The sequence below is a fragment of the Pinus tabuliformis genome, chromosome X (genome assembly GCF_031772625.1).
Source record: "Pinus tabuliformis cultivar Carrire ecotype Pingquan chromosome X, CPIR1, whole genome shotgun sequence".
Lineage (NCBI taxonomy): Eukaryota > Viridiplantae > Streptophyta > Pinopsida > Pinales > Pinaceae > Pinus > Pinus tabuliformis.
In genome coordinates this window covers 1602986581-1603058669 of record NC_142308.1, presented here as the reverse complement: position 1 = coordinate 1603058669, position 72089 = coordinate 1602986581, and the positions used below count along the sequence as shown (strand labels likewise).

At 37.8% G+C, this 72089-nt stretch overlaps 3 protein-coding genes across 3 annotated transcripts in view; 1 reads left to right on the top strand and 2 right to left on the bottom strand.

Moving 5' to 3' along the window:
• LOC149146169 (uncharacterized) overlaps positions 1 to 3265 on the bottom strand; it is a 4657-nt gene extending 1392 nt beyond the window's left edge. Inside the window, exons 1-4 of the mRNA XM_089452688.1 lie at positions 2654 to 3265; positions 2242 to 2500; positions 1179 to 2144; positions 1 to 842 (exon numbers count right to left, since the gene is read on the bottom strand). The exon at positions 1 to 842 is cut by the window's left edge and continues 1392 nt beyond it. Coding sequence (XP_089308814.1) covers positions 1 to 842; positions 1179 to 2144; positions 2242 to 2500; positions 2654 to 3265 — 2679 coding nt within the window. The remainder of the gene's footprint in view (positions 843 to 1178; positions 2145 to 2241; positions 2501 to 2653) is intronic.
• Positions 3266 to 12276: 9011 nt separating this feature from the next.
• On the top strand, positions 12277 to 26233 carry LOC149146168 (uncharacterized). The gene is made up of 2 exons (XM_089447110.1): positions 12277 to 12703; positions 25691 to 26233. The coding sequence occupies exons 1-2, from the start codon at positions 12520 to 12522 to the stop codon at positions 25810 to 25812; spliced, it is 306 nt and encodes a 101-aa protein (XP_089303236.1). The 5' UTR covers positions 12277 to 12519; the 3' UTR covers positions 25813 to 26233.
• A 15976-nt stretch (positions 26234 to 42209) lies between these two features.
• Positions 42210 to 46132, bottom strand: LOC149146167 (uncharacterized). The gene is made up of 4 exons (XM_089449556.1): positions 45536 to 46132; positions 45305 to 45414; positions 42731 to 42849; positions 42210 to 42656 (listed from the first exon to the last, which is right to left on the bottom strand). Exons 1-4 carry the CDS (start codon positions 45777 to 45779, stop codon positions 42509 to 42511), a joined length of 621 nt encoding a protein of 206 aa, XP_089305682.1. The 5' UTR covers positions 45780 to 46132; the 3' UTR covers positions 42210 to 42508.
• Positions 46133 to 72089: the final 25957 nt, after the last annotated feature.

Genomic DNA, 72089 nt, shown 5'->3' with positions numbered 1-72089 from the left:
CAGATGGGTGCGCTTGCCGTTGCCTGGAATCCTGTAGACCTGTTTGTTGAAGAACTCACTGCTCCTACAACATAGTTTCCACACCTGCGTGCTGTTGACTACATTTGCATTCTGTAGATTGCTAAGGGATTTGTTGGGTCTGTACTTAGAGCTCAGCACTACACTAACCGAATGGGTGGGTTCATGGATCAGCTTCCATAAGATCTTTCCTCCCAGCGCTAAATTTACAAGAGCTAGATCTCTGATTTGCAGCCCTCCATCTGCCTTTATTTTTTTAACCACGTCCCAGTTCACCAGATGCATTTTATTTTCGTTTCCCTTTCCTCCCTGCCACAAGAAGTCTCTGAGCAGTTTGGATATTTTCTCCGCCACATTTCTTGGTGCTAAGAGAAACGCTGCCTGGTAGATTGGTAGCGCCGACAGCATTGCTTTGATTAAAATTACTTTGCCTCCCTTCGTCAACCAATAGCCTCCCCACGCTGCAATTTTAGTTTTGATTTTCGAGATTATTTCACTCCAGAGCGATCTTTTATTTGCTCCTGATATAATGGGAAGGCCCAAATACTTGAATCTATCCCAGATTGCTTGTCCTTTGAAACCGAGGAGAGTGGTTATGCCAGAGAGCTCCCTCTGATCTATGTTCCAGCTATAAACTTCACTTTTGTTCTCATTTATTAATGCCCCAGAGGCTCTGCAATAATTATTGAGGACTGCGTTTATGGCTCTGGCAATTCTAATGGAGGCTCCGCCTAGAAGAAGTGAATCATCAGCGAATAACGCGTGATTCAGGGCTTCAGCTCCGTGGAAAGGCTTAAGACCCGGGATGTTGCCGTTTATTTTTTCTGCAGTGAGTTTTCAGCTGAGAGATTCCGCCATTATGATGTACAGGAATGGGGAGAGGGGACATCCCTGTCTGATGCCCCTCTGACTTTGGAAGAAATTCGTGGGGCGGCCATTGACTAAAGGGGCGATCCATGGTTTTTCTATGCAGGCTTTGATGAGGTTGACGAATTGATACGAAAAGCCAAATGAGAGCAGGACCTTGCAGAGGAAAGAGTGATCCACTCTGTCAAAGGCGTTTGCCATATCTAACTTGATCAGCATGCCTTTTTCATTCCGCTACTTGCTAGAATGGATGATCTCCTGTACCTGGATTACGTTGTCTAGAATATGCCTGCCTTCAACGAAACCGCCTTGTGGGGGAGAGATCAGTCTTTTTAACAACGGCTTAATCCTGTTTGCTATCAGTTTTGCCAGAATTTTGTATGAAGCATTGCACAACGATATCGGCCTGAACCTTGCGAATGTCTCCGGATTGATGTCTTTGGGAATTAGAGCGAGATAAGTGGAGTTAGTTCCTCCGCCTACCTTGGCTTTTCTCATGAACCAGCGTATCATTTTGCAGAGATCAGCTTTAATGATATGCCAACAAGACTTGTAGAAATGGATTGTAAATCCATCAGGCTCGGGAGCCTTATCTGCATCCATGGACCAGATGACTTTTATAATTTCCTCCTCCGTGGTTGGCCTGCAGAGAGCTATGCTTTCTTCAGGGCTAATAAGAGTGGGGATATTGACAATGAAATCAGCAACTTCCTCATCATTGTTGTGGGTTTCTTCTCTATAGAGATTCCTAAAGTGGGTTTCTGCAGCTGCTTTGACCTGATTAAAACCTTTGCAAATGATACCCTCTGATGTTTTAATTTCTGCTATGTGATTCCTAGTCAATCTCGCTCTGTATTGTCGGTGGAAGAAGGAGGTGTTTCGGTCTCCAGCCTTCAACCACAAACTTCTAGATTTTAGTCGCCAGTATTCTTCCTCCTTTCTGAAAGTTTGGTGTGCAGAACGTTGGGCTTTTGTTTCTTTTTCCAGCAGCTCTGTTGTGATGTCTTTGTTTTCCATCTCTGTTTGCAAAGTCTGCAATGCATGAACTGACTCCTTTCTTTGCTCAGTAGGAGAGGGTCCTGGTTTCTTTATCCAGTTCTTCAGCGCCTGCTTAGTTGCTTTTAGCTTTTGCTCCCAGACATAGCTTGGGGATCCCGTGAATGTTTTGTCCCAAGCTACCTTTACTATCTCTGTATAGCCTTCCTTCTCGATCCATAGGGGGCTGAATCGGAAAGGAATGGGCGCTAGATCTTCTTCATCTTCCAGGAGAAGCTAAATAGGCTTATGATCAGAAGCTAGTTTGGGCAGGATTTTAGTGATGATTATCTTTTTATTCATCATTGTGGAGCTTTGTACCATGAATCTGTCTAATCTCTTGGGCTTTTGTTTCTTTTTCCAGCAGCTCTGTTGTGATGTCTTTGTTTTCCATCTCTGTTTGCAAAGTCTGCAATGCATGAACTGACTTCTTTCTTTGCTCAGTAGGAGAGGGTCCTGGTTTCTTTATCCAGTTCTTCAGCGCCTGCTTAGTTGCTTTTAGCTTTTGCTCCCAGACATAGCTTGGGGATCCCGTGAATGTTTTGTCCCAAGCTACCTTTACTGTCTCTGTATAGCCTTCCTTCTCGATCCATAGGGGGCTGAATCAGAAAGGAATGGGCCCTAGATCTTCTTCATCTTCCAGGAGAAGCTAAATAGGCTTATGATCAGAAGCTAGTTTGGGCAGGATTTTAGTGATGATTATCTTTTTATTCATCATTATGGAGCTTTGTACCATGAATCTGTCTAATCGTGCTGAGATATGATCAGTTCCCACTCTATTATTGGACCAGGTGTAAATGCCTCTGATAGGATTGAAGTCCAGCAAGTCCCAGCGCTGAAAGAGTTCCTCCACCTCGTCTAGCATGGGGTCTCTGTTACTTGTCCCTCCCCTCTTTTCTTTTGCTTTCATAATGATGTTGAGGTCCCCTGCTATGATAATATTGCTGGGGGATGTCTGCTCTAGAAATGCTGAGAGGGAGTTCCAACATTCTCTCTTTTCATAATAAGAAACAGGGACATAAAGATTGAAAAGGGAAATAGACAACTTACTTGCTTTATGCATCAATTCCGTGTGGATCCAGTGCTGTGTTTCCTTGTGGTTTTTCAGCTGAAAAAGGTCATCGTTCCAGAGTGTTGCCAGTCCTCCAGAAGTACCCCTTGAGCTGACAGCTTTGCCTGCTCTTTTATTCCACTTTGAGCTGCTGATCTCTAGAAGGGCATGGCCTTCTATTTTGGTCTCTTGGAGCATGAGGATATCTGAGGGCTCCGCTTTCATAAGATCCTTGACTGCTTCTACTTTAGAGGGGTTCCCCAGTCCTCTACAGTTCCAAGAGACGAGATTCATTATTTACTTGAGGGGGTATTGAGCCCTCCCTTGGAGGGCCTTGGTCTGATGTTTCACCCAATAGTCATTTCTATGGTAGCTTGGCTTCCTTGTGTTTTGAGTCTTTCTGCCTCCTCCTCCCTTTTTTCTTTGCGGGATTTCCTTCCAGCTTTTTTCATTTGTCGCTCATAGGTTTCATCCTCCGAGGAACCAGAGCTTTCAACTGGTTTTTTTCTTGCTATCTCTGCATATGAGGGATTGGAGGGGCTGCCCTGGTTGGCCTCGATCTGGATTGCTTCCCCTACCTCCTTGTTTAAAGGTGGAATGTCCGCCTGTTCTTCATTCTCCTGGGATGGGATGGCTTGATTATTCTGAGCCCTTTCTGTCCCTTTTGGATTTACTTCCGTTTCCTGGTTGGCTTTGCTGCTGCTAGGGCCTCCGTCCGTGTTACCTTTGCCTGTTCCTTTTTTTGTGGATGCATTCTTCTGGACTAGGGTCCATTGTTCCCCATTCTGTTTGTCTGCTTGCTCCTCTGCTCTCTTTTTACAATTCTTTGCAAAGTGGCCATGACCATGGCAATGTCTGCATTTAAAGGGTAACTGTTCATAGTCCAACTCCTGGACATGCGTCCACCTAGCTACAATGAGTTTGATGGCTTCCGGTAACCCCTCCTCTAGGTCCACTTCTACGCAGATACGGGCGCATGAGTACTAGTCTTTTCTCGCTGCCTGAACTATATATTTTCCCAGAGCGTTACCTATGATCTGCAGAGATTTTTGGTTCTAGCAGTGCAGAGGCAAATGTGGGAGCCTAACCCAGACCGGAACAGCAGAAGGGATGTCCTGGGTGGGATCGAAATCCGGGGACCATTTGTTCAGATAAAGGCCCTGGGGCCCCATGAAATACGGTCCATTTCTAAAGATTAAACCTCTATCATCTGGGTTTTCAAAGACAAACACGAAGAAACCCTTACCTACGAAATAGCTTTTGACTCCTTCTTTGATCAGGGGCTTCCAGTTCCTTTGGGTCCATTCATCCACCGACTTGGGAGATGGCCAGAGGCCTGTGAACTGGCCTATAAGGCCTCTCTCCGCAAGGTTCAACGCAGCTTTGCAAGTTTCTTCTTCTGGTAGGGCTACCGATGGAATCGTATCCAGCTTTTTTACAAACTTCTGCTGTGACACTGAAGGGGGACGCTTTGGACCCACTGCGATCATTGAACGAAAGGCTGACACCTCCGGAGGCGGTGAAGGTGGGGGATCAGGGTCCCCCCTGTCCTCCATTGGAGAGGCAGAGCGGTCTGAGGGGCACAGGGAGCTGGGGCGAGCTACAACAGTCGGGGAGTAGAGCAGGCGCGCGCGGGGGACCAACTTAAAATTCTGGAGATAGAGGGGAGACATTTTAACCAATCATATTTGAGATAAATAGAAATAAATTTAATTTAAAAATAATAAATTTAATTTCATAATGTTAATCTTTAGATAGATTTTAAATTTTTTTAGTCAAAGAAAAACTAATAGCAAGTCAATGAAAAATTCAATACGTTATATCTTGCCAGTGGCAGATATAATGACAACTATATTTTTTGTTGCTATTTGTCATGCTTGAGAAATTGTTCATTGTACCTTTTTTGTTGCTATTTGTCATGATCGAAAAATTGTTCATTGGATAAACAAAATTATTTTTAGGTTATTACTACTTTCAGTATATGGAAGAACTATTTGACCTGCTAATATGGATGCCATCATTATGATTATGCTAGGCTTGAGGATGATATCACTAAAATTATGCAAAGCTCGATTGAGCTGGGGCTATCAATAAAATTATGCGAAATTCATTGAGCCGATTGTTATTAAAAAAATTGAGCGAAGCTTAGTTGAGCTGGATATTTTTATTGAAATTATGTGAGACTCAAATTGTGCAAAGCTTGATTGAGCTCGATACTTTTGTTAAAATTATGCAAAACTCAAATTGTGCAAAGCTTGATTGAGCTCGATACTTTTGTTAAAATTATGCAAAACTCAAATTGTGCGAAGCTTGATTGAGCCATATACTCTTACTAAAATTATACGAAGCTTCGATTAAACAAAAACGCTATCACAAGTTGTACAAAATTTTCTTGAGAAAAATGTTATCACTAAAAATTATTAAAATTATTATATTATTTTATTAAAAATTATATGGTTTAAAATGAATTATAATGGTTACGATCATTACCAATTCTATCATCGTCTTTTTGATGATCTCTCACGGGCAGAAGAAGCATAACAGTGACATTTTTGCACAGTTTTTGACATATGATATATACACAGATTATGATAGACATATAGTTGGTATTTTTATGACAGTGGCAACTATAAACACATTTTAGTTTTTTGTGACGGATACCTGGTATATTTATGTTGATATTTTGTATATATTATGGTACATGATGGACTGACTGTTATGTTGTTTTTAGCTTTACACTTACAATTGATTGTCGAGATTTTAATAGTCACATATTTGAGATATGTTATTATAATATTTACCATGTGTAATTTTTATTATTTTTAATGGAAATTGTGATTTTTCTTCGGGAAAAATATTTAAAAAATATCAGAAAAAAATATTTAAAATAATTTTTTTTAAAGATAATAAATTTTTAATAACATAATTTTAGGTTTTATATCAAAATTATAAAGCCATATTAATTTTAGATATTATTTAAAGAAAACTATATCATGTAATTATTATGGAGGTTACCTCTAATAATATCTCTTTTTTAAGGGTGACAAAACATATCATAACTTAATGGTCAACTAATAGTGGGGGCAACGGAGAAAAACATGCCATCTAAAATGAGGGCTTGGTGGTGGTTTCCCCCACCTAAAATTACTTCTTGGTGGTTTGTATAATTTTACTCCTAGAAACCTCTAGGTCTTGAGCCCCTTATTTTATTTTTAACTAGGTCAAGCCTAGGTTGGGGCCAACTCATTGGATGGAATAACGATCTACCCACTAATTGGATGCTATCACTAGGATTGTGCGAAGATGGAAGAACATTCTACCTACTAGTGGGATGCTATAACTAAGATTGTGTGAAGATGGAAGAATGACCTCCCCACTAGTATAATTCAAAGAAAAGTATAATGTATGATTATTATTGAGGTTACCTCTAATAATATCTCTTTTTTAAGGGCGACAAAACATATCAATCCTCAGCGGTCAACTAATAGTGGGGACAATCATCACTTGCTCACTATTTGTGAAATGAAATGAAATGATATTTTAAGGTTCACGAGACTAAAAATAGTCTGTGAGACCATTAGTTCCCTGTTTTTCGCTTTTTGCAATTCAATCCTTTTCCGATTCAAATTAATGATGAGCTGGCCCAACCTTCCAACAATCCCCTCGCAAAAAAGACAATGCCAAGAAACTGATACTAACATGTTCTCATAACTTTCTCTGATGTCTTTGAATGCATCACATTCCAAAATGAAATGTTTTTCTGATTCCACAGCCCCAGACGTGCAAAATGTACACACCCATTCTTCCCAAGCTTCTTTAGGCCTTTTCCACCATCCTGTTTCACACCGAAGTTGATGTGAGTTGGTCCTTAATTGAGTAATAAGAACCTTTGCCCTCCACGAAATGCTAGTTCCAATGAACTCTTTTTGTTGTAGATCAAACGTAGGGTTGAATTCCTCAATGTAATATTTCTTCTTTCTACCCAACTCTTTTCCCCATACCTTTTTACGAAACTTCTCCATAACAAAATCCTTTAGCTCCTTGCTATTTGTGGGACAAGCATTGAGATAGATATTCCATTTTTGCATCCATGTGTAGTTTTGTTTCATCCATGTTTTCTTTCTTTCACTCATGCCTTCATTGAAGATAACATTAGGCCATCTACCTACTTTCATTTCCTTAATTCTTTTTAGATATCTTATGAGCCGCACCATAGCAATTGCATCAATGGGAATTGCTCTTGTTTCACTCAACATTATCTCATAAGGCACTAAATTTTTTATTTTGAACTTGCTCATGATCAAGCGTTTTTGGATTTTCTCAATTTGTTTTCATTTTGAGACGGGAGTGTTGTTAGCCCACAATTCACACCCATATAGCATCACTAGACAAACTAGGAGTCCAAAAAGCACTTTAATCGTTTTCCAATCCCATAACTCTGCCTCTCTACATCTGTTTTGAAGAGCATATAATGCTTTCCACCCTCCTAAAATTCTCTTACTTCTGCAGTCCTCCCAATTGAGTTTGTTGTTGAAATTAATCCCAAGGTACTTGTACTCATTTACTTCTTCAAGAATGTTGTCTTCAAAGAAGAAAGTATGCTGGCTCTGCTTCCTTTTATTAGAGAAAATCATTATTTTGGTCTTGCTAGTATTGACTTGCATCCCCAATGCTCTAAAAAAATGCTCAAGGGCATATAAGTGCATTTGCAATCCATGGGCCGATTTAGAAATCAATACAATATTATCAACATATAAAAGAAGCTTTATCACAAACTCCCCCAACCGAACACCATCTCCACCTTGCAGATTTAGCCACTCTTCCAATTTATCAATATATAGACCCAAAAGAGTAGGGGATAGAGAGAAACCTTGCTTGACTCTAATGTCACTTCTAAATATATATGAAATACCTACTGAGGTTCTAATTTTGACTTTCACTTCTTCTTAAAGTCTATGGACAACGACTCTATAATGCACAGGAATTTAAAGTTCTTCCATTCTACGCCACAACTTATCCCTAGGGACTGTGTCAAATGCTTTTTTGAAGTCAACAAAGCAACAAAATACTTCTTCTTTGTCCTCCCAAACCTTTTCAACAATGCGTCTCAACATGATACCATGATCCAATGTAGAATGTTTCGGCCTAAAACCCGCTTGTCCTTTTACCCTCTTTTCTTTTAGTTATGCCCACTTACTAATTCTATGTTCTACCATGCTGCCGAAAAGCCTTGCAAACAAAGGATTGATCATAATTGTTCTATATTTGGATGGATTATTAATGTCTCCACTTTTAAAAAGGGGTATTGCTAGGCTAATTGTCCAGTCTCTTGGAAATCTTTGCTAAATGATGTTGTTGAATATTTCCATGATGTGCGGTGCAAGAGCGTTCATTCCCCATTTTAGATACTCTACTTGAAGTTCAACCAAGTCCTTTGCCTTTCCTGTTTTCAACTTCTTAATTCCATTCTCCACCTCCTATAACGTGAAGAGCTTTGAATTTGTGTTGATCCTAGGGGGGGCTCCGCCTCAAATTCTTTCTCATAGAGTTGCCTTGCATATTCAAACCATTGATTGGCTGTAATATTATTTTCAATTTGATTCTTCCTTGGTTGCAGTTCCTGCCATAAAAGCTTTGGATTATTTTTGCTTAAATATATTAACTCTTCTCTCCTTGTTTGCATGAACTCATCTTTTTTCCTTTTTAGTATCTGCTTATATAACTTTACATTCATCTTCTCCTTTCCTGCCTTTTTCAAGGTTCTCCTTGCCATTTTGCATTCCTCATCAAACCAAGCATTTATAGGAAAACAATTTGATTTTGATTTCCTATTTTTTGCTCTTTTGCACTTCTCAAGTGCACTTTGAATTATATTTGTTAACTCATGATTGTTGAAGCTTTTGAAACCAGTTTTCTCCTTCCGAATTAATCTCTCTAACATTGTCTTGAAGATAGTACAATTTTCTTGTGTTAGAAGAATTTTGCCACTTGATAGTGATTGCCAAGAGCATTGGGTTTTCCTCCTATGCTCCCTTTCTTCTAACCATGATAACCTTAAATAAATTGGGTTATGGTCTGATTTTAAGTCCCAAATATGCTCTCCAATACTAACTTTGTCTATCTTTTCTATCAAGCTTTGTAAACACATTACATAGTCAACGACACTTGCCCCATTGTATGTATTGCAAGTGAAGTTCCCATACCTTTTCCATTTATCTAGATCATTGCAAATAATTAAGTTGAAAGCCCCACACAGTGTAAGCAACTCCTCTCCAAAATGATTGCTAACTTTGTCATCTTTTGAACACCTCACCCATTGGGGATTCTCCTCTCAAGTGAGTCAAATAGGATTGTTATCCTCTTTGCAACAAAGAATCCTAGCTTGATTATTTGTTGTTCTAGCATTGAAATCTCCCACTAAAAGAACTTCTCTTGCTAAGAGTACACAAAAATATCTTGTTTTAAAGCTACATACGAATCCTTGCTATCAAGCCCCTTATTTTTGTAAGTTTTTAAGACTTGAGGGGCAAAATACCATGTTGCAATTCTTATGTGATTCTCATTCTTTGATATTTTTCAACCACAAATATTGTTTATTTGCATCTTCTTTAATTAACTGAATGTGACGACCTTTTTTTTCTTTCACTAAAACTAGTATTCCCCCATACCCTTTGCCATTTTCTGCTACCTTGTTCCAAATTTCCAACTTCAAATAACCGTCAAACATAGGAGTTTTGCAACCATCATGCTCATGAGTTTTCGTGAGACAAATTATGTCTCTACCTTCCACAATAGGCCCTGACCCAGGTCCCCTCCTCTAAGGATAACCTCTGCAATTCCAACAAGCTAAACTTAGGTAGACCTGGGTAGGATTTGACTGCTATGCAGTTTGGCACATAAGGCTCAAATTTGAGTCTTCACCCCTTTTCGTCCATGCTGCTCTTGTTGTTTTTGTCCTTGTTATTGAATTCTCTATTTTTTCTTTACTGCCAGCTTACTGCCCTGTTTTGCCCGGAGGCCCAAACACTGCAATAGCGACTTTACCATTGTACAACCATGCCCTTTTCCCTTCATTTCTTGCTGTTCTGATTTTTTCCACTTCGTCCCTTCTCTCCTCTTGTTGTTTTTGGTTAAATCTTCATCGAGGAAGAAGTGTGAGCCTTTCAAGAGTTCATTTTTGCCCAAAAGCTGGTGTTTGTCTTGTACACTTGCCATGGTGACTTTTATGGGTCGAGGCCTCTCTTCACATATCCTCCCAACCCTCCTTGCTTGGAAAATTTTCCCTTTCCAATGTAGTTTCTCTTTCAGAAAGTCTCTTGTCAAATTGAGAGTATTTTTATTCTTCCCATAATCTCTTATTCCCCTGATAATAAAGTTTGTTTTCCTGTCTTGTCTTTCTTTGTGTTCTATTTACTGTGCTCTACAAGCACTTGCATCTTCTTCTTCCTCTCTCCTTATGTAACCACTAGCGTCTTCAGCTCTAACTTTGATTTCTTTTGGACTATCTTTCCCACTGTTCCTTTTTGCCTTCTCTTTGGAAATGTCTGTTTGCTGAGATACTTGTGTATCTACCTGAGTTTGTTTAGAAATTATCACATCCCTGTTGTTGTTATTAATTCTTTCATGCTTTGCCATTCTTGTTTTCCTGTCTCTAGAGCCTCTTGCAACATTGTTACATGTTCTTTTAAAATTCTATTGCTTTCCATTAGATATCGGTTTGCAATTGTGATCTCTGAAATTTTGCGGCCCCTTTCTTGTTCTTTGGCTTCCAAAATCTCCAGCCTCGTCCTAACCTTCATCAGTTCTTGGACATATAGATCTGATGACCAAGTAAGAGGTGTAGATGTGGGACTGTAAATGATTGATTCTTCTTTATTTTTGTTTCTCTTATTTATTTTCTTTCTCTTCATCACATCTATTCAAGAAAAAACATACCTTCTAAAATGAGTTGTTGGTGGTGGTTTGCCCCCACCTAAAATGACTTCTTGGTGGTTCGTAGAATTTTACTCCTAGAAACCTCTAGATCTTGAGCCATTGCCTTATTTTATTTTTAACTAGATCAAGCCTAGGATGGGGCAAACTCATTGGATGGAATAATGATCTACCCACTATTGGATGTTATCACTAGGATTGTGCGAAGATGGAAGAACAATCTACCTACTACTGGGATGCTATAACTGGGATTGTGTGAAGATGGAAGAATGATCTACCTACTAGTGGGATGTCATAAATAGGATTGTGCGCAGATGGGAGAACAATCTACCCACTAGTGGGATGCTCGTTGGATGAAATAACGATCTATATGCTAGTGGGATGCTATCACTAGGATTATGCAAAGATAGAAGAATGATCTATCCACTAGTGGGATGCTATCATTAGGATTGTGAGCCTAGGTCAGGGTATATTGAATGGAAGAACAATCTACCCACTAGTGGGATGCTATCACTAGGATTGTGTGAAGATGGAAAAATAATCCACCCACTAGTGGGATGCTATCACTAGGATTGTGTGAAGATGGAAAAATAATCCACCCACTAGTGGGATGCTATCACTGGGATTGTGAACACCACTTCAGATAGTTTAATTCCCCCAAAAGTGATATCCATCCTCAACCCCTCCCCATGAGATTTGAAGTTGAGACTTGATGGGTACTAAATCCCACTCAAACCAACTAATCTACACCCCATAGGTTGGGCCATTACATTATTATATTATATCCAATGAAAACCAGTCCTTAACCAATTAGAAGCATTTTTAACTCTTACTTTAGAATACAAAAAATAACAATCTAATTAATATTAAAAAAAAACCTATATCCTTGATTAATAAAATCACCTAAAATTATATCTTTTTTAATAACATTTAATTTCATATATAAAATTAGATATTACCCTTTTAACAATCTAGAAATCAACGCGCTATTTTTTTTACATAATGAGAAAACCTATTGGTTAAACCAACAATGAAGACAGCCATTATTGACTAGCTGTTATTTATTTAAAGAAAACTGCGCCGCCTAAAATTATATGCTAATAATCCATAAAACCGCTGATTTTATTTCAACTTTCAAAAATATAATTTTATTTAAAATATATTATTATTATTTATAAAATAAATAAAATATTTATTTCACCATAATTAACCTTAATCCACCTTGTTAAAATTTCTCAAAACCTGTAAACCCAATAACAAACAGGCACGTCATTAGAGAGGAGCGCAAATTTCTACAAACATTATGGTAAACACAAACAAACACGTCATTAGAGATTCACGTGGTGTAGCGATTGAGTATTTGTTAAGTCGCGAATATCTTGTCTAGATGTTGTTCTAGATATTATATACATTCTCTGACATATAGTTTCGAGAAATTCTTGAACAGTGACAAAGCTTCTAGTCAGCGTCTCATTGTTTTCGAAAACCCCATTGGCGAATTGTTATGCAGAATTAGTCGCAGGCCTTGAAATACATGAACATATGACATAAAGGACAGGCACATTTGGAGCTGCAAGGATTTGAATTTAAAGCTGCGAGGGTTTGATTCAGAATTCATGGCGTATGTAGATCACGCGTTTTCCATCACAGAGGACGATTCAGCGGGCTCTTACGCTGTACACAACAGTCCTCCCATTAAAGAAATTTCCCTGGCCGTGGCGCTTTTGGTATTCGGCACCGTCGGCATCATCGTAGGCTTCATCATGATGTACAATAAGATCGGGGGCGATCGGGGCCACGGTGAGTAATCTCTGCTCTGTTTTGCATGTATCTGCACAATTTGTTTCTGGAAACCCTTGTTTTCATGGAGCTGAACTCTAATTGTGGAGTGAGGCGTGAATTTCGTATGTTATCCCTTTCCATTTTGGTGTAAGAAAAAAAAAAATCAAAAAAAGAAAGAAGGGAAAAAATTAAATCCTCAGTTATGGCTGCTCTGTTTAAGTGCGATTAGAGTTCTTATGTTCGAGAGTTGGGTATAAGTCTTGAATGCTTAGCTCATTGTTTGTTAAAATGCTTCTTGGTGGGGAAATGTTTAAAGAATGAAAGATTTTATGACATGGTGGGTATTTCGACACAGAAACGTTAATTGTTTAAGAATCAGTTTTTGTTGATAGGTAATTTTCTTGGATCTTAGAGAGACTAAAAGAAAGAATTATTGCATCGAGTGAGGGGTGCTCTACAGGTTGTTGGGTGGAAGAGATGGGGTGCGTAATACTACTAAATTAAAATAGGGAAAGAATTGAGTTTTTTTTGGATATCACTTGGTACGGATATATCCACAAGTAACACTCAAATAATGACTGCTTACAATGCAGAATAATTGTAAAAGTGAGGATAAACCCACAGCCTAGAAGTAAAGAACATCCTTTTGAGAGCCATATTGTTTGAGATAAAACATTTAACATGCAAGAAAAACAAAAACCGGATAGAACTTCTGAGCTTACTACTGGTGGCATATCACCATGTGGATATCATGCACACTAGCCCAGAGGAGTGGGAGGCTGTGGATTGGTAGGAGGGAGGGTGTGCTTTGTTCCGGAGCAAAGCCTTTTCTAGTCGCTGCAGCTGCCCATCCATAATCTGACACAACAAATGGAACTCCTCCTCCTTGAGGAGGAGCTCATCTCTAGTTTCACTTTGATCGAATAGGACCTTCTCGAGCAAATTTTTGATGTGCTAGTACAGATCGACTGTGTAAGTACTAGTTTCTTCTTTCTCTGGGAGTGCCCAAATCTTGCACCCAATTTCCAACCTTTTCCAAGACTTCGAAGTTTGACAGTTCTTGCTGCTTGTCAACTAATTCGTGCTTCATGTCTGATAAGTCCCCCTGCATTGCCAAGGGAACGTGTTTTGGAATCTTTTTGCTGATGCTTGAGCTTGGTGTGGGCGCAAAAGTGACTTACCTACGCACGCCCCCCCTCCCCACCTCTCCTCAAGTGAGCTCGTTCCGTGGGCATTGCTGAAGAGTGAAGAAAATCACTACAAATATAGGAACTACTGATTGGGAAGAAGCTAAAGGAAACACGAATGGATGATCCTGGAGGATCCAACATGGCTCAAAATTTGAAGTCCTAAAATCTCAGCGAAGCCAACACCAAGTTAGAGATCTCGTTAAGACGATTCCAATGTCCTGAATGACACCTCAATCCGAGTCCGTATGAAAAAGTAAACGAGCAAAAAAGAAGGCAGTGACAGAGCTATATGACACAACCAGGAGGTGCCGCGTGGCACCCCTGAGGGAGCGCCATTTGTCAACACAGACTTGCCATGTGGCATGATGTGGCATCTTGGTGTGGTTGATGTGGCAAGGATAGGGGTGATTGAGCACAAACATGGGCCAATGGGATGGGGCCATGTGGCACCCAACTGGCAGCCAAATAGGCTTGGCCAACCCGTGGCACAGGTCAATAGCGGAATCAACAAATTTTAGCGGAGTTGGTTGGCGGGCCACCATTTTGGCGATCCCACCAAAGCTACAACTATACACGGTTATGACCATTCAACAACAATCCCAATTAAAATAACACGACGGGGTTCCACTTTGACCTCGAGACCTCGCCAACCACAACGAACTCACCACTATATGCCAACCAACGCGCTCTAAGTGGGGCATTTGTAATCTCCGTCCCACGTATACATCTACCTTACCTTTGCATTTGGAGGGGGATTGACGAGTGGATGGTGGGACGGAGAGCCACAAAACTCAGTGTCGAGGGGACTCGCACCTTGGCAGGCACAAATTTCAAGGAAGATTCCCAGGGTATATTTTATAGGATTATTCTGATCTGTTGTGGCAGTCTTGAAGATTCCCCAAGGGTCCAAAGGTGAATGTGACAAAATCATATGAAGTTTATAGTCATTTTTCATGAAATTTCGAGATGAATCCATTGGTGCAGTGAAAATTGGGATTCGAGCAATAGAGTTTTGGGTCATCCCCAAATCTGAGGTATTGCCATTTATTTTGCCATGTATTTGCCATTATTTTGCTGACAAAATAAAGAGGCCTCTCCACTTTGAAGTTGGGCCTGGAGACGTAGCTCACACAATGTGAGTGAACTTTGTTAACAAATTTTGGTGCATTGTATATATTGCCTTCTTTTAGTGTTGGTTCTTCATGGATGTTGCATTTATGGTATTTGCATGCTCTTTAAGAAATTTCGTTTAACATCATCGAAGAAAAGATCTCGGATCAATGAAGGCCTGCATTAGAGAGCGAGAAGAGAGTGGGGAGGGCTGCGAAAAGGGAAAGAAACGCTGAAAGACCAACGCCGACTGAAAGGACCAAATCCAAGCCACCAACCAAAAGTCCCCAAAGTGCTAGAGATAACTAGAGACTTATGGAAAGGAGAGACTAAATAGAACCAAAGCTATAAACCTGAGCAATGTTTAATTGAAAGTGCAAAGATAACAATTGTTTTACCAGGTTCCCCTTGTGGCGAGGCTGATCGATAAGCTAAGCAGGAGGAAGTTGATTAGAGGAGGTGAGCAGAGTCCTTAGAGACCAAGGATTAGGCTAGGAGGGCCTAGTCCTTCAACTCGATGTTTGACTAGACTAGCTTTCACACTGTTGTTTCCTTTTGGAATGCTAAATGTACTGGAGAGAGTTGAGGCAAGACTTTTTGCGAATAACGACATTGTTATATAGATTGCAAACATTCCCAATCCCCTGGCATAATTCTTATCGCAATGAATGACTATCTTCATAATTGATTGCTCAGAGTAAATTCCCTAGAGCGAGTGATGGCTCAAGGGCATAGAGTGTGTGTGGAAATTTAATATCGGAGCCATGTGCTCCACCACCTTGCTCCTTGACATGCTTAACATTAACGCTACTGACTAAATCCTTGTTGACGTCTAGGCTGGAGCACCTCCTTTGGATGGCTCTTCAATGACTTGGAGATCCATGCTAGTGCGGTTTGGCTCAGTCGTTTTCAACCCCATTAGGGTGAACTCAACGAACTTGTCTCCATGAATAGAGGAAAATTAGGAAGATGGTGAGAAAAGGCTCAAACATTGAGTTTGTCCACATCTTGAGCACGAATAACCATGAGTAGATTGGACATGTAACAATCTCATTGAGAATATGACCTAGAGCAAAACAAAGTTGGTCAATTTACAAGAATGCAGAGATGGCAATAGTAGATGAATTTGATCTAGAATATGTAATACATCATATAGGTTTGGCTTGAGTGGAATGAAGACAATTGGTGCTATACCTTTCGAATGTAGAAGGAGAGTAAGAGCACAGAGTGTGGTCCCTTGCATTTAATTCATGGATCAATGAAGAGCTGATAAAGGCCATTATTTGCTCGTTATCCCATTTGGGTTTCCAAGGTAAGATCTTTTTATTATTAATATGTATATAATTGATTTCTTAAACGTTGTTTTATACATTTAAATTACAATTTGCAAGTAAATGACATTCAAATTCAATGCACAAGGAACATGGAATAACATTTAATTCCACAAAATTAATTAAGTGATGGGTTGGTGAATTGACCAGGCCATAGGTTAAGCAATTACAGATTAGGGAGCATGCAAGGTCATAATGAAAAGAGTTAGTGGACTTCAGTATGGATGTAAAGAATTTAGTCACTATTATTAGAAGATTTGTATCACATCTAGTAATACCTTGGTAACACTGACTTGCACTTTGGTTAGGGTTTGGATATGGTGTAGGGATTGCAATGTAATGTCCTTTCTTCGTATTAACTCTAGTCTTTTCTCATTGATTGCTAGCCTTGTTGGCGCTAACAAGCTATGAATTTCATCATAAGGAACTAGTGGAGCATATTATGGCAGACTTGTCACCTGAAAATGCTCTTGTAATCTTAGACGCCCCCAAGGGTTTTGATGGTTTTTTGAATGGTACCTCCCAAGGAGTGTTGGAATTTTCTTTAAGGTAATTTTTGGCCTTGACCTAGATGAAATTCTTATTGATATTCTTGTGAATGTATATAACTCTTTGTGATGCCTTTATAGAGGAAACCCTCTTAGACTATTTTGTTGGGTGTGTCTTGCATAAAATAACCATTCATTTGTAATTGGGTTAAGTCTTAAGGAGGTCTGGCTTCCATATGAATGACATCGTGTCCATACTCACAACTTGACCAAGTTTTTTGTTTTCCAATTTATTGAGAAGATCCATGTCCCGCTTCTCAGATGCATCATCTGTTGTAATCATATAGTTCCACAACCCGTTATTTAGGTAGAGTCTAGTGTTTATCCATTTTGCCTTGAGGTCTTTCTGTTTGGTTTCTTTCCTTCATAGAGTCAGATCTTTCAGAGACTTTGCCATCAAGAGAGAGAGTTACCCCTATCTTGCTCTTTGCTCCTCATAGGCTCTCGTCAGGAATCCCCCTTGAATGTGCTTGAGGTTGGTTCTTAGAGGCATCTATGCTTCTCTAGTGGCTGAGTGTCCCCAAACTGTCTTCCTCCATTATATTCTCTCTTGATGCATCAAACCATCTCTTGTCGACTCAAAAGGTATTGAATCAAACCATGAGAGAAGATATCTATATATTATACATTTAGGTCACATGGACCTCACTTTTGACAAGCCTGGGCTCAAAGATTTTGTCCTACATTGAGCAATTTTTGGAGTTGCAAGATAACATCATAGTCTGCCTTCCTTGGGTGAATAATTAAATGACAAACAATTCAGCGAGTGCCTTATGGAGGTGGGAAGATGTGTTAACTTTTAATACCAACTCTGATTCATTTTTTCCCCACAATAGAATCAACCGCAACACCATCACCATAGAAACAACGAAGATCCCCTAGAAATAATCCGACTAAGGAAGTGAGAAGAAAGAAGAAATGAGACAAGAAGCATGTTAAACCTCAGAAACAGCCTGAGCCAGTCAAAGACAGTGACGAAGAAGTGGAGTTTTATACCTAGAAATTTATTTATGCTCAAATAATTTTGAAGTTGTTGGAAAATAAAAAAGTTAGTGTATTTAACTTCACAATAAATATTATGTAGTTGAAATTGATAGGAAAATCAACCACCAGTCAACAAATATTTTCTGCCCAACAAATATTCCTTCACTTTAATTAATTTGGAAAATTAGGGCCTTGACTCATAGAGAAATACATAGAAAATTACAACAATAAATTGAGCTTGGAAATGACCCTCTAGATTTTCGAGCTATGGGAAATTCGACCCTTGGAAATTGGTTGCTTTGGAAGATAAATCAGCCCTGGAAAATCTTGGTCTCTACTTGCAAATTTCGACCCTCCTAGTTGTACAACCTGTGCAATGGAAGTCTTAGCCCTCTAGCTAAAACTTTGCCTCCATGCAACCTAGTTGGAAAACTTGGTCGTCACCCATAGTCTCAGGCTCTCAGCTTGCACAAGAATGTCGGTCTCTCTCCTCCAAGTCTCTGCCTCTCTCTCCTCAAGCTCGACCTTCACAAATTCCCCTTCCAAAAAACCGTTGTTGCACACCTTCTTCTCTTTAGTCACTGAACCTCTCATTCCTTGAGAAAATCACTTCCTCAATTACAATGTGTCTTCACCTCTCCCTTAGACTTATTTTATAATTTCATTAAGCCAAAATCCCTAACCCTTAATCTCCTAAGTGATCAATGGCTAGGATTAGGTCCTAAGCCTCACTTGAGATAAATGGTTGAGATTAGATCCAAGTCACTTAAATAATTAAATTATTTATCCTTAGAAACTTGGCTTAATAGTCCACAATAATTACTTAATTATTGTACTTTTCCTAAGTTAGGCTTAGGAAAGAAATCATAATAACACTTACTCATCCCAAGCAAGCACCTAAAGTGGCAACTCTGACAACTTATGCGTGCTAGACACCAATACAATGTAGAAGCACTTGTTCAAAATATTATCATCAACAAGATGAAGAGAAGAAACACATATGGAGGACAGAATTATTTTATTTCTACTACATAAATTCTATCAAGATGAAGCAAGTAAAATCTATGAAAATTACAGAAAACAAGAGAGAATCACCAAAAGAAACTTGATTGTCTTTACTACCAAGGGGTTGTAGGATGAACAAGATCTTTGATAGGTCTGGACACAACAGAATTCTCCAAGATATGTGATTTACTTTTGCAAAATATGATATATACAAGCACGATGTTGCAAACTCAATTCCAACTATCAAAGTGCTTTCAATGCTAGCTCTTAATGTCACTCTTTCAAGAAAAGAATAAGCAATGACAAGGAAATAATCAATATGCTTTAGTGCTTCAATCACTCACAAAAATAAGATCATTTGCCTCTTTAGTTCTTTTACAATGTCTAGAAGGAGATTGTAAGAACAGAGGATAGATAGAAATAGAAGAGAGGTAAGAATAGTATTCTCCAAGAATAGAGTTCTTTTGAGACAAAATAGCATGTGTATGATGAAACTCCAAAAGTTCATCCTCATTCCATAATAGCCACTTGCAAGAGAAAATAGACTTGTATATAGCTAATTTCTTCTTTTACTATACTTTTTTCATGCCTAAAATAGGCCCTTCAAATTTCCTAAGGAGAGAATCTCCTAAAGGTAAGCCTTAAATTATGGGAATAAATGAAGATGAAACATAGTATGGTTGGCTAGGTTATTATAGGAATAAAAGAGGTGTACACATAAGAAGTAGCACCCTAAATAGGGCACTCAACCTTCTCCCTAAGAACAATATTTCAAGCTTTCATGATTGTGCAAGGAAATATTCCCAAGTCATGCGCTCTCATATATGTTCCAATGTTAACCTTTTCAAACATGGTTACCACCATTAATGCTAAATAAAGCACTTAATAAGTGGCTCTAAGAGGGGGGTGAGTAGGATTAAGTCAAAATAGCAGTGGATGAGGCTCAATGAAGGGGATTAGTGTTAATTTTGAGTTAACATGTTCTTTGCTTCAGTTAGTTACTTCATCCATCCATTTGCCCATTAATCCATTAACAATCACATATAGTAACTAATGAAAGAACATACATGATAAATGCTGAAGACAAGCCAAGACAGAAGAACACAAGAATATGGCACAAGCCAGGGAAAAACCCCAAGATGGGGAAAACCCTTGATCAAATCTTCTTATTATTAATCATCAAATGTTCAACAGAGAGAGAGAAAGAGTACAATGATTTAAAGTCAATACTGACTTGCCAAGTTGAAGATCCTATATCAAAGCCCTTAAACATGAAGATGACTCAATCAAATGGCAACTCTGGCACCAAGGGCTGGAGTCTTCTACTCTGTAGTTCTGAATACTAGTTAGGGCACAAGCATAGTCAACTACAACACCCTTTTCATACTCGATAGACCTTCCATGAACTGCGACCTTCCTTCAAACAAATCTTGCAACAATTAGATGCCCCTTAACCTTCTTCTAAGATTAAAAAATGGACCATACAACTTGCTGATCAAACATAATAGACTGCGGCCTTCCTTTAGAAGATACTCAACCTTTTGAACAGAGATTGGTCTGGCTGGAAGTGGCCTAGATAAGTGTGGCCTGCTTCAAGGTTTATTGTGAGATCAATCCTCATTCAAGGCTGCAGTATTTGCTTCAAACTCAGACCTGAGAAGACACACACTTACTCCAAACAACCCCGACTTCCCTTTTTGCTACAAAACTCGGGCTAGCAAAGTTCCCATACTAATCCATCCAGACCTGCGACTGACTATCATGAAGAATCTTAACCCTTAACCCAGAAACAAATAGTCCATCAACCTCCATCAAGACCTTGACTGCCTTAGACCTTATCCAAGCAAGTTGATGCGTGTGAAATGAGGGAGAAAGCTCTTCTATATATACAATTTGATAGAGGTCAAGAGACGTGTCTATTGGACTTGGTGAGTCGACATAGAGATAAGGCCGACTTTGATAATTTTTGTGTAAAAGAATAAATTCAAAAACCCACTTCTACTTATCCAAATTTGACGATCTTTAGATTGATTTTGGTCCTCTCGAAGAGAGGAATCTGATGCCATAATTATCTTCTTTAACTGAGCTGTCCGAAGTGGAATTTGGCCCTAGTTGCCAATTTTAACAATTAGGAGCTTCAAAGTGGGGCACACACCAATTAAGGTCACATGAAGATCTCTCAAGCTTTTAATGCCCCAAAATAGCAAGTAAATTCCATGTAGGCCCATGAAGTACCTTCTCAACCATGCCAAAACACAACTAGTCCCTGAAAGTTCAAAGTTCTTAGAATGGCTTGAAATTTGATGTTGATGTTGTATGCCATACCAACTATCCAAAAACCCAGTGTTCTTGCTAAAATAACGCTGCAAAAATAGATCAAAATCTATGCACTTAGAATTATTTGAAATTGGAACCATATGCAATTCGCCAAATGGGGTACTCAAATATGTAATTATGTCGTCAATCTAACTAAAGTTGAGAATTGCTAAAAATAACAATCTCTCAGACTTGCTTGAAATATGAACTCCATGCACATCTCCCAAAGTGTATTCACAACTATGATCAGATCTCGAAAAGAGATAAGATTGCAAGAACCAACCTAGTCATACCTTTTGGGGGTCCTCAACTTCTCATACTCACTCTGAACACTGTGTTGAACTTGCAAGTACGGGGCCATTGCTCCACTGAAACACCTTGCCCATCATATGTACTTCTATATAAGTGTGACCTACTCAAGTATCTATCCTACCAATAACCTTAGGATAATGAAATATGCAATTGTGTGCCAAGTTTGAAAGGCACTCACAAACTATCGATGTTGCATTGATGAACCAAGCAACTGATCCATCTTGTAATGTACCCACAAACAAAATAAGATAGGCACTCTTATTGGATTTTGAATAAATGCAATTTGAGTGCTAACCTAAGTCACCTAACATAGTGATAGAGGACACAAAGGACATGGAAATACAAGTGTTCGACACGAGATGTGGCAACCCCAAAAATAGGACATGAATCATTACACCTACAAAAATGAAATATAACAAAGATTCAAATCTCTTTAGAATTTAGAAACTAAAACATTTACAATTTTACAATGTGATAATACAAATTCAATCATACAACTAGTGCATATAACCAAAGTACCACTGAGTGCAATCCATCTTTGAACCAAAAATACATCAACAAAGAGGCTCTAAATGGTCTATAGAGTCCAAAAAAATCATGCTACAACAAATAACTACATATCTTCAAAATCATTGCCTATATTGGTGTCTTCATCAACAATATCACCCTTTGAACATTAAAATAAAATAGGAAAAACCTAACATGTCGAATCAAGATTTTGTTTGAGTGATGGGTACATTTTTACTAGGATCATGATTGAGGAGTTCAACAATCAATGCCACCAACATCAAGATATATAAAGGGCCTGGTGCTCTTGATTAAATGCTAGTTCCATACCCTCATACATGACAAAATCAAATGGAAAAGTTGCAATCCCCCAAATCTTGAAATCTTGAAAATTATTAAACTTGTTGGATTTTGAGTGGAATCTAAATTTCTACTTTCTTCGTATGAAATCCAAAAAGGTTGGAGCCACTCTCAAAATCCCAAAACCATTACTGGTAATGTTGAAAATTTAAGTAAAAGTGACTTTCTCCTTTATCATTCATTTAACTAAACTGATGCTAGTTCCATACCCTTATACATGAGAGAATCGAATGGAAATGTTGCAACCCCCCAAAGCCTTGTTAATTTCTTGAAACTAGCACTTGACACTTTACTAACCTAGCAAATTACAGATCTATCGAATAAAATCACAACTAGATTTTTAGGAAAATATTTAGCAGAAGCAAAATACAACCATTTTCAATCACATGTGACACATACAAACTCTGCCCAATCAAATAAGTTCTTCATTTAATTAGAACTTACTTGGGCTCCCGTCTTGGGATAATTGCCCAACTGAGAAATTTATAGTTACAACATACCCTGTATGTGATCCATCTGATTAGGCCCTAGATCTATCCTTGATCTCCTTGGTTGGTTTGGATCTCCTATGTTTCACCCCAGCACCTTCCTTAGACTCGACACACTTGAGTATCACACTTCTCACTTGAGAAAATCCCTCTCTAAATGGCTGGTGTCGTTGTATGGTGCATCTTTCCTCTCCTTTGCGGTTTTCCTCTCTTTAGCCTTGGTTTTATAACTTTACATTGTGTTAAATCCCTAACTCTAATCTCCAAAGTGATTGACGACTGATATTAGATCTCGCCTCACTTGACATCAAGGGTTGAGAATTGAACATAATCACTAAAGTAAATACTTTACTTTTCCTAAGTTTCTCTAGCTCAATAGCCAACACAATTAGTTATTTGGTTTTCCTAAGTTAGACTTAGGCTAAGTTACAATAGCAACTTACACATACTTGAGCAAGTGTCCGAAGGAGACTTTGGGTGACTTCTGCATGCTTACAAACTTAGGCTTGTGTAGAAGTACTCACCCGAGCTACAAACATCGACGCTTCTACCACCTAGAATTGGCTCTAATCTTGGAATTGCATTGGCTACCATAGCTGCTCTCTCTAAACTAGTAGCCTTTCTTGCCACTTGGTTTGGAATCATCCGCCATGACCTGCTCCCTTTGGGCTTGTTCCTAGAAGCCTCATGCTCTTGAACATCTTGTAAGGTCGTCTCATACTAAGAGACCTTCTTGATGGACTTGGAAGGCTCTGTTGACTCCTCCTCCCCACCTGAACCTGAAGGTTGACTCCCTTTGAACTGCCCAACCTTTGGAGCTTCTCGCTCCTTGTTCTCTGTCATTGTTCTGCTTCTTGCCATTGGTTTAATACGATGGCCCTTTTGGCTATACAGGTTGCTTGCTCGAACTCCAATGATGGGCCATTGTTTGAGCTAGATCTTGAGGGTTTGATCAGTGCTTGTCTATCCTAGAATGTTACACCAAAGCCCTCCTTTTCTATCATTGAGACTGAAAGCAAACTCCACTTGAGTTTTTGTACCTAGAGCACGTCCTTCATTTCCAACCTGTCTCCTAACTTGAGCTGGAATATTACTGTTCCAACCCCCTTCTAGTAACCATGCACCAATTGATATGGTGCTCGAGGAAAGGTAGGAAACAAGGGAGAATTCAATTTCAAACATCCTAGCAAACTCTTTGACCTGAGCTTCTATTAATGCAACTATTGTTGACTGTGTACCTTTTCTGCCCTTCTTTCTCTTTGGAGACTGTGAAGCATGGTGTCTTGTTTTATGACGTACAAAACACTTGACCTTAGTCAAGTCCTTTTTCGGATGTGAGGCTAACTTCTCACTCCTGCTGCTTGAACATTTTCCTTTGCTCTTCATTGCTTGATTGACAAGAGAAAGATTCTCATCATCACTCTTGTGCTGGGTTCCTGATAGAGATTCCTCGAGGAAGTTTCTCTTGTGTCATGATGCCCCTTGATGAAAGGAGCCCATGGCTTGGTGAAGCCAGTTAGGGTTGTCCTTACCATCTCCCCATTTGTCATGAACTCCCCAACTGCGGCCAACTCATCATGAACTTGTTTGATCTTGGTGAGATAAGGAGTCATTGTATCTGATTTGGTCAACTTGGTGTTCCCGAGCTTTTCTCTCAACACCATCTCCCTGTTAGTATTATTGCTTTGGTATAACTTCGTCAAAGCGTCACACATCTCCCTTGGTGTATTCTTCTCAAATAGGTGAGGAATCACATGATCTTTCACCGCATCCAAGATAATCCTTTTGGCTTTCACATCCCTTTTGGTTGTAGATGCCCATATCTGCAGCATTTGTAGGCATTGTGAGTTTGGTGTTAGCAAACTCTCATATGACATTTTAAATACGTTGAACAGGAAACATGTCCAGTAAATTAGGTGCTAACATGCGTTATAATGGTTAAGAATTTAATATATTATAGAGAGAATGTGTTGATACTGAATTTAATTTTTAAGATGTTGGCAGCCATTTTGGTCAGAAATATCCCACAATTTTTTTGTCTTACCTGTACTCAGCACATCAACGCTGCTCAGGACTGAAATAAGCTGTGTTGATTCAACTTGGCAACAACTTGGGAGTTCAAGTAGTAGTTGGCATCAACTTGATGAGTATTACTTGCACTCATGAGTAGTCATCGAGTAATTGAAAAATGGAAAAAAGCTTGGCAGTCTGAGAACTATTTCTTTCTTTAAAATTTAATGCAGTGTTGCAAACATCCCTATTTTATTGTGAAAAAAATCGCAAAATCGCAATTTTTTGGCCTAGTCGATGTTTGCTGTTTTTAATCGATATTTCAGTGGTATCTTAAATCTGCCGTTGTTTGCCAATTTTTACTGATATTTTCTCGATTTTTAGGATTTTTTGGTTTTCTAGATCCTTGCCGATTTTATTTTGATGCCGATGTTTGCAACATTTATTTAATGTTGTTTTGCCTAGTTTTAGCTTGAGGCTGACCCATACTCCTACTCACACTTTTGTCAAGTTTTTCAAGTCGTGTGATTGTGGGCGACACTTAGAAAATGGGCAATATATAGTTCAAAATTTTTATTCATTTGATGATTATAGTTCTTATTAAGACAGTCAAAATTAGGTATTGGTGAGAAATAGCTTTGTCCTAATGATGCTTTTGTTAGCCAATGGATTGCCACTGTATAGTCTGTGGCCAGAGTAGATGAGAGACCTCGTAGGATCATGTCTTTAATATAATAAACAAAATTCCAGTGATGTATTACATGTTTGGAAGAAAACAATTAAATTGTTTTGTGTTGTTTTACTTACTTTTGCCTGATCACTTAATTTTTCACTTTTGGTGCAGGAATTTTTTTTGCGATACTTGGAGGCATGCTATTTATCCCCGGGTTTTATTACACCAGGCTTGCATACTATGCTTACAAGGGTTACAAAGGGTTCTCCTTTTCAAACATTCCACCAGTTTGAGGAATTTCACAGCCACTACAGCACAGTTGACAATGACCATGGTTAACAGAACTTCCATGTGTTTTACCTTATATTCTATCTAGGCAGTTTTACATAAAGAGTGTTATTTTGTTTTTAATTTTTATTTTTGGTATTTCCTCAGACAATTATAGCTCTTGTCAAACAGTGAATCTGCTTAATCTTTTCTCATTTTGGATGGATTTCGCTTAATCCATTTTTTGCCTTATGTAAATTCATGTTACTGTGCAACCCTGAAAGTGAGCTCGGGTTGGTAAGTTACATAGACGAGGATTGCTCGGGAATTCATGAACTGGGCTACATTGTACAGCAAATATTGTTTATACTTGCATTCTATCTTGTAGCTCTAAACATTATTTGGGGAAGTGTAAGTGAAAAGAATGATGTATAGGTTTTTTTTCAATCTGGTCTCAATTTTTTAGAATGGTTACTCTTCAGCTATATCTATCTATCTATCTATCCAATTATTATCTACTATGTTTCGATTCTCAAAATGCTTTGCAAGTTTTGAATAATATATGCCTTAGTTTCCTTTACTTTGTTGGTTTTTTAAGTGACACCAAACTCAAATGATATCCATCATACAGAACTTGTTGATTTGGAGTCAATTCAAGGAATTGAAAGTGTGTTTAATATCAACGACATAGTGCCTCAAACTTGGGGGGTTGGTCTAGGTCTTTGGCTGATCTAAAATTCTGATATTCAATCTGAAGTTTTATGCTCCAGTGTTCTTTAGACTTGCAGCTTTCTTAGTTCACGAGTGATTTTAGCTTGTTTGTAATACCCCGGTTTTGACCCCTGGAATGTATGGATCAAATTATGTATAAATTGTAAATTCGCGGTTAGAATGATGAGAGTCTAGCCATGTGTAACTTAAATAAATGACCTTTCGTTTTAAATGTTGTAAATGTGCTTGTATGGATTCCTAGTGTCGGGCTTAAGGCCAAGGCCTGACTTGAAAATGTCGAGGCAGTTAGATGCAGTAATTAGACTATGGACCATGTGGTAAGGCTTACCATGATGCACTCAAAGCTATGTAAATGTTAATGCCGGAAGAGAAAATGGTACCTATGGGAAACTAACCCTCAATTGCCAAGTGTTAGCCTGATAACCCACATCTTTTCCATCACGTGTCTAAATGAAACTCATCTACATCCTTTGACTTAGAAAGCCTATCATCAATCCATGGAGAGGTTGGTGAGGAATTCTTCTTCAAGTAGTGATGAAAGTATTGGCATATTACAATCAATTTGCATAAGTGTGAAGAGTCCTTTATTTTCCTGCCTCACGGAAAATCATTATCTCATTTCCATTCTCATTCTCACTATTCTTGTGTCCATGCTATGTTCTTCATTATTTACTCAATTATCTAAATTTGATAATAGCCAAAATCAGCAATATGATGAGTAAAATGCAGAGGTTGGATGAGAGACAGGTAGGCTGTAGATGAGAGTAGAGGCCAGGCGAGTTAGGAAGCCTTTCCTTACTGCATATTACTGCTCATTGATTGCATGAGAGCCTAAGTTTTACTCTCCCAGTTTATTTATAGAAGGCAATCAATAGATTGGGCACTTTTGTCTACACTGAAGAGCAATGGAAAGGTGGGAGATTCTTAATCAATTGTTGAGTAGAGAAAGGAAAGATCTTCCTTTGTGTTGTGCAGTGTAGTGGAAGAGCGCCATGGTTGATTTATCACTAGATGAGGTGCTTGGAGTGCTTTGTAGTGAGCAGATTGGTTCAGCCATGATGGTGATTGGGTTGGTTTGAGTGCACTATAAGCCGGTAGCTTGGTTCCATCGTCGTGGTGGTTTCATAGCCTGCCTTGGGGGTGGCATCAGCACTGGATATCTGTGGTTGGGTGTTAAATTTCTTGCACACAATGAGTATCTTGTGTTACATAAAAAACTAGCAGCTACAAAGTGTATACTCCCAAGCACCAAAGTACCAAATTTGTGTAACTTAGGTAGGTTACCCATTGTCACCTTAGTAGCTCTTACTCCCTGTTTCAGTTTGGCTCTTCTCTAATACAAGGGGGGCATACCTATAGGATTGCTAAGCCTATGGAGTGGGGGCTTTAGGTGATGCTTGAAGAGTATGCCTTAGCAAAACAAGTGGTTGTAGTATACGTGGAAAAATTAATGGTGTGAGAACAAAAAGATGGTGATGGAAGCCCCAAGACTAGTGCCTTCCGAATCTTGGGCAAAATGGAGTCAAAGAGGTATGGATCTAAGAGGTAAAGTGTATGAATATTTAAGGAAAATAAGGGTTGCTATGCATGGCCCAAATCAGCCTTAGCTTTCCGAAAATTAATGCAGAAAATTAACCTTGGAGAACTAGGGGTACTACTTATAAACAAAGTTATGAAGGTGGTGTTATATTACTTCTAGCAACAACCTACTTTGTTAAATGCAAGCTGCATAAGAAGTATTAAGTCGTCACATTACATTCTCCAAATGGTAAATACTACATTTCAAGGCCTTCAAAACAAGTTATAGGGGTTTCCTACAATAAACAACATTTGAATAAATTGCAAATATAAATCCTCACTTAAGCTAGAAGCAATACCTCCAATCTTCCATTAATCTTACCAACATGATGTACAACATAGCTTAAAGGGAGAGCTCCACAATCCTCAAAGGCCCTACCCTTCTAAATGGAGATAAAGCTCTGTGTATAGAGGGAGCTTCTTCTTTCTTAGAATAAGATGCATTATTTGCTAACTAATTCCATGACAATGCAATCAAATGAGATAATAATAGAGTAGTATATCCACCCTCAATCAATGGTTGACCATATCAAATAGTATGTGGACATTGTCCTCTCCGAAAGAGCTTGCTCCATCTAAAATTATGTAGTAGTGTGCTAGATATCCTCCAAAAGATAGAGGGTGCACCACTAAAATAAGTCTTTACCATTTCAAATGCTAAATTGGTCCACATGCAATGAGCCCTCCAAGATTCTAGCTCAACAATACACATAAAATAGTCTTTGACATGGAAGGATGTGCCCCACTGTCCACCTAGACTAAAACAATAAAATAATAACCAATAAAATCTTCAATAGTTCAGCGTGCAAAAACAATAAAATAATGCTCAAAGTAACCACCTTTATGAGACTAGTCCAAAAAATGACAAAATAATGGGGTGGTTACAACCTCCAATATGCAAGACTCTATGAAATAATAAAATATCCTCCTCCATATCTTCACCTTCCAAGAAAGGAATGAAATAATCAAAGGGGTGCACTCTTCCAAGATAAACCCTCCACAAATAGCAAGAAGAAAGTATCCAGATGTGTGCCACTTGAGGAAGTGCTCCAAATATAGTCAAAAGACCAAGTAAATGCACGCAACAGCCACACACCCCTAAATAAAATTCCAAATTAGTCTCCAAATAAAATAATTTAAATGCAGAGTCAAAGAGGCGAGGACGCAATGTAGCTGAAATAAGTTATAACCATAGTTTTAAAAACCGGAACTGGTGACTGAACCGGTCCACCTAATAAACTGGGTTTCAAACCGGAACCGGTCAAACCGAGATTGGTCAAGTCTAAATGAACCGGTCTTAAAAAAAATACATTAAATAATTAATTTTTAATGAAAAAACTATTTTTAAGATTTAAAACCATGATTCCAAACCAATAGACACAAAATATGCAAAGTTTGCTCATATATATACCATGTAAAGGTGAATATATCAAAATGGCACCAAGTGCAATACATATCAGCAACAAAATATATAATCAATGAGGCTCTAAATGGCCTCTAGAGTGCAAAAACAAAGCCTACAAACTATGGGGCCACTGGCCTACTACAAGTCTACATATATGATAATAGTGATCAGCATTATCACTTGAAACTTCTCATGAGTCATCATGTTCAAACTTAGTTGGTCGAGTCTCGACTCCCAAACTTTGCAACTGCTTTAGTCACAAACTTCTCTATTGGTTTAGTGACTTGAGTCTCAAACTTTTGAAGGTATTCTGCCCTAATATGCCCTATTACTTCTTTTGGTGCTCCACATGGCTTTACATGGCCTCCCATCCTAGCGAAGTGTTGCTTGAACCTGTTAATACCCTCTCCAATAGATTTTTGGCAATATTTGCAGATCATTTTGCCATCAATCATATCACAATGAGCCCATGCAGTATCTTTGGCTTTTGGAGGCATGATGACTACTACTTAGCTCAACTTCTCTGTTGTTCCACTACTCCAACAAAAACTCAACGCTCTCCAAGCTCCCAATCAAACTCTCAAAAACTCCAAATGAGATGTGTGAGGCAAATGAGGGGGGTGAGCTCCTTTTAAAGGCTTGGAGAGGGTGTTTTTGGAGGGAAACAACCCTTATTTTCCCTCCAAAAGACCCTGAAACCTTCCTAAACTGCGTTGTGTGAGTCCTTCATGGCCTTGGCAGTGAATTGGCTGGTTAGCACCGGTTTATGTGATTTTTTGGCCAAGAGGTGGGTTAAACCCGATTTTTTTGCTGGTTTGACTCGGTCGGTTAATGAACCAGTCGGTTTGACCGGTTACCAGCTCAAACCGGCCAGTTTTTAAAACACTAGTTATAACCATGCATTGATGATGAAAAAACACCTAGGAGAGGTGTGCCCTAGAAAAGTGTGCCATCCTCTCAAATGGTAAAATAATGCATTAGTACCTTGAAATCTATGTCATAGAGGGGAGCACTCCAAAACTTCTCAATCAACCTCTAAATAACCCCTCCAAGTGTGAAAATACGTCAAATGAAGTAAGGTGTTCACCCAGATAAAAATGATTAACCATTGAATGGTTAAATCAATGTCAACATGTGTGCATAAAGGTTAATGCTCTTATATAACTGTAGTCCACCTCTAAATAGTTAGTGGACGATTAAATAACCATAAACATGTGTGCCAATGAGGGATTATGATCCATCAAAGTGTTGTACTGTGCAAATAAGTTGGATCTCCTAGCAAAACCCCATTGTGATAACAAGAAAATAAAAGCTCTACCTAGGCTTGAGTCTAGGGCACATCACCATCAAGGGTCTAATAAATTATATACGCCATCCAACCTTAGGAAGGGCTAGATCATCAAGGACACATATAGTACCCTCCTTGTCTAACTCAAACTTAGGTGATGTCTAATATCTCAATGTTATATCACCTAGGGGACTCCCATTAAGGCACCATGCATCACCCTGCCACATCGACATCATAGGAGAAGAAGACATAAGAAAGCACTGATACCATCCAATCATCAAGTATGCCTACCATCACACATCCAGTATAAGAGGACCATGTAGAACACCCCTTCCTAGTGATATACCAACAATATAGCACCACCATACATAGTCACTGGATGCTCCAAAGAAAAATATAACACATGAAATAGCAAGCATCCGTATGTCAATAGAGTGATCTGCAGGCATGAAAGTACCATCTACAACCATGAGAAGACCATCAACCAGACCACCCACCACAAAAGAGTGAGTCCACCCCCAAGATGTGCCAATCAAGTAATTAAATGCCAAGAAGAGAAGGGGCTCCATGAAGTTGTATCTCCCCCAAGTGAACCCCATCAATGTGATGCCTCATACAATATGAGGTGTGACTTCTTGGACCATTTTTGGTTAAAAGCCAAGTGTTCCATCTCTGTTCGTAAATATGAAATTGAATTGGAAATATATGTATTATGCACACTGTGTGCGAGAGTGATAAATTTTGAATATGGACATGGCTGCCATGAATTTCAGGTAGCACATCTTTAATTAGCACACTGCATTTTATTATTTGCACCCATCCATGCATTTAAATTGTTTAAGGCCTCTATGGAAAACCGTCTTTGATATATTATGGTGAATTGGTCTGTTAATTGTTAAGTTTAGGTATGTTCTATGCTAGAGCAATTTATTTCAATTTTTACAGTTAGCTTAATATCTTTTCCAGATTAGCAATCACATCAGCATTAAAGTAAACTGCAGATAGAACATAAATATAAATCGCAGAAGACAAGCCAAGACAAGAGGACACAAGATGTGGCGCTAGCCAGGGACAAACCCCAATGTGGGGAAACCCTTCGTCAATTCTTCTTATATGATCTTCAATAGTTCAACAGAGAGAGAGAGAGAGAGATAGAGATAGTACATTTACAGTAGAAGTCAACACTTTGACTTATCTAGATAAGAGCATAGATCATCTCCTAGGATGATGATACATGAGATCAGTTGAAGACATGCTGCTTCAACTGATTCTCCATGCTGCTTCATCTATCATAGTGCTGCATCTCGTCATCATGCTGCACCTCACCGTGCTGCACCCATCATCACAATGTTGGACCTCATGTTGTTGTTGTCCCAGTGTTTAGCACTGCTATACATAGAGCCACCACTGCACCATGCTTACCACTGTCCCATTGTACTTGCTGCACTGTACTTGCTGCTGTCCGTGCTTTACCATGTTGCTGCTGTCCATGATTCTTCATGCTTGCTGCTGTACCATGTTGCAGCTGTCCCTATGTGTCACCAAGCTTGCAGCTGTCCCAGTGGTTGCACCTTCACTGAGTCTCACAGAACCGCTGTACTATGCATCACAACGTTCATCCTAAGATACCAAGGTGATCCAAATTAGATCCATGGAAAATTATCAGAGTTCTATGACTGTATCAAATCATGACAGACCTCAAAAACTTGTGAACAAAGAGCTATCAGGAAGGACCTCTGGACAGTGGCAGTTTGTAGCCAGCAAGGAACGACGAGGACCTCGGTCAAAGCGCGCTGACCGAGGCCCATGGAGACCGCGTAGGACGCAAACTAGCAGTTAGGAAGTTCGGATCAGAAAACAGAGGTCGTTTCTAATTGCGCATCGCTGGGCAAAACCCCTCGAGAAGGAATAGCCCCAAGCGCTCGGTCACAAGGGAAGCCGAAAACCGTGGGAAAAGCGTTGAAATGACAGGCGGGTCCCGCGCTCCAAAACCGGTGGAATATCGGAGGCGTTTTGGGCGGTAAGCAGAATTGTCAGAGGACCCAGTGATTCCATATGTTGGATGACGCGTGTCCGGCGGATGAGAGAGAAAACCGCTCTCATCGCGGGCTAACGTCCGAGCAAGTCAACCGCGCGATAAGAGCGAACACCGTAGGATCTGGGGGCTCCAAATCTAATGGCGGAGATTGCACTCGATGGAAAACCGAATCTGGAGGGAGAATTAAGCTGCAACATATAAAAGTTTGAAGTCCGATTTGACCGTTGAGTTGGTGGATGAATCATTACACAAAGTAACCGAAATACCAAACCGTTTGAGGAAGAGCTGGCGTAGTTCGTGAAAGGACAAGTGGCCACTTCCCTGTGAGACGTTACATAGTGGCGATGACGCAGAGGCAGGGAATTCCAAGCGAATAGCAGCAGGCGATCCGAAGAGGAAGCGAATAGTCAGAGGATGGATTGGCTTTAAGCCACACACAGACAGAGAACAGAACAAGAGGGAAAAGAAGAAGGAGACAGTGAGATAAAGAAACAGAACAAAGAGGAAGCAAGAAGCAGAGAGCCGAGCTGACTTGCGGAGCTAAGGCAGCATCGAGCAGACAGAAGGCTTGAGAGGTTCAAGCAATCCTTGTGAGGATATTTGTCGGGAACTGAGTACCAAATTGGACTCATCCCATTAAGACCAGTTGAGGTCGAGACTTAGTAAGGGGGGAGTCTGTGCACTCTAGTGGCTTGGGGAATCCAAGAACCACCTTGCTAAGCATCATCTGTTTCAGAAGACTCAAATTGAGCTCCTCATTGTAAAGACTCTGTTTTAAAGACACAATAAAGAAGGCCACCACTAAAAGCTGGACCGAAGACGTAGCCCTGGAGGATAGGGTGAACTCCTTATTAATTTGTTGTGTTCTTGTATTTGCTTACAGTGTTTCTCTTACTGTTTTCCATTTTCCAGTGTCTGTGTATTTTGCAATTTGATCGATCCGTTGCCTAAGATAACATAGACACACACCAACACGAGTCTGTAATACCTTCATTCATTAATTAATTAACTGAGATCACTCACGAGTGATTTTCAAATCACAAGGTTGCTTGCTATGGTGCTATGGCTTGCGGCCTAGCACTTAGCAATGCCAATGTAAGTGGTTTGAGTTAGGATTGCTGCAATAGTCCTAACGGATTGACCCGCTGCCTACCACAGTTCAGCTGTCATCTACAGCTCACCCAAAAACAGATTTCCTTACCTTGATTGCTGTCCAAACAACCTTGATTAGGCTCTTGTAGATACTTGGCCTAACAGCCCTACACACAACTCCTACGCAGCCTCCTTTCCCATGCAGTAGTAGCCTCTCTCTGCAGCTCAAATAGAAGTGCCCTAACTGTCTTTACTCCAGCATCTCGGTGCTCTTGAATTGCCTTCAAGGTAGGCCTGCGAGGAGCCTCCTTAATCGGCCTAATCTCCAGCTCCTTGTTCCTTTGAGACAGCCCTGTTCTTGGGCCTGTTTGCACCCTCAAACAGCCCTCAAACCAACCCGCATCCCCACAGCAACTCGGCCTCTAATTAGGCCCTCCATGCTGTCCTCACGCTGTCTCTTTTGCTGCGGCTAGGGCATAATATGTTTGCCCAATCCTTGCTGTGACCATGACCGCATTTTAGGGCAGCGTTAGAGCTGTGTTCTAGGACTGCGGTTAGGGCTTTTGTGGATCTCCATTTAGCTGTGTTCATGACTGCATTTAAGTGTCTCTTCTTGCTGCGTATTAGGGCATCAAGTGGCTTCTCCATATCAGCGTTAAGGCTGGCTTTATGGGCTGTAGTTTAGGGCAGCATAGGTCTCCTTAGAAAACCTTTACAGCTCCACGTCTAGGGCTTCTCCTTGACAGCGTATGAGAAACTGTGTCTCCTCCATGACAGCGTTAGGGTCTAGGGCTTCTTCTAGGGCAGCGTATCATCTTGAGATCTCTCCTCCCACCAAAACCCAAAGACAAGTGGAGAGGAAGAGATCACAAGAGGTGTGTAAAATGACTTGAGAGTCACCTTTATTTATAGTGCTACGTTGAGGATGAGAGGGGGCAATTTGGTTGCTGGCCGACCTTGACGAATTGTCCCATAACACAAATAAATTCATATCTCCATGAATACTTATTGGAATCGGATGATCTTCAGATCAATCCTACACCTCTCGACGAGAGGGATCCAAACAAAATATCAGCTGCCATAAATAAGATGACCCACAAGGAGTTTGGCCCTAGTTGCCAATTTTAACATTAATGGCCTAGAATTTTTAATGGGTTAAGTGTCTTCTTGTTCCATGGCTAAGAATGCCATGGGAGGGTACCGAAGATTGTGGTTTAAAGGGATTTCACAATGTATTTCAGAATTGAACTTTGTTATGCACACTGATTTCCTTTTCCTAGTCAAAAGAAGTAAAAATCAAATGAAATATGAGAAATAAATAGCAATGCAGCAGATAGACCATTGCACAGGGAACTCTGTAAACAAAGCTTTTGTTACAGAGATCACATCTATTACACTCCTTTTTTCTTCTCCCTCCCATCTTTTCTATGACAAGTTCCTAGTCACCCGCGGTGATTTATTTTCAAAAAGGCTTGAATTTAGTGCAATATTGAGCAGTAGTGAATTGAATGGTGAATCTCATTGGCTGTGGGTGATTTTTTATAAGTTTCAACACTAAATGTTAAGTTTTGTTTTTATATGTATGTACGTATTGATTCTGAACATTAATTTGACAAATTTTTGGGTAAAATTTGAAATTAAAAAATCTTTGTATTTGTTTTCTTATTTAAATATACGAGTTTTTATTTATTCATTTATTTTTATAAATTCTATGAAATACGTATCTTGAGGAAACCTGCTGGAAGACTTCCTCTCGTTTGAGTATGGTACTCAGGGTAAACCAGATTTTTGAGGGCTCAAGGATAGTACAACAATATAATCATTAAGAGCTCAACATGTCACTTGCACTAATTGATCTTGGGTGGGGACTCAGGAGGATTACACTCTCAACCAGTTGAGCACATCTGAAGATGTAGAGTTATAATGTAATTCATTTAATTGTCTTTATTGAACCTAATGTTGAAACCTAAATTTTATCATATTCTTTTTTGCATGAGTGAACCTTTTTACAATTTCATTGCCTAAGTTTGAACACGAATGCCAACCAAGTGATTTAGATTACAACATTACAAGTTATACATACATGGAATCTGAGTGAAGTCCCAAGGGCTAACAGTCGTAGAAGTTAGAAGGCCAAATGCCATGTTGACTCTGCTTCTTATCCTGTATTATTGTCCCTGGTTTTTAATATTCTACCTTTCATCTTTATCACCTTCATATTGGTGTGGCACTCTAGTGTCTGCAAAGGTGCATTGCAGCTTCTTTGCCCTTGCAATGTTGAATTGTGAGTCTTCTAATTCCTAGTATAAATCTACATCTTTCCAGGTTGTCTTGTGGGTCCCTCTCTTTTTGCTTGTGCATTCAGTGTGTCAACTTTGCATTGCTGGATTGCAGTCCCAACCAGTGCTGTAACTTGAGTGTTTGTCTCTATAATAACCTTAGGGTTCTTGGCTTTGCATTCTTCATCTGATCTGCAACTTCATCTTGTGATGCTTCAGACACCCTGCAACCTGTGGTGGCAGCTATGGCTTGACCCTCAACTTTGGCTAACACAATCTTAAAGACTTTTCAGCTCCGGGCACTCCTGTGACTCTTTGATCAGATTTGATCATCTGATTTAGACCATCACAGCAACATGATTTTTCCAGAAGAGTCCTATTTGGTTGTAAGATGTATAATGGGTGGACATCTAGGATAGTCATACCAACCCATCTTTTCTTTTTGTGTTGCATTTGTCCCTTTTACAATCGTTTGTTTAAATTTATTGACAAAAAATGCCCCTGTATTTCTTGAGTATCCACTGATAACCATGGATATTCTATTATTAGACTGATAGAACCAAGCAAAAATATTATTTTTGCCTCTTTTCTCTAGCAGAGGTTTCGTTGGCTCATATTGTTTAAGGTCTGACATATTCAAGTGGTAATCTTATGTATGGGATTATTATGTAGTTGATAAATATTAAAATATACCTAAAAATTGAATGTTTCTAAGCAACCTACGTTTGATTTCATATTTTAAGTTTGCTCCTTCACGAGCCATCTTGTGGGCATGAATAGAATTGGCGTAAGAAAATATGTGGATATGGGCCCACTATTTCCAATGTGGGAAGCGGGATTATTGGAGGATTTCCAGGCCTGCTTCTCTAAATGTTGGCTGGCAGCTCCCTTAGGGATCCTGGATCAGGAGTCCTTGTAGGTTTTGTGGTGTAGCAAAAGCAGGTGGCTAGACTCTGTTGTGGGGTGGCAAACCCCTCAGCAGTCCTAGGGATCTTTATTGGGGATATGAAGGTTGGATACAGTTAGGATAATACTGCTTGACTTGTTATTCTGATAGTAAGTGGAAAGAATACAGCTTCTGCAGAACACTGGTAAATTCAATACAATGGAGTTATAGATGATGCAAGAGGAGCTCTTAACCCATGGAAGAGATGAAGCCCAGGGTCAATAAAATTGTATAATGAGTTAGAATTTTTGGGCAGAGGCCTGTTAATCTAAAAAAAAGGGTTGTGCTGGTAATGATTCAACATATTTTGGTGTGATTATATCTAAACAGGCGGCTTATTTTTTCATTTTGAAATTGGATCGAGGCAGGCTGGCTTATAGGTTTAATTTGAAATTATGTCAACGAGGATAACTGATCATCAAGTTAAGCATTGGGTTTTGCATTGAGTATTCTCCTCAATGGAGCCTAGCTCATAATTGATTTGATTTCTAGACTTCAAAAATATGCTCGCTGTTTGTTGCAGTTTTCTGATTGAGGTGTATAAATAGTCAATCTACCTTGAAAGAACTATGTTTCACTTCTAGAAAATGAGCTAGAAACCCATTAAGGTTGTACCTTTCATTGATAACACCTAGGCATTCGGTATATATGAACCTGCAATTTACTTTGTACTTTTTGACAAGTTAATTTAAAATACCGAGAGATTTTGTACCACTAGAATAAGTTATCACTTTTCTATATTTATTATTTGTCTCTGTTGAAGCGCATTTTCAAGCTAATACTAAGGAATTCCTACTTTCCAATATATTAAGATAGATCTTGTAGGTTATGTTAGGGCTCCAGAAAACTCTCCTAGGTTGTAGCTCAGAGATGCCTAGTAACATATAATTTTCAATATGGTTCTAGGAACTTATTGGGATGGGTGATGGTTTGGTTCAAGCCAGATAACCACTTCTACTCTGTTTTCACTCCAGACATGCATGAACACCCTCAAACTACAAGGCTTTAGACCACCAATGCTCAACAGTTTGTAGATTAAGTGAATGAATGAAGAATACTAACCACACCAGCAGATGCATACAGAATGTATGATGGCTAGCTGCAACTAGTAAAGAAACTTACAAATCTACTCTATCAATGCAGAGATAAGATGACAGTTATCTTGCATTAGATACAGAAGAAACCTGAGTGACCTACTCAATGATACATTCAATTTACTAATACAGAGATAAGATGACAGTTATCTAGCATTAGGCATAGAAGATATCATGAATAAAACATTCCAGGTACAAGTTTAGAACATAGGAGAAATGGGCATTGAGCAATTAACAACAAAAGAAGCTTGCATTGCTGAAAATGAAGATGAGACACTGCAAGTTACAGAGTATCTACAGTCTCCAGAAGTTGAACCAAAACACAATTGCCAACTTTCATTACATCTATCTTTTGGTTATTTATAATCTATCTTTACAATGGCTCTTAGCCATTTAGGGATGGAGGGATCATAATTGACCACCAACTACCATTAACTGTCTGATAGCGTCTTTGAAAGTAGTTGCTTTCTCCACTACGAAAACCTGGTCAGTTCTGGTACTGTGCTGTCCTTCAGGTGGTTGGATTGATCATGGCAGTGGAGTTCCATGACTGTTTAATTCGGTTGTTGGGTCGTGCTATGTCCTTTCATCCTTCGGCCATGCTCTTCCTTTAATTCAGTTTCATGGTCAGACTGTCGCCAGACTGACAGAGTCGGCCATCTTCTCCTTTGGGTAATAGACAGGACGTGGGGTGTGGAGTGCATGGGCAGATGAACGGTGGGAGTGATCGTGAATGGTGGCCGTCGGATCAATGGAGATGTGTGGCGGAGATCGCTTTGCGGAAGCTAGTGGTTGTGGTGGGAGTGGGACATGTTCGGGCCGTTAGATCTTCAGGTGAACAGATTGGACAGTTATCAGGCGGCGAAGATGTGCGGGTGATAATGCGCAGGGCGGTTTGATTTGGGTGGTAATGGTATAAGTGTCAGAACTCGCGCGATGCCATTCAGTGGATGACACGTAGCGGCGGAGGAGAGAGGAAAACCGCCCTCATCGCGCAGGTACTTGTCGCGCTTGTTGTCTGCGCGGTATGGGTGCTGACCGTTAGATCTAGCGGAGGTGATCTGACGGCTGGAAATGATCGGGCAGGTTGCCTTTATCGGAAGGAATGTGGGCCGTTGGATCGGCCAGAAAAGATCAACGTCGTAGATGCGGTGAAATGACGAGACGCCCTCGGGAGCTGTGCTGAAGGCACGTATGGTGAATGGGTAAGGTTTTATGGGTACTTTGGCTTTTGCGCTTGGGGCTAAGGCCAAAGGGGAGTTTCGTCGAGATTAGAAGGTTTAGTTAGGAAACGGGGCGGGTAGAGTGTGAGCGGGGTAAGAGAAGGAGGGGAATAATGGCCCATGTGGGACCCCTTTAGGAACAACGAAGCAAGCCAAGCCTTTCCGTTAACCTTCAAAAAGTCAGCGCTGCACCTCAGGGCTAACAGGGTAAACCAAGAAAGCAATACCTTTGCTAAGAGATGTTGTTGTTCCTTCATATTGTGCAATTGTGCAGCTGCACTTTGATTGTATTATTAGAGATTGTCTTTTGATGAAATGGCCTTAAAATGATAGTCCTGATGTGAACCTCCATCCATTTATACATGACTCATATAACAATTTTAATCCATATGACATTCATTGTTCTGGCTGGTAAAAGCTTAAAATGCTCTCCTTAATTCTATGCCATGATTTACACATATATCCTTTATATCCTTTGACACGGATGAAACATGTTTTCAAGCTAAAGCTAAACAAGAAATTCCTGAGTTACAATATATGAAGATAGATGTTTTGGATTAACCAAGAATGCAGTGTGGTCATTTCTGTTGCTGCTGATTGCATGTGGATCAATTTGCAGCTGTAATTGTGAGTGTAGATAACAGATTGGGCCTTTTTGATGGATTGATCTTAAAAAGATGAAACAGTAGTCCTGATCAGAGAGTGCACCCATTTGTATTCATTCATGCATTTATTGACTTTGACACAAATGGCTTTGATTTTGGGGCTCGTAAAAGCTCGAAAATGGGTCATTTCAATGATTATTATCAAATGTTTATTGATTTTCTTAAGCTTTTGATTACCCAAATGTATATTAATGACAATCATGCGAGATTTATTCCTCTCCATTCTTTGGGGTTATGGCTGTTCTCAGTGCCTAAATTTCTTGTTGAAAATTTCCTAAAGGTTTTTGAAATTTGGCTGAATTTCTCTCAAATTTGAATTCGATTCTTTCTGGAAATTGTCCATCAATTTTTCCCGTGTGACGATCATTGAACCTTTAATATCTATTCATCCAATATAACATTATTCATTAATCATCTGTTGTGAATCTGTGATGCACATTTTTATGAATAGTTAAATCATGAAACATGGCGGTATTGACTGTTGTTTTAAAGAAAACGACACATACATTATGGGAGATGCATGTTCACTTTTTTTGGAATTGCATTTGTTTATATAATATATATAAACAAAATTGTTTCTTCTCTGAAATAGTTTAAAGACAACTGCAGAATCAGTGAGAGAAAATGTTCAAGTTGAAACAAGGAATTTAAGCTTTAACTGTGTTGGCACTGGTCTTATTAAAACCTGACTGCAAAAGTGGATTGAACTGATAATGGATTGTGCGAGTGTTTCCTTATTATTTTTGTGGGGGCCATAAGCTCTATTGGTGAATGATTGTGAAAGGCATGCTACTAATTGCACAGAAGGAAAAAGCACGTTAACGAGCATACATTCAATTGAGTTAGTGCTTAAGGGAGCCTGAAGGGTTGTAGTTCTCTGACAGTAATTGTCTTGTCGGTTTCTTGAATTTAGTGAAAACATTTATCCTTCAATTTGAAATTCTGTGTACGCATTCACTGAAATAGAAAATTATCATTTGGTTCCATGAAAATGGGGTAATGTGATACTAAAAAAGGTACAGCATTTGTACTTTACCCAAAAGGGTGCTGGTAATCAGACCTTTTAAATTTGACTTTGTACTTGCCTTGCCATCTATTTGCTTAAATATACCTTTTTGAATGTTTCTGCTTGTTTCATTCAAATTTCAAATGTTTGTACCTAGTTTCTTCTTAGCCAATCTTCGTACTTGAGATTTAATCTCCCATTATTCAATTTTGCCACTGATTATGCAGGTTGCATGGGAACAACTCCATTATACAAAGAATAGTTTTCCAGCGTTTGGAATGTTGCATGACCTAGAATTCTTTGAGAAATTTGTGCCCATGGTCTTTTGAAGTAGACATGACATGCTAATATGAATTTATGAAATAATATGGTTGGGCAGAGATAATGGGGCGGTGCTGGTAAATCTAATGGGAGGCACAAGTCAGGTTGTGAAACCCTTTCAAATTAATTGGGACAGCAAAGCCTGATTATAAGCATCCCAATCTTATAATACCTTAGTATTATGTATTAAATTGCAATATGTAACAGCGTTAAGAAATGACCTAATGTACTTCACCACTTTTGGGAGAAAGGTAGTATGCATGTGCCACATTTAATCCACCAAATAATATATAATTAGTAATTACAAAAGAAAATTAAACCATTAAACTGTTTTGAAGTTTGATACAATTCAAGATTTTAAACAAGTAATGTCATCTCAATTTGATAGTTTTCTTTATCATAAATGATAAAATACTAAAAGTCAATTTCACCTATGAAATTGGGCCCATCTTAAACTACTGGGATTGAAGACACTGAAATCTGTTGATCTTAATCTGTTTTCTTTTCATTTCATTAGGTGAACGTTGTGTTTCTTCAGCATTCATATTTAGGTTAGAACAGAAATGATTTGCACCTTACTAATATCATTTATTAGCTATTTTTCAAAAATTAAAACTAAAAATATCCCCAGGTTTAATAAGATACGAGCACAACCATTTCATTTCATATTTCTGTTCTTCACGTTGTGGCAATATTGAACCTTTCTCATATATGGATGTAAAAATTGAGAATTTCATCAGACATTGAACACGAGAACAACCTAAAGGTTTCTGTGAGAAACAACTATATTTTTACACTGCTCAACCAGTGAAAGGTTGTATACAATTTACACTAGTAACACTTCCATTTCATTTCACATTTCTTTTCTTCATGTTGTGGCAATACTGAAGCTTTCTCATATATAGATGCGAAAATTGAGAACTTCATCAGTCATTGAACACACAAACAACCTGAAGATTTCCGTGTGAAACAACTATATTTTCACTGCTCAACCAGGCAAAAAATGTATACAATTTACACTAGTAACAATTTGTGATGTTCCATTGCCTAACATTTCAAGCCAAAAGCCAAAAGTTTCTTTGCTTGCGGCTGTTAATTACATACCCACCAATTCTCTTGCTCTGCTTTCTGACAGCTAGTGTCAGACAGTCAGCATTATCAATACAGTATTGTACTAATCCTCCTTTCTTTCTTCCAAAAATCCTGCACCATTATTGCAATGTATCAGCATGTTCTTCTAACTGTGCAAGGATTGGCGTAATAATATTTGTACATACCTCTCAAGCAATGAAGGCCTTGTTTGCCCCAACACCAACAGAGATGCTTCTAATTTCTTGGTGAGCCGGACAATGGTAGTTGCCCTCTCTCCTTGTGTTACCAGTACTTCAACATTAACCTGAATAAATCATAACAAGCTATTTAAGATTTATGTGAAGTTGAAAACATTTAGTGACTTATTTCACATATCGAGATTAGACTAACGACAGTACGCTGAGGCTAAATGGATTTTACTTTCTTTGCCTGATTAATATCTATAAAGCTCAAATCTTTAGCTGCACGGACAGTTATAAAAGCTTGCAACCCTTTTTTTGTGAGCTCACATCATGACCTCCAATGTGGATCTTGCAATAAACATTGTTATAATCTCACAATATTGTTTCAAAAATAAATAAAATTATTCAACACTAGTGGGCCACTAGAATGTACCACTATTTTCATAAATATAATAGACAAAATTCATAATAAACTCAGGTCTGTAAAGGGGTTTTTGTTCATTTGTAAGGTTAACAGTGTTAAGTTGTCCAATAGGCTTTCAGCCACCCAAATGGGATGCCAAGAAGGGATGAGTCTGGATGCAAATCTGAAGTATAGATACCTATCCAAACCCAGCATGGCTGAATGTACCATTGTTTTCATAAATATAATAGACAAAATTCATAATAAACTCAGGTCTGTAAAGGGGTTTTTGTTCATTTGTAAGGTTAACAGTGTTAAGTTGTCCAATAGGCTTTCAGCCACCCAAATGGGATGCCAAGAGGGGATGAGTCTGTATGCAAATCTGAAGTATAGATACCTATCCAAACCCAGCATGGCTGAAGGAAATCCATTCTATAGGGCGTAATTCCAGATTTCAAAACATCTTTCCTTAAACACTTTCCATATTATAATCACAATAATAACAAAAAAAATGAGCCCCATAGAGACCTTGGCTGATTTGTGAGGTTGACAAAGTACTAAGCCTTCCACCAGTTTCCCCTGCTGTGGTCAAGCCAACCATAGCCATCTTATTACAGTGGTGGATATTTATGTTCAGATTTTATTTCACATTAACACTCCACTCTCACTCTCCCTGCATGGCATGTCAAAAGGGAATGAAGTTGGGTGTAACTGCTAAGTGAATTTGGTGGAATAGATAGATAAGGCACAGTCTAATTAATCAATGTTTTTTGCCTTTTTAGCCAGAATCCCGCAATATAATTTTTTTATGAGATTGTAAATTTTTGTCGTTTAAAATGCATTTTTTTTTGCACAAATGGATTCAGCGCGATGAATAAGCGATGTAATATTTTTATGAGATTATAAATTTTTGTCCTTTAAAATGCATTTTTTTTTGGCATGAAACCCTCGGATTGTAAAGATTGCAGAGCTCAAACTTACCATTCCAAAAACATCGCTGCCGGATTTCAGGCAAAATCAACCAGAAAATATAAATGGAAAAGGTCAACAACGTCGGTTAGTTAGACTACGCTAATAGATAATCCTGGGCTTGACATTGAATAGGTGCAGTCATTGAATAAAAAGTCCTCAGACCTGGCACCTCGTTGAATAAAAAGTCCTCAAACCTGGCACCGCATTGAATAGGTACTGCTAATAGATAATCCTAGGCTTGACATTGAATAGGTACACTTATTAGACCTGGCACCACGTTGAATAGGTACTTCTCAGACCTGGCACCTAGACTCGATGTTTAATATATACTCCTCAGACCTGGCACCTAAAACGAAAATCACCACGTTGAATAGGTACTTCTCAGACCTGGCATCTAGACTCGATGTTTAATATATACTCCTCGATGTTTAATATATACTCCTCAGACCTCCCACCGAAAACGAAAATATGATATGCATTGCAAGTCTTGACCTCGTTGTGTCTTGGTTGATTAGATGCCACTATCCTTGACTTCAAAGAGCATGTTGTGGGAAATGAGGCAGCTCCCCCCCCCAAAAACCTAATGGCTTGTGATTCAATCCGGAGGAATGGATGTGCTTACCATTTCTCTTTGTGGGCAGTTCACCTGCTAGAGAATGCTGAATTGTGGTTGCTCCTCATGGACTATTTCGGCCCAGTAAAAGGGGCCACGGGTGATACTTCCCTTTAACCAAGTGTAAGTTTATTTAAAACTAAAAAACAAAATAACCAGTTACAACATTTAATCCGGAAGAAGATCCCCCTGTCCTTGACTTACTGTACGTACTATTTGTATACAGAGAAAAGGGAAGAGGCCACCTTTTAATATAGGAGTTGTCTATAATGCGACTTTTTGAGATTCCGGTGACGGAATCCGGCGGAAGAAATTGAGATGAAATCATGATTTGTTGCAGTTAAAATGGTTTTTTAACTGCATATTCGGATTCAGCACCCTGAAAAACCCCTGGGACGCTTTCATTGTGCAGAAACTAGTTATCAAACTTCGATTTCAATAAATCACTGCCGGATTTTCACCGGAAAAAATCGCCGGAAAGGCTTTCAAAAAGTCGCGTTAAAGACTACGGCTTTAATATAAATCTCTGCTTTCTTTTAGGCACAAACTCTACCAATATTCAAAATCAGAAAAGCCATGTCATATATACCTCTGGCCTGTGTGCTTTGCAGAGACGTTTGAAAGATGTAACCAACTCATATTCTTTTGCATTAACCAGCCTCTTTGTTTGAGAATGATCAATCACATCAGAAAACCCATCTGGCAAGTTCAAAACAATTAAAAGAAAATAAAAAATCTTAAAACACATTTAAATGCCCACAATTACATCTAGATGACCAACAGGAGTTACAGAGAGATTCAATCCATAGATAATAGGCACCTATGCACATAAAGTTGGGGTTATTTTGGTTATCAATGACGTTCAAGAGAGTGACCGTATCAAAGGCATTCACGACATGCGAGAGCGCCCACAAGAGAGCGTGCTTGGCTTCTCTCGACCCGTTCACTGCAACAATCACCCTCTTCCTGGAAGTCGAACCCGCCTTCTCCCACTCCTTTTCAGAAAAGTTCGCCGAACCCTTGCTGGCACTCAGCTGTCGCAGGATCGAACCCCCGCCTCGCATTTTTGAAACCCCCTCTGACTCTTGCACTTCTCCACCATCTCGCGAGCTGGGTCTTCGGGGATTTGTATGAAGGAAGAAGCATGAAGAGACAACATGGTGCCAGAGCTGTCACGGGTGCGGAATCTGTGTCAGCAGAAATCCAGATGTTTTGAACATGATGAGGGGCGGTAGGAATTTGAAATCATTTGGACTTTTGGAGTATATGGTGGCCTTATCTCCGAAATCTGCGTATACACCTAACGTGTATATGTTCATCGTCACGGGCGTCCGTACGCGTATTTTGACCAGGGGTTGGAGGTGGAGAAAGGTGACAGGATAGTGTTGTTCTTTTCAGTCCCATTCTCCAATCAATCACGACGAAGGCATATCCAGTGCTATTATGAAGTAGTTTATCTGTTTTGAGTTTTTTGGGCTTATTATCTGGTTTAATTTGCCTATGATTCTGTAAGGATGGGTTTAAGTTGTGAAATCTCTACCATCCATCCAAGTGGTGTAGGGTTATCTGCATTGAATCTATATATGCAATAAAAAATTGATTTGTTATTATTTTAAACCATAAAAAATTGATTTTATTATATGTAATAAAAAATTGATTTTGTTATTATTTTAAACAATAAAAATCAAGACTTCACTACGAATAAAATGCTATTAATTATCTTTTATCATAACATATTTTTTTAAAGATAAATACAAAAAGATTTTTGGTCTATATTAAATAGAATTTGATAAAAATTGTTAGAATCACAAATTTAAGTTGTAAACTCTTTCCAATCTATATCTGCTAAAATTTTTCATAATACTAAATCCATATATACTTTCGTTATTATTTAAACAACAAAAATCAAAATTTCCCTAAAATATAATACTATTAATTATTCTTTTCATACTTCTCTCACATAAATACACTTTCTGCTGCCGTGTATTTAGGTACAGTGTATTTTGGAAATATTTAGGTACAGTGGGGCGCTAATTTTGTCTACTCCTGCTAGTACTTTGTCATGCTAGTGGTACTAATTCCATTCCATTGATAGCATCGTTTACATTGCTGTGATGTCGGTAGTGGTATGGCTGGTAGTTGATAGTAGTTGTGACCGTAGTAATCTAGAAGGATTTGAATTTGTAAATGCACTACTAGATTCTTTGATATATTCACAGGGGGCTTTAATTTCATACCACCGTCAACATTTCTGTGTCATGCTGATGACAAGATTGTTAGCAAGAAATGTGTCCTTTGACATATTCACAGGGGCCTTTAATTTCATACCACCCTTAAACACTTTTGTGTCATGCTGATGACAAGATTGTTCATGACAAGATTGTTAACAACAAATGTGTCATGTCAATAGTGGTATAATAGTCAATTGCGATGAGAGTTATAATAGCAATAATTTGGAAGAATCGAACTTGATTCTGTGATTTGTGATCTTAGTTATAATTATTTATTTTTTTGGTGATAGAAGAATGATTATTATCTTTCTATTTAAATATAACATTGGATTTTGTGATTTTGTTGTTGATTAATATTATATATATGAAAATATATACGTTTTTGATAAGTTTTAGATCAGTAAAAAGAGATAGAATATACTATTCTAATTTAAAACACGGAAGACTTTAGTGGCCTTATGTTTTATTTTCCTTTTGTTTTATAGTTGGGAAGTGTCTGGTACTTGATCGTACAATTTAAAACTTTACAAAATATGAAAATAGAGAAAATTAAAAAGAAAAAAAATTGTAGGATTGTTTCCATAGATTTTAGTTTGGTTTTGTTATTGAATTCATAGATGCCAAGTGAAGTTGTTGGAAGAGAGAGCGCTTCCTTAGATAGAGCATGGCTTCTTCATTCAGTTTGCACAAATTGTGATAGTAAAATATCGATTCAAAAAAGTCCACATGTAATATTCCTTTTATTTACTTAGCTAAAAAGACTAATGCAACACAAAAGACTAATGCAACACAAATCCATAAGAAAACTTAATATTGTTTAATAATATTTCTGAGAAAGTGATTACATCAAAAACCCGAAAACAATTTGATTTTCAATAACTCAATACACTAACTCGACCCTCTTAAAATATAATAATTCAGCCCTGTGAAACACAGTAGCTTGGTCCACTCTCTGGATGAATAATTAACTCCTCACTGAACCAACTTGAATTTCTTGGAAGATAAATGGTTAGCTAGGGTGACTTTACAACTACCAAAACCACTGTCATAAGCCAGGGCGTTTATTTCAACATCGGAATTGAGAAATATGAGTTCTCCCTCCCACCGTAAGCTACTAGAACACGGGTGAGACTGCTAGTAAATTGATTCTAAACACCAAGGACCATTAACCAAAATATTAGTACTCATTCATGCCTGAAAATAAAGGCGTTGTCTACCGAGGCAGAGGAATTGCTTGGATGGTCAAAAGTGGCTGAAATTCTTTCAATTTTTTCCAAGAAATCTCGCAGTAGCAGTGTTTGAATCATGTTTTTGATGGTGGAAATAGATTCAACACCATCAAAAACCTATGGGACACCCAAAATCTTGAAGTTTGATAACTATAACCTGGATTTACTAAAATCCTTGTCGATTTTATCAAAATCTTATCAGAATTTCCATAATTTTCAGGTTGGTTAGACTACGGCGAAAATGAACTCTCATCCTATTTTTCATAAATTTTCTCCTCTGAATGCCATGGGAGAATACCATGGGTATCAACACTGATTCATGCCCTAAAATGAACTCTCATGTGTACTCGAAAAGGGACATTACACGGTAGCCTGTCGAATGCAGAGGCTCTAAACCAATGTAGTCTACAACCACTCTCCTATTAGCCTAGTCTATGACTAACTTGAAGTCTCCTAGCTTGCTTATATTTGCAAGAAATTTTTCTTTCTTGCAATTTCAAGCAAGAACTATAAAGCAATGAATTCTGCCGTATTATTCGATCCTCTTTCAAGTAAGTATCCACATTAAAAAGAAATGTGTATGACTGAAATATAAAACAACACCCATCAAAATAATCCCGGGGGATGTCATAGTCCAACTTAGGGAGTCGAGTGATCAAGAGGAAGTTTTGGATAAACTTGGATTTTTTTGGGCAAAATACATGATTTTTGTTACTGTGTTAAAAATAAAGTCATATTCCTAGCTCACCATAAACAATTAATTAGAATGCATAATAAACTTGAAAATGACTTGACTGATTATACTTCCAATAAAATGCATAATAAACTTGAAAATGACTTCACTGATTATACTTCCAATAAAATTAGACGACACCCAATTTGATTTTGGATTGAATTCCTTCCCAATTAAAAAGATATCCTGATTAAGAAAACTACATATAATTAAGAAAACTACATAGAACAAATATATGTAAGTGAGATTCTTCCATGTAATAATTTGGAAAAAATATATAAAAGTTCTAAATAATCTATAATGTAAACCTTATTTATTATAATAGTAATATTATAATTATTCTATATTATAATTTATTTTTAATATTTATATAGTATGTAATTATAAGTATAAAACAATCTCTCACATTATAATTATAAAAATTATTTTAAAATTTTAATCTGAAAATTAATATTTAATTGTGTTTATTTTGAAATAGGATTTATAAAATTTTAATTTAATGATTAATAATCATTAGATAGATGGTAGAGATTTTATCTTTCTAGAATATTTTAGAGTATTCATAGTAGTGTACACAAATCAAATGTTGAGATTTTTTTTTAATTTTTTTTAATTTTTTTTTTTTTTTCCGAAGAAAAAATCGTAACTTTTTATTAAAAAGATAATGAAAAGTTACATCTGCTGAAACAATGAAGCATGCTGTGACCTGCCACAAGGGCTCGGGTGCTTTCGCACCCCACGCAGCGTTAGAAGACTAACGTGCAAAAAGAAATAAGAAAAAGAGAAGATGGAAGAGATGATGAAAAGAGGCAAAAAGGCTGAAAATTCCGACATTTCAAGTTTTTCGCCCCTTTTTCTTTTCGACCTTACGCCACTCTCCTTGGGTGGCCTCGGTCGAAACAATGGCTAGCTGTGTTTCTGCATTCTGTGAGCCATTTTCTTTGTCTGAATCTGAAGTATCTGAGAGATGATGTCGCTTGGTACCCCCTATACTGTGGTCCGCGTTTGTCATCTCTGCCTTGTTTTCTGGTGTGGTTCCTTTCTGTTTCTCCATTTCTTGAGTTGCCTCGGTCTTCTCTACAGGGACCTCTTCCTCCTCTGCTTCTGATTCTTCGTCCTCTGAAGCTGGGGGTGAGAATTGCCATCCTTTCCTCTGCTTCCCTTTCTGCTTCTTTTTGCTTTTGGCTTCTGGGCATGCACTTTGTAAGTGTCCTGTCTGCCTGCAGAGTCTACATCTGAAGGCGGTATTTTCATAATCTAGCACTTGCAGCCAGTTTTGTTGTTTGTAGATCAGCCTTATATTATCCGACAACCCTTTACTTAAATCTACTTCCACACAGATACGTGCAAAAGTGTAGATCCTTTCATCAATCCTTTCCAGATCTGTTTTGATATATTTCCCTATGCTGTTCCCGATGCCTTCCAGGACTCGTTCATTCCAAAAATGCAGAGGTAGATTGTATAGTCTAACCCAAACCGGCATTTTGGTTACAGTCATTTTGTTTGGGTCAAAATCTGGAAACCATGGGGTCATAAACAGCCCCGCTGTTCCCCAAAACCATGGTCCTGTGTTGATGACTGTATCTCTGACTTCCTTGGATGTAAATTTAACTATGAAAAACCCCTTTGAGCAGAGATGAATATCACATTCCATAGTCCAGCTAGTGAAGATCCAATGGAATAGATCCAGGGGTTTTGGCCAAAAACTATTGAAACGGCAAATGAGGGCTTGCGTTTCATAGGACTTTACAAAATCGTCCAACCCAGAAGAATCTAGGTTTAAGGCTGGGGTTTGCTCTGCCTGATCTACTATGTATGGCCTGGGTATATGGCCACCTTGATCTGGAGAGGACCCTGAATCTCTGCTGCCCTGCAAAATATTTTTGTAGGATAACCCTCCCTTGGGTTGATGCTGGGGAACAGGTTTTTTTCCCTTGTCTCCGCTTTGCTGTCCCGTAGGCGGAGCCCCTCCTCTCAATCTGAGATTTAGAGAAATGATTGACCCTGGCCCAATCTCATAGCTTTCCATCGATCTACAGTCCTGTAGAGACCGCCTTCCACTGACCAGATGTTGGATCTGGACTGGATATCCCATACTAACCGAGTTTTCCCTTGTGGGGGTTTAATCAAAATCTGAAAACACTTGTTTGTTACCTGCTCTGGCTGAAGGCCATACTCCAGATCTGGCCCTGACCTATTGGAGCTATCGCTCATTTGCATGGCAAAATCTTCGAACCCTCTGTTGTAAGGCTGCGTCGATGTGGTAAGAGCCCGGATCTGCGCTGCAGAGAACATTGGAGCCTCCAAACACCGCGACCCCAGGGCCCTTCTTCCACCCCATACCTGATCTGACGCTTTTCCATTTAAGATCCGCCCTAGATTGGCAGATCGAGTCCACGGGATGCCACAATGGGGCATGTAATCTGGCAAAACCCTCTTTCCTCCATGGACGCAAGCAGATTTGCCATATCTGTGCCTAAAGTTCTCGTACGATGGCGTAACGAAACGAGACAAAGTGCAGACCATTTGTTTTTGGGTGTAAAACTCCGGCCATGAGATTTCTGGTGCCGCCGTGAAAGAATCTCTCTGCACCCTGACGGAGGAGAAGCTCAGTTTGCTTTGGTTCGATTCGTTAAAATCTTTGTCATCGGCAGGTTCAATCCAGGACCCAAAAGGGGCAGCGTGCTCATAATATCCATCGGCCAGGCGTCTAGCCGAACCACAACAGAGCAGATCCTTTGGGACCGCGGCGGCGCTGAGAAAAACTTCTGAAACCCTAAGCCCAGAATACGCCTCCATCGCTCTCCCTCTTCCCCCGTGGGATCACTTACTTAGATGAATAGATGAATGTCTATTTTTCCATCAAATGTTGAGATTTATCTCCAAAGTTTTTCCTTTTTAATGAAATTGATTAATTAAAAAAATGTGATATGAACCAGTATCATATAAAGTGACTTATGGTTTTTTAAGTATATGCTATTGATAAATGATGTTATTGGCCCATGGTATTTTTACAAAGAAGTGAGTTATGGTATTGTAACAAAGCTTATTTACAAAGTGGGAATCTCCATAGTTAAAAATATTTTTTTAATTGTAACTTATATATTATTTTATTATTATTATTATTATTTAATAATAATAATAATTTAAAATAGAGTTATAATTTAGTTAGTTTTATGATTTTTTAATATGTTGTATCATATAGTACGTGTTTTTATGTTTATTGGTGTTTACCAACCATTTAATTTATGACTGCTAATTATATAAACCAACTTAGATCCATCTTAACTCCTGATTTATCAAGTCTCCAGAAGGATCAAATATCTCCGGGTGCAAAAAAAATTTGCACTTTGAGAAATTTGATCACTCTAGGTATTTGATAGACTGAGAATTAAGATAGTAATTAATAATAATAATAATTAATTTTATTTTATTTTTATGTAATTTGACAAAATCAAATTATTTAACATAACATAACTTTACAACATCTCTTTCATACTAAATTGAAAATCATCTCTCAAATTAATAATATTTTTTATATATTAATTTATAATATAACTAAATATTTTATTATTAATAAAAATTTCTTTGCTTTCCCTTTTACATTTTCTTTTTTTCCACTGGAAAAATCGTAATTCTTTTTACATTTCCTTTTTTTCAACTAGAAAAATCGTAATTTTATTCGTAGTTGTCTATAACGCGACTTTTTGAAAGCCTTTCCGGCCATTTTTTCCGGTGAAAATCCGGCAGCAATTTATTGGAATCGCAAGTTTGATAGCTAGTTTCTGCACAATCAAAGCGTCCCAGGGGTTTTTCAGGGTGCTGAATCCGAATATGCAGTTAAAAAACCATTTTAACTGCAACAAATCATGATTTCATCTCAATTTCTTCCGCCGGATTCCGTCACCGGAATCTCAAAAAGTCCCATTATAGACAACTCCATTTTATTCAATATAGAGTAAAATTATGTTGTAGATTCCCTTTTACATTTCCTATAACTTTTTTTAGTTATTTAAATAATATATATTTAAATAAAATTATGTTGTAGATTCCTTTTTACATTTATTTAAATAATATATATTTAAATATAATTATAATTTCGTGAAAAGAAAGTGATCCCTTTTTATTATAAATTATTTTAAGATCAATATTATGATTACCTTACCATTTACATATTTTATAACTCCTTTTTATTCATCATATAATATATATATATATATTCGTGGAAAGGAAGCAATCTTTTTTATTATTAATTATTTTAAAGTAACTTTTAGTTGCCAGTGCTATGATATCCATAAGAATGCCTTGATATTATGATTCTCATGCTTTGTACAGCCTCAGTAACTTATTACATTTTATATGAATATCTATGATTACAAGTCTAAATCATTTAGAAAAGAAATTATGCCTCCTTGAATGGACACTCTATTCAACACTTAGTACATCTGCTGGACACTCTATCCAAGAATGTTTGGAGCAATGTTGCAAATCTCAATGCAGGCACTTTGTTCAGTAATGAAAAGGGAATTGCCATTGTTTAATTTTAATTTTGTATATTAATATAATTTTTTATTAGTCTTTAAATTAATCAAATTTCAAAGATAATGCGCAATAAAATATAAAATTATTTCTATTATGAAGAATTGCATTTGATATAATAGTTCACTAAGTATATAGCACAAATTTAACACCATTAATTTCAACTACTCAAAATACTTTGCTAACTAAACCCATGATATTATATATTTATTAATTTATTATTATTATTAATTATATATACTTTGCTAACTAAACCCATGATATTATATATTTATTAATTTATTATTATTATTAATTATATATAACATGATATTATATATTTATTAATTTATTATTATTATTAATTATATTTATATATATTATGTATAAGATTTTGTTTATTTTAATTGAAAATAAATTGAGTTAGGTAATAGAATTAGTTTAAATATATTTTAATTTTAGATTTATTAAGTATTGGAAGGGATCAAATTTCTCGAGGTGTATTTATATTTTTAGTGTACATTTGAGGAAAGGTTTGCACTTTGAAAGATTTGATCCCTCTTGATGCTTGATAGATCCAAAGTTAAGATGGATCTAGGTTGGTTTTAGTCGTGCATGACCACACAAAATTTGTTGAATATATGATTAAATTTAATAATTATAAATATGCTAAATTTGTCTAAGATTAATCTGATTAGTTCCTTCTCTTCTACATTTCATGCACATTGGACATGTATTTACCTAAATTTCAACATATGACTCCTCACACACATGACACATTTGAACTTGAGTTAATCAATAAATCTTATTGTTGACACCTATTCCTCTGAGATTGAGAAAGTATTTGTAAATATTTAAATACACAATAAGAATATGAATCCCAAGGGTCTCTCCTATGTGTATATTGATGTTTGTGTTAATAGAAAAATACATTCGGGAGTTACCATCCATCTTGGCCTAACATGGTAATAGAGAACAAGTCCCTCATTTTTGTCTTGCCCAATAACTCCTTTACCATTTTCCCAACTAGTCTGCTCTAGAATACACTATGATTATTTTTCTGTATACTGAACGCTCCATTTCTTTGAATTACGTCAACAACGTTCAGGCAACAAAGAGCTCGCCAATGACTATTGCATTCTACATTTTGTCGTACGGTCAATCTCCTATCTGTGTACTTTAGTGCTATATTGTAACACATTGTGCGCTGCGTACTTTAGTTTCATATTGTTGCATTATTGTTGTAATGTATTATTGTTAATGGGTACTTGTCCTTGGCTATGGACTTTTGGTTTCCACTTGGGTTGTGAACAATGACAAGGTATGTCTACTCTAATATCTCTATTCGCTAGTTTCCTCATTCTTGTGGCTCTTGCTCTTCTTCACCGTCGCCACACCCGCTCACTTCCTCTTCACCAAAATTGCTTTGCTTCGACTTTGCTTGGTTTTTTGTTTCTGCTAGTGTCTACAACAACTTTCCAACACTATACATGCATATAGCCTTCAACAATTTTGATCCTCACTATGTGTTACACAATCGACTCTTCTCTTTCTATCTTGATTAATGAATGTGGCCCCACGACTATAGGTTCGAGCCATCTTGTTTCGTCGACCACTCAACTGGCATCTACATCCTACGAGCAACCACCTACCTCTGTGTAGCTGAGCCACAACTTTTCATTCAACTTCAATTGCCATCATTCCACATTGACTCATGGTTGATGCCTGTAATAGTCCAATCTTTGTTAGCCTAGCCAATGTGCAAGGCATCAAGCCTGTGTGCTCTCGACACTTATCGAGTTTGCGACATCAGTCACAGCTAAGCTTCGACTTGGCTCCTCCGCGGCCAAACCTTTTTATGCTTTCCACTGGACAAGAAGAGATAAACGAGCTATTTCTCTATTCACAACAAACATAAGAAAATGGCGACCCCTAGTGGCATGCAAGGGAAGGGGTATCAAGTATGTTGTTGAGATAATAACAAAAAAGGAAGAGAGTACGACTTTGGTTCTATGTCAATATTTTTTATTACTTTTGAAAATGAAAGCTTCTTTTCTAGCTAAAGCTTGGATGTTGGAACCATTTCCATTTACAAGAATTGTTAGTAGATAGTTTTTTTGAAAATGCATTCTCTTATCTCCATTGTTGGATTAGTTCTAATTGGCAAAGAGAACTACCATGAATGGTCCAGAAAGATAAGGCACACCCCCATCTTCAATGACCTATGGTAAGGTGTATGTGAAGGAGAAGATGAAAATTCACTCGTAAAGCCCACATTAGACAAAGAAATCGCCATATGGGAGAACAAGAACAACAAGGCATATGCCCTGATTACTGCATCTGTAAATGAAGAGGTGAGTCGACATATAACTCCAATTACTAATGCTTTTGATGCTTTAAAAAAGTTGAAGGATTTATGTGACTCACACTTATAGCACGAGATAGTCTAGTGGATGATCAAACTCTTCAACTTGGAGTTGAAGGATGATGATCCCCTAGCCCCAACCTTTGAAATTAGAGCTATCATGCATGATATAGAAGCCACCAAAGTTAAAATGGACATTCCTCTCGTAACTTTCGTCAAGGTATTATATCCCACATATTATCACTATCTTGAATCCTTACATGCTAGTGCCCAACTTAAGAATATTACATTTAACACTCTTGTGGAGAAGTTTGCTAAAAGAGAGAAAGCTTTTGGGAAGAGGAAGACAATTGCTTAGTCTTTTGAAGAAGATGTGTGTCTTGCACCAAAAAATAAGAATTATACACAAGACGCTTCTAGAGGAAGAGGTGGCAGAAGAGGATGCAGAAAGAAGAATAACGGAGGTAGGGGTAAACATTATCAAGGAGGAAGACTTAATCTCCATTGCATTCGCTACAATAGAAATGGACATTATGCATGCACATGCAAATTATCTTGGGATATAATCTAGTAAGAAAGAAATGAAGAGAAGGGTAAAACACCAGATCTAGGGAAAGATAAAGCACCTAAATATGCTCATTATATTGTGGCACATCACAATATTGGAGTAACTAAAGACTTGTTTAATACTTCATTTTCTTCATGGAAAGATGCATGGTTGCTTGATACAGGTGCAACATGCCACATTAACTTCTGGAAATATTTCTTTGAAATTTCAGTGACAATGTGGATAGAGCAGTCTACTTTGCAGACAAGTCAAGACTCAAGCCATCCAGACTTGGCAACATCAAGCTCAAAATACTTGGATTCCATGATTTCTTCTGCATGGTGTTCTCTACCTCCTAGAGTTGCGAAGAAACTTGTTGTCCCTGATTCACAATAAGCCAACATGGAAACTCCATTCATATATTTGATGGCAAAGTTGAGGTGAGAAAAGCATCAGACAACTCACTTGTCATGACGATAATAGAAGAACAAATACTTTTGAAGCTGCAAGGAACGTCTGCTCATGCACAAAAATATGCATACGGTTCTTAATATAATGAAGGTACACTATCATCTAGTTTTTATGGCATGCAATATTTGGACATCTGAAATATGACAATATTTGTTATTGAAGAGAAATGGTGTTATCGGTTTGCAAACCATTCCTAGGAAGCTGAAGCAATGTGAAGCTTGTATCTTAGGAAAACATAACAAACAACCATTTCATGATTATGTATCCAGAGCGTGTAGAAAGATTGAACTGATTCATTCTGATTTATGTTGCCCTATGCTTGTTCCTCCTGCAAATGGAAATAAATATATGATGAATTTTATTGATGAATACACCATAATGTGTTGGGTATATCTATTGAAGAATAAATCTGAAGCTTTTAAACTTTCAAAAACTTTCATGCATGGATTGAAAATGATGCACAATCTCATATTGGATCTATTAGTACTGATAATGGAAAAGAATATACTTCAAATGAGTTTGAAAACTATCTTCACTAACATGGGATTCAACATCAAACAACTATGCCATATAATCCTCAACGGGATGGTGTAGCTGAAAGAATGAACATGGAAATCTTAAATATCATTCAATCAATGATGTTCTTCAAAAATGTAATGCTGATGTTATGGGTTGATACAATTCTATGTGCAATATATATTAAAAACAAATGTCCATCTCATGCTCTTAGAAAGAAGACTCCTTATGAAATGTGGTATGGCCACATTCCTTTGGTAAGGCATCTGAGGATCTTTGGTTCCACCTACTATACCTTGATGACTAAGGAACAAAGAAACAAAATCGGTGCAAGGAGTCGAAGTGTATCTTCTTGGGGTACTCAGATACCTCCAAATCATATCATATCTACGATAAAGTAAATAAGAAGTTTATATTGTCTATAAATGTCATTTTTCTTGAATCTCCCAACACTGACAATGTTGTTGAGTGACAACTTGATCACTTGGACATATTTAGGCATGAAAAATATTTTAATGAATTTGATAGTAAGATTCTACTTTTTGAAGGGGGGGTCCCTATCCTGGACCAATATGTGAAATCTCCTTTTGAAGCACTCCCCCCCCCTCATGTGGCTCCAACCACTTCTTCATATCAAGAAGACACTTTGAGTGATGTGATTGAGAGAATTGGAATGATAAATCTTGATTCATCCCCATCTTAGTCAATAAAACAAATTGGACATTCTTAGAAAGGTCCTCCAAAATGGCTCACTAAGACATTTGAAAGTGTTCATCACGATGAGGTTGGATAGACAGGAACTAGAAGTTCCATTAGAAAAAAATGAAGGTGATGTAGATGATTCTGATTCAACTGTTGATATGGATGTTTCTTATGATTGTGAATTAAATTTGTCTACTAATTTTGAACCAACTTCCTTTAAAGAAGTTTTTTCTCATGATGAATGGAAAGAAGCAATGCAGAGAGAGTATGGTACTCTTATAAAGAATGTAACCTAGAAGTTGGTGAACCCTACATTTAGGACAAAACAAATTGGCTACAAGTGGGTCTTCAAGAACAAGTATAAATTAGATGGTTCACTTGAAAAGCACAAAGCAAGGCTCATGGAAAAATTATTTGCATAGAAAGAAGGGGTCGATTATGAGGATACATTTCCCCCCATAATAAAATGGACAACCATCTATACTCTCTTTGCCTTGGAAACCTAGAATGGATGGAAAGTCCATCAAATGGATGTAAAAACTGCTTTCTTGAATGGAGATATAAAAAAATGTTTTTATGTCTCAACCATAATCTTTTGTTGTGAAGGGACAAGATCATAAAGTATGTAAACTCATCAAATCCTTGTATGGCCTAAAACAAGTACCATGAGCTTGTTATGAAAAATCGACTGAGAATCTTTTGAAACTAAATTTCAAACACTTTAATCTTGATTGCACAATTTTGTTTGTCAAAAAAATTGGCAAAACTTTTGGCTATCTTGTAGTATATGTTGATGTTCTGTTGATGATAAGGAACAATGAAAATTATATTGCATCCATAACGAAAGAATTGAAGAAAGGATTTGAGATGAAATTTTTGGGATATGTTCACTACTATTTGGGAATAGAAGTAATCCAACATCAGAAATTTATATTCCTCTCTCAAAAGAAGTACACTGGATATTTGTTGAACAAATTTGGTATGTCTGAATGCAATCCTTTTGCCACTCCAATGGAACAAATTTTAAAACTCACATCTAAAGAGGGAAATGAATTCGAGGACGCAACTAAGTATAGACAACTTGTAGGAAGTCTTATATACCTCACCACTACTATAAAATACATTCCATTTGTTATTGGAATCCTTTTTAGGTTCATGCAAAAGCCTTGCAAGGGTCATTGGTCTACTGCAAAAATAGTTCTAAAGTACTTGAAGGGAACTCAAGACTTTGGAATCAAATATACACAGGTGGATGACTTCAACTTGATTAGATATTTTGATTCATACTTTGATGGAGATAAGGAAAATGGAGTATCTACTTTAGGTTATGTTATGAGTCTTGGATCGGGAGTTGTCTCCCGGAGGTCACACAAATAACTAGTTCCAGTAGATTCCACAACAAAGGCAGAATATGTGGTAGCTGAAGAATCAATTAAATAGATTGTGTGGCTCAGGAAAATTCTTGAAGATTTGCAAGAGAAACAAGTGAACTCTACTCCTCTTTTAATTGAGAATAATTCTGCAATTAAATTGGCCAAGCATCCAAAGTTCCATGATTGAACCAAGCATATCAATACAAAGTATCATTTGTTTTGATATCATGTTGAGATCAAGACTATTCACCTATGCCATTGTTCCACAAATGAGAAAATTGCAGACACCTTCACGAAAGCGTCCGAAAGAGAAAAGTTTGAAAGATTCATAATGATGCTTGTACTTACAAACAATCCTTCTGATTAAGGGGGGAATGTTGACACCTAATCCTCCAAGATTTGGAAAATATTTGTAAACTTTTAACATACACAATAAGAATATGAAGAGACATTGGAATATGAATCTCAAGGGTCTCTCTCCTATTTGTATATATTGATGTTCATCTTAATAGAAAAATATATTCGAGAGTTACCATCCATTTTGGCCTAAAACCTATCACAAAATTACAATGTGCAATATGCATCTAAGCAGAGTTATAGGTTGAGATTGGGCATAAATATATTTTAAACATTTTTTTTCATAGAATTTTATTCGACATCTTGTACTATGCTTAAGTTGGTTGAATGTTGTTTTCTTTGTTGTCCAACTTTTCATTTCCTTTGTTCTTTATGCTCTTCAATTCTAACTTCTTCTTCATTTTTTTTTTATTGATTTCCTCTTCATTGTGAATTTTCTTGTATTCTTTTCTCTTGACACTATTTAGTGGTTATTTGTTATGCCCACCCTTGTTTTTATTCTCTTTGGTATTCATGCTCTTTGTCATTTAGTTTTTTATTTCATATGTTCTTGTTGTTGTTTAGTTTTCATTTGTTGTGATTTCCTTTGTTGATCTTCTATGTCCTTTCCTGTTTTTTGTTGACACTCAAAGTTGTCATTTCTTGTGCCTTTCTCTGTTAAATTTCTCTTTGTTGTTCATTTCTATTTAAGATGGATCTAGGCTCTTTGTTGTTCATTCTAATTTGAAATGGATCTAGGATGATTATTGTTAGAAAATCAGAGAGGCATAAATATTTTCTTATATAAATAATTACTTGTGAGCCTTTTATCTTTATGTTTTATTTCATCAAGCAATTACCAAAACAATAACACAAGGACAGCATATGTAGGCGGACAGCCAGTGAAAAACCCATATATAGGGGAAAACCCAGTTAACAATTCTTCCTTCAATAGTTTCTCAAGATAATCCAAGACTCTAGACCTAGACAAAGTTCCCCTCCACGCCAAGTTAGCCCTCAATCCTTCTTGTAGATGACAACCCTTCACAATCAACTTCGACCTATCAGCATCAACAACAACTTCGACCCAACAACAGTAGTAGCAACAACTTTGACCAAACTTTGATAATTTCAATCTCTCTGTGAGACTTGTCCTAGAATTTTGATCTTGAGGCCTCTTATCCTTCTCCAGAAACTCCACTTCCTTTTAGTTCCTTTTCTAGCCCTAAGACAATTTCACACTTTTCCAACTTCCAGCTTCAAAGATAAAACTATGAGAGAGAGGATGAGATACTCCAAATGAATTCGAACTCCTTGTATTTATAGCCCTTATGTGAGGTTGAATTACTTGTCTTGAGGCCGACTTAGTGTAGAGGAGACTAATTTTTTTTTGACTAAAAACAAATTCTTTTTACATGATCTGAAAGCCCAAGAAGGGTCTCTTTAAATGTACAATGACTTTAATGACTCATAATAAATCCTAGAATTCCTCAATGGGGACTTTGACCTACAACATGATGACCCAAGCATGAAACCCATGCTTTAATAATAGTAATACAAATATTTTCTTCATTCTTTTTTTTTGTAAGCTTAGGTAGATCCTCCTTTTCTATTTATATATAAACAAACTGAAACCACATACAGGGCCTCAACTTGCCCAGTGGGAAACCAAGTCTGTTGGCCACCAATGCATATTGTAAGCCATCCAAAAATGATAAGTTATCAGTCTTTCTACCCAAGCAATATATACATAACTATTTAAGAACTAGTCTATAGTCTTAGATACCATAAGCATGCATGTAAAAGAAAGCTAGCCACTAAAAAACAAAAAAAACCTTAGCTATCATTGTGCTCAGCTATTCTTTGAGGTCTTCCGGTTCTGACTCAACTGTCGTTGGATCTTTAGCTGAATCTCCAGGTGCTGGTGTCATTTCGATAATGCATGGAATGTGTCGTTGGATACGATCCAGTCTAATGTCCTGCTTGCAGAGCTGGAACTGGATAGTTTGCAGGTCCTTTTTGTAGTCTGGCATGTCTCTAATGATCAGAGCCATCCCCATGGACACCTGTTCCATTGCTTTTCCTACCAATCTTTTCATGAGCCAATACAGATGCAAGGTCTGTTTGAATTGGGATAGTCTCCCTCTGGTGTTCCCAGGATCTGGAATGTGTTCTTTCCATTCCTCCATTTCGTCCTCAGAGTCCTCTTCCATAATTTGGTCCTCCATTTCTTCTATAATTTTGTGGATCCCTGCATCTGTTCCTTCCTTATATGCTTTCATTGCCTCCTTGACAGTCTCATCTATGGGTCTTCTCCCTTTCCTCTGTTCCGAGGTTCCTGGGTCCTTTGGACGAGGACCAGATTTTCCTCGTCCTCCACGGCCTCTTCCTCTGGCTGGACGTGCCATGGCACAGTTGTCTACTACCTGTTCACAATGATCACAATTCAATGTCAGGATAATAGAACCATTACCAGTACAAATGCTGATTGCCTCGTGGAGTTCCTGATCTCCATCACTGACTCCCCTCTGCTCGCACTCTGTTGCTCCTAGGCATTCAGGTGAAACAGGGGCAGGTTTCACCTTCTCCCTACTCAACTCGTCCTACCCCTCGGTCAGACCCAGCATGGTCTCGGTCACTCCTCCACTATCCCTTCCTCCCGCATTGAGGTCCCTTAGGCTAACCCATTCCCTGTTCGACCCCGGTAAAGCGTGCAAAGGGAGCTTCGCGCTGAGACTCTCCTCCCTCCCCCTGCCTTGCATGCCATCACCACTCCCTACCCTCGCAGTGCTACCGCCTCTGCATGCCACCCATTCCTTGCTTAGCTTCCTGCCCAGTTGCCCCTCCCAGGCTTGCTCTTCTCTGCTGCCATATCTCCCCCTATCTACCCAGAAATTCAGCCTGAAGAACTTCACCGGACCCTCAATCCTCCATTCTACCCAGATAAAATCCTCTCTAGCCTCGCTAGCCTTTTCCCTGAGCAAAATGCGCCACTCCCTATTAGCTTCTATGCCCTCAAGCCTGACCAACAGCGACGTAGAGCTAAAGGGCCACTCTTCCTCATTGTTTCTGCTCTTTCTGCTCAACATAATCCCTCCTCGTGGTATTTCCTTCCTGACAGGGCACAATTCTCTTCCCCCACCCGACATGTTGGATTTTCCTTTACTAATTACAAAAAGGAAACAGTTAACGTACCCGTGGTTTCTATGCCTGCTTGCTGAATGCGAGTATGGTTGGTCCTCCGCTCTCGTTCTCCCGCTACCCTACAATCTATCCATCCTCCCTTCTCTACGCTCCCTCTCATACTTTGCCTTACCTACCTGCCGTCCCATCCACCTTACGTAGCCGTCCTTACCACCTCTTACCAGCGTACCAAATCTCCCTTCCGACGTCGCTGCAGACATGCAGGGCGCCACCACTCCTTGTGGTATAAGCGTGTGGGCAGTGGTAGGCAGTCCTCTCACCTCCTGGCCCCTGACATCCATTATTTCTTTGATTACCCACTCCGTCACCCCGATTGGGGGTATTTTCTTCATTCTTTTGATAAGTACTTCTAAAATACATTAGTGAAGGCTGAACCTAGTTACAAATTTCAACACTCCCTTTTAATTAGGGAGGTATTCGTCAATAGAAGTACAAGGAATATCTCATAACACATGAACCATGAATAATTTTAGGCACCACAATGCCATGGACTAGATTCCTAACCAGGGCAATCTATCCAAGGTCCTTCAACAGTTTAGGCACCAGAATGCCATGGACTAATTTCCTGACTAGGGAAATATATCCAGGTGGGACTAAGATGGACTAAATCTTTAAGCCTCTCTAGGTACCATAAGGCTTACTCACTAACCATCAACCCAAAGATCTAGGTGCGTATATGAAGTTAGAGCTGCATGACCAACTCCACCCTCCCTACTTCGGGAAACTAGACATCAACACAAAATTCCAGCCAGATGTCCTCCCATGCAATGCCTTACTCATTAGCCTTAACTTCCCGATTGGTAATAAATCCTTCCCGATCGAATAGATTGACAAAAAATCTCTCCCCAAATGATCAACAACACTTAAGCATACGAAAATATGCTATCAAACTTCTGAGAGATTTATGTGTACAAACACAACCCCAATTAGTAACAAACTTTAAAATGTACATAAATATATACAAATCTCAGGGGTATTCTAGACAACTTGATGTTGCTTCTCAACTTTCCACAATAGGACTTGAGCTTTCCCAATGAATTTTGACAAAAGATTCCTTCAACCATGCAACTTACTTTCCTACTTCTCATTCAAAAACATATTCCATAAATTGATCTAGATTTTCTTATCTCAACAGACCTTCAAAATATATTCTCCAATTTCTTCTATCAAGGTGTCCATCATGACTATGATATGACCTCCCTCTCAACTAGGGAGATTCCTTTCATCCGAGCTCCCTCTCAATCTAGGGAGATTTCATTCATTCAAGCTCCCTCTTAATCTAGGGAGATTTCTTTCAATCAAGCTCCCTCTTAACCTAGGGAGATTTCTTCCAGGCTCCCTCTTAACTTAGGGAGTTATACTTCTTCTTTACGACATTAGAGAATCTTTCATGGCTTCCATCCTTCTTATTAGAGTTATTCACATCATGCTTATCACATCAATTTTTCTTTACGAACATCTTCACTATCTTGAAGATCATGTACCTGCACAAATTATATAGCAAGTACAACCAAATATATAGAAGCATGAAGTTAACCATATCAAAATCACGGAAGGATTCAAATTTATATATCAGATGCCCAAACTTAATTACAAACAAGAGGCATATACTCTTCAACTTCTTGCTAGGGTTTTTGTCATAAAACCTAAACTATATCATCAAGACTTATTTCATAATAACTTTCATTACATCTAGGATTTCAATGTTTTTTCCAAAGGTATGACATACCCTGCTACAACATATAGAAAACCCTAGAAACAATTCGAACAAATATAGATCTACAAAGTATTTAACAACTTTCGGAATTCATATATTAGACTTTCTATTAGGATTTCATACATGAGATTTAACAATAAAAAACCAATCACATTTCAATCAACAACATGACTAGCATCCACTAGGGTTTGTTGCAAACCATAGATTTTCTCAATCAAACATGAGTCATGACTAGAACTCAAATTTTCTCAATCAAACAAATCTCAAATTATTATAGTGTCATCTGATGCAGGAGCATCTAGACCTAGCGAGCAATGTGATGGAGTGGTCACATGTTGTGGCTAATGAAAGGTTGGAGGAAGAATTGGTTAATTAAATTGTATTAATTTCAATTATGTAAGTGGTTAATTTGTTGCCTAATTCTGAACAAAATTGGGAATAAATGGCAAATGATCCTCCTTGCGTGGAGATCAAGCCAAGTAGTCTAGTTTGTTTAGATTAGGATAGGAGTTGAATTATAAATGTATAATTTATTCCTCCAATTGTGGAGGAGATGGTTAACTTAGCATATATTCATTTTCCTTTGTTTTCTGAAGGGGAGCGAGAGGAGAGACAGGGAGGGAGAGGACACGAGAGCACTATAAGCCTACGGGCCGTGAAGAAGAAAGAGGCCATTAACTAGATTAATCAAGCCAGAGAAGGGAGAGAGCCCCAAATATATTTTGTATTTATGTTTGTATACAGAGGATTGATTGGAGTGATAGAACTGTGTGATTGAATGCATTTCTTTTGGGACAGAGGGCTTACCTGTGTGATCAGGCCGAAGGGCGAAGCTCTATTATTTTTTTATTGTGAATAATCAGTGTGCATGCATAATCACATAACCGACCTGTGGAGGCTTGAATGCTTGTTTTTCTATCTATTTTTGAATGCTCTTGATGCCGGACTGTGTTTTTCATATGTTTTAATGGAATTACTGTGTTAAAGGATCGTTTGGCGGGCGCATTCCATTGAACTGGTTTTGAAGGCAGAAAACCCAAATACATTAAGTATCGGGCGTAAAACACAGTTGGATTGAGAATCCGGATCTCAAATCCTTTAGACAGAGATTTTGAACGTTATCGGGTCCGTAGAACCCCTATAGCATCGCCCTATGTATATTTCCTTATCGCATCACCGAAAGCCATTTACCGAGGAAAATCACGCTAACGCTTAGCGGATTCAAGAAAACGGACGTGAAAACTTATGCGTGGGAGCTTTGAGTCATATCAGGTCTAGCTTATCTATCACATCGCGCAATTGTACGGGCGCATGGCCAAAGCTTGTCCCCAAACCCTTTGCGATTGCGATTGCCGACGTAAATCACATTGACATATCAGAGCGGGAGTTATATATTGTAAAGCAGGCTATTACCATCGCCGATAGCGATATGATATCGCATCGGACCTCCGATAAGGGGAGCGCCGATAGTTGTTGACCATTGAGACCTCCGATCGCCGATTTAGCGATTGAATCTGAGCCGTTTGATCGGCCAGATCTCGATCCGCGACAATAACAAATATGACTGTGTAAAAAGGCAGAAAAGCCTTGTTTCGGCATTTTGGAGAGTATTCGGTCCCGAAAAGGAAAAGGCATGGTTTAAGCTTTTTGAATGCTTTCCACTCCCGATAGAGTAAAGGGCCTGTATTTTGTGGAGCAAGGGTGTAAAGCGAGTGATTATTGGGTCATTTTCGATCCATTTGGGATGTTTAAGGCTGAATGCATATCAATGCTTCCGATATATATATATATATATATATATATATATATATATATATATATATAGATATATATATAAATGTGGGGTGAAGCTTTAAAAATCTATTAAGGGGAGATTAAGTCCCGATAAGGTATATTGATTGTGCAGCCTTAGGGTTGCACCATCATCATACATAAGAGATTTTCACTTCTACTAAGGTTTAACTCCAAAACCCTAGAACTCACAAATGATATCATCTTAGAGAAACAAACTTCGACTAGGGATTAGCTCCAAACCCTAGGACTCGTTACCATCAACAATTAGGCCAACTCACACATCTAGAATTCCATCATCATGCACAAGCATATCACAACATGTGTTAGTCAAGCCCAACTGAAAATATCAATAAGAGTTAGACATATAGCATACATGATGAGACTAGGGTTACACATCCCAAGGAAATCATCTTGAAGAATTTATAAGGGTCTTGCTTATACATTCTACCAAACCCTAATGATTTAGAGATTCAACACAAAATATAACAAACCCTAAATTGTTAATACTTCAAAGGTTCGAGATTTCAAGCATTACCATTCAACCCTAACAAGTTAGGGTTTCCATAACCATAACAAAACCCTAAACATGACATCATCAAAGAACCAGCCAGTTACTTTAGACTTCATCAAAACATCAAACATTTTCTTTCAACAATAACCCTAAGAATATCAGGGTTTTACACATAATCATCGACATACCCTTAAGTTAGGGTTTTTCACAATGAACCTTTATAGGGTTCCACAAAAGCAATCAAAGGTATGAGGAGGGTAAATTTATCTAATGATGAATCACCCAATCAAGAATCTTTTAAGATTAAGGAAAGGTAGACACAAAGATGTTAGTAATATCTTATCATGAATGAATACAAAGAAAGAAAAACAATTATAATTCAAAACATATCTCATGTCTCTTAACAAACATTGTACTTCCAATGATTTGTTTTGTGATAACTTCTTCCTTGAGTCTTTAACAAGTTTTCCTAGACAAGGAAATAAGAGGAGAAATGTGATTAATATTTTATGCAAACAAAACCAGATAAGTAAGGAAGACTAAAAATGAAAATGGTACTAGGATACTTGTCTTTGGAGGTTGATGAGGGCTCCCAACAAGCTTGAGGGATACCTATAACCTTAAGAACAAATAAAAAAAGTTTTTTTTTTTCCAAAATATGTTAAACCTAAAAACTAGAAATCAAAATGAAATAACAAAAACTTAGATCAAAGGAATTTAGTAGTGTAAGTCCCTTAAATCCAATTCTTCGGGCTTAGCCTTCTTTGGAGATCATTCTTCAGCCACATTGGACTGATCCCTATTTCTCTTCTTGTTCTTCGGATTGTTGGAGTAGTCACTTCTATAGTGACCATATTTTGGCATTGGTAGCATTATATCTTGGACATATCAACCTTCTTTCTTGGTCCTCTTGCCTCCTTGGAGTGTCCTTTATTGTGAGAGGCAAACTAAGCATTTGACACAATTCCTTATCCGTTGTTGGATACTAATGAAATCCTCATTTCTTCTTGGGTGTAGGCATTCCACAATTGTTCAAAGGTTGGAGCTTCTTTCCAACTATTGAGACCTGAAGCAAAAGAGCTCCAAGTAGGTGGTAGTCTCAACAATGCAGTGATTACTAGCTCCTTCTCTGGCACTATTTCATCTATGGCTTGAAGTTCATCTCCGATCCTTGATATCCTTACAAATAAGGAAGCCACAATATCATCCTTAGTCATATTTACATTTCTCAACTCATTCTTAAAGCTTGTTACTTGACCTATGTTCTTGATAGTGAATAATTTTGTTAATTCTTCATACATTTCTTGAGCATGGTCTATATTGGAAATGTATGGGACAAGTGTAATGTCCCTTAATAATAAATAATAAATAATAAATAATAAAAATAATAAAAATAATAAATAAATAATATAATATTAAATAAATAATAAACAATAAATAAAAAATAGTAATAGTAAATAAATAATAAATAATAATAAATTAATAAATTAATTACATGCTCTAAATAAATATAAATAAGAATAAACAGAAAAATAGTAAAAATCAGTAAAGCTATCAGAAAGTAAAAACAAAAGAATAAAACAAGAAAGCAATAAAGTTGCATGTTGACACATGGAGTGTGTGCATGTGGTTCCCCTTCCAATGTTTGCTCTATTTAATAGATGGTGAGGAAGATGAGAGGCATTCCATCATTCCATGATCCCATTATCCATTCTCTTGGGAGAATAGTGTTGTGAGACAAAGGATTCCCTGGCAGTAATACGTTGATTGAGGGCTCGGGGTGGCCAGTTGTAGCAAGATTTTGTGCAATTGAGCCTACGGTTGGGTGGAGATTCGTCCCCAAGACTTTGCTGCAGGTAGCAGAATTTAACTAGCATTCAACTAGCATTCCACAGGTAAGATGTCTCTCTCCACTCATATTTTTGTAATTTAATGTTAACTAGTTGATAAATTGCTTGTTGATTATAAATTGCTTGATTAATCTAATTAATTATGTGTCGTTATTTCGGGGCTGTTACAACAAGATTGTCCTTAATGCTTTCAACCATCAGATTCATAGCCAATATTTCTAGTTCCCCATATTTCACCTTGTATGCATCACTAGATTCTTCGGTAGGTTTCTTCACTTTCCCTCCGACGACATCCAAGACCTTGTTCTTTTCAAGAATGAGGTCAATCCTCTTTTTCCGAGATCTGTAGTTTGATCTTCTTCCAACTTGTTCTCACTCTTTAATGTGTTAGACATTGTCCTTGAAGATAGAGTGCATCTCGTATTATAAGAGCTCCTTATATTATTCCTAGATCAATCCTTTAGATCCTTCTAGTAGATACTCAAGACTACTTTTTTCTTCCTTTACCAAAGCTCCAATACCATGTTAGAAAATCAGAAAGGTAGAAAGATTTTCTTATATAAATAATTACTTGTGATTCTTTTATATTTATGTTCTTCTTTATCTTTTATTTCATCAAGAAATTACCAAAACAATAATGTAAGGACAACATATATAGGCGGACAACTAGGGCAAAACCCCTATCTAGGGGAAAACCTAGTCAACAATTCTTCCTTCAATAGTTTCTCGAGATAATCCAAGACTTTAGACCCATACATAGTTTCCCTCCACACCAAGTCGACCCTCAATCCTTCTTACAATGACAACCCTTGACAAGCAACTTTGACCTGGCATCATCAACAACAACTTCGACCTAGTAGTAACTTCGACCCAGTAGTAGTAACAACAATAGGTTCAACCAAACTTTGAGAACTTCGATCTCCCTTTATACACCTCATAATGGAGTGAGAATTGTCCCAGAATTTCAATCTCGAGGCCTTTTATCCTTCTCCAGAAACTCACTCTTCATTTTAGCTCCTTTTCTAGCCCTTAGACAATTTTGCACATTTTCAGCTTCCATCTTCAAAGATCAAACTATGAGAGAGAGAATGAGATACTCCAAATGAATTTGAACTCCTTGTATTTATAACCCTCATGCAAGGTCGAATTACTTGTCTTGAGGCCGACTTGGTGTGGAGGAGACCAAATTCATTTTTGACTAAAAAATAATTCTTTTTACATGATCGAAAGCCCAAGAAGGGTCTCTTTAAATGTACAATGACTCTAATGACTCAGAATAAATCCTAGAAGTCCTCAATGGGGACTTTGACCTAAAACATGATAACCCAAGTATGAAACCCATGCTTTAATAAGTCATAATAATAAAATAAAAATATTTTCTTCATTCTTTTGATAAGTACTTCTCAAATACATTAATGAAGACCGAACCTAGTTACAAATTTCAACAATTATTAAGATAGATCGAGGCTCTTTGTTGTTCATTTCTATTTAATATGGATAGACTAGGCTGACAATTACTATAACACATAAATCAACGCACATAGTCAATAATTACTTTGTGCATAAATTGAAATCAATGCACACTATTAATCTAATTATTTTGAAAGCAATGCACATCATTCATCTAGTTACATCAGATCAAGAATTAACATTTATTCTCAAATCAATGCATCTAGTGCAAACAATCAAATATGAATAGAAATCAACATTTACATTGAAACCAATGCATCAAGTGTAATAAATCAAATAGGATTAGAAATCAACATTTACATCGAAATCAATGCATCAAGTGCAATCAAACAAGATTAGAAATCAACATCTATATTAAAATCAATGCATAAAGTGCAATCAATCAAACATGATTAGAAATTAATATCTACATTGAAACCAAAGCAACTATTTTAGCAAAAAAGAAAAATATTAATATCAAAATAATCTAAAATCTAGCTAGAACCTTACATATGCATTTACTCTAATTTAGTGAAATTTCAATAATATTTAGTATCTTGCTTCTAATCTAATTTTTAGACTTTTATGACTTTCTAAATCCAACTTCTTTGATCTCTTGTAAAATCCTTACTTCCACTTATTTTATGGTTAATAGTGTTAAATATTGTATAATATTTTATTTTTAAACATTATAATGTTATAAAATCATGTTTAATATATTATTATAATATACTAAACCTAATAATATTAATATAATAATATATTTCTACTAATATTAAACCTAATATCAACCCCAAGGTTAGATAAATTGGTCAAGTTATTGTCATTAAAACACCTTGCTAATGGGAGGTCACGCGGTTAATTCTCCTCAACACTCTTGGGGTTAGGGTTTGCTAATGAGTCAATGGGATGTGATCCCTTCAGGCGGATTTTCCTGGATAGTTTCCATGGACGTAGCAGCCACCGATCTCTAGTGTCTGTGAACCACACATGAACATATATTAAACCTAATATTGTATTAAAAATCTTTATATTATTTAGATACTTGAACTTGCCACCATCTCTCAAGTTACAGTAAGGACAAATTGGATATAATTGTCTGAATTGGTATGTGATGGAAACTTTCACCTCCTTTTTTATTGTTTTGAAGTTTATTCCTGACAAACTCTTCATCAATTCCATTATAAAAACATATTTTTTTGTGTTGTAAATTGCAGTTGTATATTTCTATTAATGGAAAAAAGAAGATTACATAGATAAACATTGATATCCATATTGACTGAGAAAAAGAATGTGAGACTGTCTTGGAGGCAAAAAGAAACTGACTCAGAAAAAGATTGTGAGACAATCATGGAGGCAAAAAGAAACTAACTGTAGAAACCTTAGAGTGTCATCTAAAAAACAAAACTATAACTGCCAATCCCAAGAAAGGTAACCTGGGGCATTAAGATGGTTTCATAGATGAGAAGTATCTAGTGGAAACAAAAAAAAAAAATCAGTGGATAGCCACCAACACCTATTAAGTACATCATAAGTATAATATACAAAAAGACAGAGAAACATAGTGGACATTTTAGTCCAAAATTATGATTAGAGAAAGTGGAGGAGAGTGTTCATTTGCCAAGTGTTCAGAGGTGGAACACTGTTTTAAAGAGGAGCGTTGATGACTGTGTTGTTCTCTTGAAGGTCATTTGATTCCATCCCTGAGTTAGAAAACATAATTTTTTCCACGCGATTTAATCTGACCACTATATCATTAAGGTCATATCTAATGTCCCTCATAATCCTCTTTATATTTTATTTTCCAACAAAAAACTTGTAATTGTTA

Coding starts and splice junctions, on each gene's coding strand:
- LOC149146168 (XM_089447110.1), top strand. CDS start 12,520: ATGGCGTATGTAGATCACGCGTTTTCCATCACAGAGGACGATTCAGCG. Junction 12,704..25,690: donor CGGGGGCGATCGGGGCCACG/GTGAGTAATCTC, acceptor CTTTTGGTGCAG/GAATTTTTTTTGCGATACTT.
- LOC149146167 (XM_089449556.1), bottom strand. CDS start 45,779: ATGCGAGGCGGGGGTTCGATCCTGCGACAGCTGAGTGCCAGCAAGGGT. Junction 45,415..45,535: donor CCCCAACTTTATGTGCATAG/GTGCCTATTATC, acceptor TGAACTTGCCAG/ATGGGTTTTCTGATGTGATT. Junction 42,657..42,730: donor AGGCCTTCATTGCTTGAGAG/GTATGTACAAAT, acceptor ATAATGGTGCAG/GATTTTTGGAAGAAAGAAAG.